A 72,089-nucleotide genomic window follows, 5' to 3' on the forward strand; every position below is an offset into this window, starting at 1 on the left:
ATTAAAACCTTTTGATTCTTTTAAATTTATTTTGATTTTGTAGCATTTACTTCACAGATTAAAAATGTAAATATAACAGAGCTTCTTACATGTACGTGAAAATACTTAAAATTCACAATTGTGTCGCATTTCGATGTAATCCACATACAAACCATTAACGTAATTTCGTCCAAGGGCCAAAAACATTACAAAAATATTCTGTTTTTGTCGAAACGTGCACAACACTTTGCTAAAATATCACTTTGCTAAATTCAAATACAAAATTTGTTTTTTTATTCAAAGCCTTGTTTATTATTCACCGCCTTGTCATATCTACATGTCCATTGAAATCATAAGAAACCATAGAAAAACCGCGTTTTCTCTAAGAATCACACGTCGAAAAAATCACATCTCTGTATAATCTGTGTAATTTGACGCAAAAGGAAATCCGATCCTATAATATAACGATCATGCAACATATTTAATATTTACACGTTTATTCTACTGATAGGTCAACAATATGCAAAGGGCATACTTTCAGAAGCACACGTCGAAAAAAAAAATCACATCTCTGTAAATCCTGTGTCATTGGATGCCGAATAAAATCCGATCTTGGAATATAACAGTCATGCAACCTATTAATAATTACTCATTTTTCTGCTTCTAGGTCAACACTGTGTAAAGGGCACATAAGGGATTAAAAAAATCCCAACAAAATCAATTATTTAAAAGTCAGTAGATAGATACAGCTCACCTCAGCTGTTGTAGATTTTTATACTTTTAAAAATAGAAATCTTGTACTACCTGTACTATTTGATACTTAAAAGTGCGTTTGCACGATAAAGAACTCTTACAACTCAATGTCCCTGCTGGGTGCCGAGGAAATTCTTAATTTTGATTATGGTGATGTCTTTCTATGAGTATAAATTCTCGAACGGAGTGAAAAACAGCTTTAATCAACCAGTCACTAATCAGTTACACGAAATGGAGACAATTTTATATTTCAATGCGCTTGCTAGATTACGTGTTTTGTTTTGTTGTTAAATAACAGCATTACAAGAACATGTACTGATGAAAATCAATTCATAACTTTGACTGGAACCAGGGGCATAACATGAATTGCATTATAAAAAAACAACTGATCCCAAATTAGTTTACACATGTTTACAGCAATAATAATAATATTCTTTTACGAAACAAGATACCCAAAGTAATGGAGTGATAAGAAAGGAATTATCACCTGTGCTATACATATAGACGTGACGCTTACGAGAAGTGATTTGAAGTCCCTGTGACCTTTAAATACATTGTAAACACTAGAGGTACTGTGAGCAATGAGCTCACTAAATGATACCCCCCGCCTCCCATATGAATATAATGGCAGTGTCCATGTTTTGCTCTGGAAAATCCAAAATATATGTCAGATCAAAATGTAAAATAGGAGGTGCACAATGGCAACATGTAATGAAGATTCTGTGAAAGTTTCATTAAATTTCCTTCAGTGGTATGAGAGGAGTTGCGGATAAGAGATGGGTACCCCAAAGCGTAACAGACGGACGGACGGACGGAAATATCGATTACTATATACCTTCCCACTTTTCAAGCGGGGGGTATAATAAGGAGTATAACGAATTATGCTTATAACGAAGTGAAATTGTTAGTCCTTTGCATTCGTTATATACGTGTTTTCTATGAAAGTATATAAAAAACTAAGACAAAATTAAGGAATACATTGGTTGCCTCCAATTTGTCTGAGCAATCGTTTGCGTTGCGCAGTCGATACAATGACCTTCGGCAAATACAATTCATCATTGAGTCAAATGCTGACTGACGTTTTGATATTGGCCTAAATAACATTTATTTATGGTCTCTTGTCCATCACATTAATCTTAGTCCATTATTTATCCACTGAATTGACGACGGATTTTTTCCGTTATTTCCCGATCATGACAAAGAACACACGGCTGATGTGAGCGGTCGGCAGAGGATGCTCACTCCTCCATGGCACCTGATCCCGCCTCTGATGTTGTGGAGGTGCGTGTTTGCTCTGCTCCTATTTTGTATTGTTTTATGGACATTTGAGATTGACTTCTGTTCGTTATCTCCAATAGCATATCTTCCACCAGCCAGAGCTTTCAATTGATCTAGAGTCTAGGAGCAGAAAAAAAAATTTCCTTACGTTGCGGTCCAATACCGTTGTGCTTCAAACATGGATACATGTACATTGAATGAAATCGTAAAAACGGATAACTATAGTCACTGCACCAAAAAGATGCCTCGCTGATCAAAACCCTTCATGTAACTGCTGAGTACATGTATAAATTTATATTCTACCGGCAAGTGAAGGCGTCTCTAAATTAATGAAAAATTATCGAAGGGTTGTTGAACAAAAAAAAAAAAAAAATCCTCGTCTACTTTGAATAACAGTCTTTTTATTGGCAATTTATATTTCTCTACAGACATGTCTGAAACAGCAATGATAAATAAGAAAATCAATGATTAAAACAGTTGAGAGCTTGAATGATGTCATCAGATAGGCTGTGATTCTTGTGGAGTCTGCATTTTATTCCAACACAGATTATCGACGACTAATTGCATTTTTGATAAGCCATATCTTTATATTATAGCAGAATCACCGATTCCAGTGTGAAGTATTCAGAAGATTTCTCTTAAGATTTGTCAGATTGCACATTTCTTGTATTTAAAAATTAATGAAATTTTCACAGAATCAAGAGGACAATATCACTAAGTGATGGTATCAGTGAGATTAAATTTGACCGTTTAATATTAGAGACAAGGTCAGGTCAAGGTCATTACCTTTTTCCTGGACATTAAGAAAAGAAAATTACTGTTTCCAATCATGCGAACCCTACTTGTAATTCAAAAGATTGAATGTTTTTCTTTTTGCATAAAAAGATACTACCATATAGGGCCTATATGATGATATTACCAAATTGACATGGATAATTTAAATAAAATGGATATTTGCTAATCCGAATTTCCTCTACTTTTCTTAAATTTTTAGGATATATTAGTTATTTTTATATGCTTCCTATATTTAACTTTTTCCAGTTTTCACATATAGTAAAGTTGTCACATGAAGATACAAAATGATACAAAAACTAAAAGTTTTGATCGTTTACTACGAGAGAAATAACACTTTTTACGGATTTTTAGCTTAGATTTGAAGCATTTTTTTTATGTGTAAAAAATCTTATTTATTTGATATATTTTGAAACTTTAGTCCCTTATTATCAATTTAACTTGCATTTGAGAATTTCGTCTAGTCTTTGATTGCGTAAAAAATATAACTAAATTCAATGTTTTATAATAATTTTGAGAGGCAGAAAAGAAGATATTTTCATACGCCACCATTCCGCCAAAAATATAGTCCCTGCTAGTTTTCAAATGCAGTTTATTATTTCTATTTAAAGTTGTATAGTTGTGATGAGGAAAGAAAAATATGGTCTTTTAAATCTCTTACATCTAAATATATAAACGTATCAACAAAAGCCTTAAGTGCTTTTATGGGCTTGATTTTTTATGTATTAAATTAAGCATTTAACAAAAATTTATCATGAATTATGCTTTATTTATTAATAGAGAAGAAGCAGAAGGATTTTTTATCTTTGGCAATAAGTAGAACGCGTTTGTCATCATCAAATGACATTAAAAATGCAATTAATAATTACCCAATACCCTGTATTACCAATAAACTAAATGCATATGTAAAAAAAAAATACATTTGCAATTTCTAAAGAGATTTGTTTATAAATACACCATTTCTTTTCATAACATTGGCTTCATTAAAAAACAAATTACATCAAAATACATCACTTGGCAGAAATTACGACTTATGATCCAGGGTTTACAACAACAACAACAACAACAAAAAAAGATACGACTAAAATCAATGTCATTTTTGCATATAAATTTCTTATTTGCTTTAATATCATAATGGTTATAATCTTTTTTAAATAATGAGTACAAAAAGATACGTCTATTCAGTAGTTTGTGACAGAATCAATATCTATGCACGATTTTACAGTTTACAAAATATTTTGGTCTTAGCTGTAAGTTCTTTTGTAAAAAGAGCCAAAGATGGGTCTTTTATAACGTTTTGTTTATTTCTAACGAAGAAAATGTGGTTTCTTCCCATATTAATTTTAAAAAAATGGATTTTAATTCAAAACAGACACTATGCCGTTTTTTAATATTGGAGACATATAAACGTATCATTCATATATACAAAGTATGCGCCTGAGGATACTGACAATTCAATATGGAGAAATGACAAGACAACACCTAAATTTTTCGAGCCGCCACAACTTTCTGACAAGACAAAACTAATAAGATGTTTTATAAAATAACATCATTATTTTACAATTCATTGTAACATCTGACAAGTCGACTCCTCATAAGATTATGTCAACTTGCTAGATATTTAGAAGACATTTAGATGTCAGATAATGATTTTTTAAAAAAAAGCTACATGTATAATAACATGATCCTATCCGTGCCTATTACAATTTGACAGGTCAACATAATCATATGACAAGTCGACATAATTAACTTACATGTCTACAGTAAAGGATAGAAAAACATGGCATAAACCTCTGACAAATTGTGGCAGAAATACTAATGAAACATCTGACAAGCGGTGGCAAAAACGCATATAAACATTTAACAAGTCGTTGCAGAATAAGATAAGCATCTGACATAGTGGGGGCAAAAATATATAAACGTCTGACAACGTGGTGGCAGAAATACGTCAACATCTTACAAAGTGGTGGCAAAAATATAACATCATACAATATGGAAGCAGAAATACGAAAACATCTGAGAAAGTGGTGGCACAACTACTTATAAAACATCTGCCAATTTTTACCATCAACACGTAATTTGAGGTAACACTTTCTTCCTCTTTCATTAAGAAGAAGCACCTCGAAACAAGAATAAGTAAAATCTTTTGTAATATTTTATCCTAAACATTGAATTAACGGTACTACGAAAAAACATTTTTTGCTTCCATGTAGCTTTGATTAGATTATCTAATGCTTTGAAAGTAAACATTCTGGAGCTGTTACTTGATAAATCAATTTTTAGCAAACAGAGGTATCATATATAGTGATCGTTAAATGATGGGTATGTTCCCGGTGAAAGTTGTTTCTTCAATAAATCTAAGCTACCGACAAATCAGAAAATACCACATATTGCATAACAAAGTTTCCGATAAAATCACTGTATCTGATATTGTTTACTAACTTAATTTAATTCATGAGCATCCTCATAAAGCCAGTTGCAGCTGCCATAAGACGTCTAGTAAAGTATAATTTGGAGAATTAGGTGAATATTTATTTTGTTATGGTCATTATAAGAATTCAGGTCTGAGGTGTGTTCATCAGATCATTGACAGTTTTGACTAAGAAAAGATTAAGGGAGGGCTTATCCTAAAAAAAAAGCTTAATGAATGTTATTTTCTGAGTATTGTTTTTTTTTCATTTCAAGAAAATATTTAGAAAAATATATTTATAAAACAAAGTAAAACACATAACTTACTCAGAAATCATGTAAAGTGTAAATATATTGCTTTGTTACAGAAGATTCCACCTATTTAAAAAATATTCAAAGTATAGTTTTAAATTCGATCCTTCTTTTAGGAACTGTTAGTAACAATGTTTTTTGTAGGTAATGATTTAGGTAAATAAGAATGTATATATTTGATGTGTAAAACAAAACTAAGTTGATGTAAACATTTTGAATATGAGTTCAGATTCGACCAAGAAAAACATGCATTTTCTAATGGTTAACAGAAAGTGACGGATAATTTCAAATTGTTACAAAATTAGCTTAGAACAATTGATTTTTGTATTAGTATTCTTTTACGCAATGGGCTAAACCAAACAATGAGTTGGAAGATATCTGGTCAATACGCCTCTAAGAATGATGGAAAATAGCAAACGCAGGCGTTTAACACGTCAATAAAATCAAATCAATTCATCTGAGTATGATGAGTATTGTGTAATTATGTTTCGCAATATTTTTTCTAAGTATGTGCCAGACTTCGGCAATTATCACCACCAGAAAATGATTTGTGGCACAAAATTGTAGATGGAAATTAATTGCGAAGTTTGTATATAAAAGCAAACAATGCTTTCTGAAAAAAAAAGAATCCCGATTAACGGTTAATCTTACACTAATATCAGATTCTAAACATGCTAAATAAGCCATTATCATGAAAACCACTCCATATTTCCTCGTGGTTTTAAAAATGATTCAGTACAGTCAAGCACGATCCCTTTAAGTGATAAACTGCCGCAGACAAGCGATTTTGATTTGGTCTTCAAGTATAATGCTAATGCACTATGCTTTACCTTAACGCATGTCTGTCGGTCCCTGACCGGCCGATGGATCGAGAAATTTACATATGCAGTGAAAACTGTCTAATCCGACACCTGTGTTATCCGTCACACGTTTAATTCCGATGTAATTTTTTTCTACCATAGTTACTATTTTAAATGTTTGTATACACTGTGCAATCCGACACCCTGTCAATTCGGATACAAAGTTCGTCTCACAGTGCAATTTCGCAATTTTTAAGAACTACAACAATGAAATAGAAGCCCCATATATAGGCATATTTTTCAATTATTTTTGTAAAAGGAAATAGCATATAGGTCCAGAAAAAAATAATGTACTGTTTACCCTTGTCAATGCAATTTCCTTCAGTCTTTTAGTTATGGTTTATATGTGAATATTAGAAAATCTACGGTACATGATCCTTTTTCTGATGTATTGGAAGTCCGTGTTTGCTCTTTTCTTTTTTTTTTTTTGTAATGTTATTTTTTTTTTTAATGAACGTTTAATTTGATAAAAATTTTTTATCTCCATGTATTTAATGTGGTTATGTAGAAGAAACTTTTTAAGCCCATACATGAAAAAGTAATTGATGTTCCCTGTTGCTGTAATTAAAATTGATATGACGTGGGACTTCCGTGTCTATTTTCTAAAGGTAAGATGAAGTATAAATTAGATTACAAGTTCATTTTTGGATTTGATTCATTATATTTCGTTATCATCGGAGAAAATGTTTATTGTCTAGAATGGTTAAATAACGTTGAAACTAATTATATCTGTAAATAACAAAAGAAATCATATTCTTAGAGATAGTCATTATGTGTTAATATAAGGTTAGACTTTATTTAGCAATAAGCAGTGTATTTCACATCATTTTTGACGCAGATTAGAATCATCGAGCAAAGTACAAGCACTTTGCAAGTATAATGAAAACATCAATAATTTTAGATAAAATAATTTTTATCAGAAATATAAATAATTTGAGTTCTCCAAATATTTTCTCATTCATTATAAATGCAGTTGCATGTATCATGCAAAACCTGTCAAGCTTTTCTCTATATAAGATTGTGCTTTATATAAAACCGTGGTAATTTTACTCTTTTTCTGCAACAAATTACCGTAAAACGTATTACCAAATTAATGCCGCGGATTCTTAGATTTTTCTTTACACTAAGCTGTCCCTGTGAGGATCAATATAGAATTTCCGCTTTCAATTATCCCCAGGTTCATGTGGGCAGCTCTTATTTTATCTCGTTTGTCACCAATGAGTAAAACCAATTAGCTGCAATTTTGGTGAAGAAATTTGAATCGAACACGCTCGTGTTTTATGGATAGAAATTTTAAATATGTTCTTGTTGCGAAAGACGTAGTTCCTCGAATTAAAGCTGCACATTAATCTTTTATTGATAGGATACATGTAACACAACTTCTGCATTTAAAACATTTGAATAAAACCCAAGGACAGCAAATGCAAAAAGAAACAAGAACTTATAGAAATTTTATATTGGATTCAGAGAAATGGAAACTTTTTTTAAAATGAATATTAAGTTAATGTTTAATTAAAAAATCAAATTGACGATTTCAGTAGTAAAATTAGTGCATGATCTTATTGCACTAAAATCCGTGCATGATCCGATAAGAGGTGATATTATTGATATTAACTATTTTTTTTTTTGTAATTTACGCTTAAATCATAATGATATAGCTTTCAGTGTTCAACAATCAAGTCTCGTAGTCACAGAGTGTTTTTCGAAAATGCAACGCAAGGGTGAACTACCGGTACCTAATAAGTTACATTTGAACGAAACCGTATCATGCAATACCATTCGTCAGCTATTTTTAGTAAAGTGTGGGTTTTGATGATAATCTTACCTGATATAAAGTTAATTAGTAGAACCACAATGCAAAGCAGAAATTTTTGACATAGTCTGTGCATGACTCCTGTAAAATTCCATATGGATTATTCCTCTAATTAATCACATATATTGCTCCCCTGTTATAGATGTCATATAATAAAATACAAATCACTCTGTTCCTGTTTCGGTTTCCACAAATATCAAGTGTTTCCGGGAAAACAAATAATGATTTATCAAACTGTTGTCGAACAAGATCCTATTGAATTTTGTCCTGAAAACATGAATTATTATTTTCACAGAAGTTCTGTGAAGGAAATAACTATAAACTGTTGATTTGGTTAATTTTGGGAACGACAATTGTTCCTTTACAATGACTCAATTGAATATCAATATGCATAAAATCTTGCTTGGAAAATAAACACATAAAGTACTTTCCAGATTAAATCCCATACTTGTGTTAAAATATGTATCAAAAGCTTTGCTTATGACAGTACCATAATTCTTTTTATATATAAAAACACCACATCATACATCCTCTAATTCAATACATTGTACATATAAGCCATGAATGCAGTCACGAATCAAACTTTCCTTGATTCTTGGCTATTGATTAAACGACAAAAGGTAAAGAAATATTTTTTTTCTTGAAATAATGGTCTGTCTGCTAACAAATCACAGCAAATGATTTTCTAACAAATCATTGCGATGAAAATGAAGAAATATATTCACCTAGCTGAATTTTAACAACTTCTGTTGAATTCTTTGAACACTCCTTCGCCTGTATTATCACGTCCACTGAATTATTAAGAGACAACACCGTGCTTACCCCACTGAATCACACATCGTTAGGGAAATCACGTAACTTGTTGATTAAAATCCGATATGATACCATTTATTGGTCATGCAGCCATATTTAATATTTATTCGTTATTTCTATATTTAAAGTACACTATGTCTAAAAGGGCACAAAGGGGATATAAACAAATCATGACAATCAATAATTTAAATACTTGTGGTTTAAACTTACTAAGGACTGATGCTAAATTCGGTTGATGAAGTAATAAAGGAAAATTATATCGATTGTAGTATGTGTCTGAAAACAAATTGGGTTTGTATTGTTTTATGGACCTCTGAACTTGAATACTGTTTATCTCCATATGTTTCATTACTCACTGAATTGTCCATGGATTTTTCAGTTATTTCTCGAACATGACAAGGAGCACGTGGCGGGTATAATCAGTCAGCAGGGGATGATCAATCCTTCATGGCACCTGATTCCACCTCTGAAGTTTTGGAGGTCCTCATTTGCTCTGCTCCTATTTTGTATTTTTAATGGACTTTTGAGCGTCATCTCCATATGTTTTCTGATCCTACCTCTGATTTTTGGAGCGTCTCGTTTACTCTGCTCCTATATTGTTTTATGGACTTTTTAGCTTGAATACTGTTCGTTATTTCCATATATGTCATATTAAGACATAACAGCGGCAGTTGTGTTGAGTCAATGGTTTTTAAATCAAGCACACTTATCTAATCCTTACAGTGAAGGCATGTTATCAGTATTTGGCGCCTGTAGTATGGTGTTTGATGTAGCACCGGAATAACAATGGCTATTTGTCTTACATTGTCTTAATAGAAAATAAGGATAACCAGCTATAGATTTCGATTTTTTAAAAAACTTCCTCAAAAAGTACGTTTTAAACTACTCCTCAAGTAAATGTTGGCTGCATAAAATATAAATTGAATGACACACGCACCATTTATATTTAAAAATGTATTAAGTTTCAATTTTAGAATATGAAACACGAACTGTGCAGAGTACGTTTTTATCCTAGAAGTAAAATTCGATGTTCTAAAAAAAAAGGGACCTGTCGTTGTTTCGGTAGTAAATGATAAGTAACTTTTATATTAAATATGAAAAACATATATTTTTACAGGTTCACTTTATGGAAGTAAATATATTATGTATCTCGTAATTTATAAACGCAAAGAACATTCTGATTAACAATCTTTTCAATGTGTAGAAAACCTTTAATTCTACATAACTACTCCCACCCCAATCCCCATACACCAACACTTAAACTTATATGTATAGAGCAGCCCGGTCCTCCGGGCTGCAATAAGGATAACCAGCTATAGATTTCGATTTTTTACTTCCTAGTACACTATCACTAAATAATGGTGAATGAATTAAAAAAAATGAAGATAAGGCCATTTCAAGTCTTTAGCTCACCTGAGCTGAAAGCCCAATTGAGCTATTCTGATCACATTTTTCAGGAGTCAGTCCGTCCGGCTATCTCCCTGTCTGTATGTCCGTCTGAAAACTTTTTTTCATTTTTAACTTCTTCTCAAGAACAACTGGGCTTATTTAAACCAAACTTGCAACAAAGTATGATTCAAGTTTGTTAAAATAAAGGGCCAAAGAGAGACAATAAATGCTAGGGAAAAATAATGACATCGTTTAAAAATCTTCTCGAGAACCACTGGGCCAGGAAAGATAAAACTTAGGTGAAAGCATCCTCAGGTAGTGCAGAATCAAGTTTGTTCAAATCATGATCCGGAACGGGGGGGGGGGGTAGGGCGGGGGAAAATAAACGGTTATAGTTTTATTTGTATAGGTAAAATCCTCTTCCACAGAACGATTAAAGCCATGTTTCGCTGTATTGATATGGTAGCATCTTTACCCTAACAAAAAAATACTATAGTAAACTTAAGTTAACTATAGTACCAAAGTTCAAAACTTTGGAACTTTGATTTACTATGGAGAAAGCTTTGGAACTTTGACTTACTATAGTGAAAACTTTGGAACTTTGATTTACTATAATGAAAATTTTGGAACTTTGATTAAGTACTATAAAACCCGTGGAATTATGGTTTTGCTTCTCATTCTGTACATTTCAGAAAATGTCAAGAATAAGATTTATTAAAGCTTCAATGAACGTTTTAAAAACCCGACCCATTCCCTAAAGGAACAAAGTACCGTAAATCTGAAAATTTTTGCTGTAGATAAATTTTTAGCAAATTTGCGAGTTCATTGCATTCGCAAAAATATTTTTCTTAAAAATAAATTACCAATTAGAAAATGTAAACAAAGCAGTGGTAACGCAAAATTTCGAAACGTAAAAATTCATGAAATCGCAAAATAAAATCGACGTAAAAATTTCCAGATTTACGGTATATGAAATGAAATTAATGAAAAAATTGTCCTTGCTACGATAAATAAGCAATATTTATTATTATCTATGGAGAAAAAAATTACTATAAGATAAAAATTCATTTAGAATAAAAATATTTGCTTTATTAACTTCAGTCAATATGTTTTTTTTCTACCGTTCAAAGTAAATATTGCATTTAAATTAATTACTTTGCATATTTAAATTGAGATGAACAACAAAAATCAGCCCAAACAAACCAAAATCATCACCCTTAAAACAGATTAATGATTAGAAAAACTTAATAAAAACATACAAAAACTTAAATACTTTGATTTCCTACGGCAAAAACTTTGGTTTTTGAATAAATATGGTATAAACTTTAGAACTTTAATTTACTATGGTGAAAACTTTTGAACTTTGATTTACTATTGTAATAATTTTGGAACTTTGATTTACTACAGTAAAAATTTGGAACTTTGATTTACTATGGTAAAAACTTTGATTTACTGTAGTAAAAACTTTGGAACTTTGATTTACTACAGTAAAAACTTTGGAACTTTGATTTACTATATTGAAAACTTTGGAACTTTGATTTACTATAGTAATCTATAGTCAACTATAGTTTACTAAAGTATTTTTTAGGGTAGGTAGTGTACATTCACATTTGTTCAAATCATGATTTCGGAGGGGTATGTGAGGGGCAAAATAGTGATGAAATATTTACAAAGAAATATACAGGAAAACATCTTCTGGTCAAGAACAGTAAAACCATTGTTATTAATAAAGAAGCATTCTCAAGTAGTTTAAAATTCAAGCCTTACTTTTCAATACTGAACTGATTTGTGTGTGTTTTCTTCAGCCAATCTGCTAAGGTGAGCGATGTGGCCCATGGGTCTCTTGTTTTCTATGTTAGCGTCCTGGGCCGGATTGGTTTTGGGGATTAAAAAATAAAAAAAAAACACACACAAATCAAAATCGGAAAATATAAATCTTTGTAGCAATTCAATCTTTGGGGATTTGTTTCTCTTTTTAAGTGGTGTAACAACATTTTTTGATTAAATAAAGATTTAGTAGTTTTACTAAGTAACAATGCTAGGAGAATTTTCAAATGGTGATGAGAAATTCTCTACTTAGGCTTTAGATGTTGTGTTTCTCAATTTTGGTTTGATTTTTACCGGTAAGAAAGTTTTCAAATTTAGGATGGCCACTAAGAAAAAGAAAAAAGCTTGAAATGATTTAAGAAAAGTGATCAATTTCATTTCACCACAAAAATACATGAAAGATATATCGACGATATATTGTCAATTAACAATGGTAAATCCATCCCAGGATTAAGCTTGAAATAAAAGATGCCACAAACTCTGACACGTCTGTTTAATATTTGGATACTCTACTTGAAAAGAGGTAAATGGTAATCTAACAACCAAACTTTATCATAAAAGTGATAACTTTAACTTTTCAATAGTCAACTTAAGAAGGTTATGCAGCAAGAAACCTTCATCATCTTCATACAGGATTTATATCTCTCAATTGATTTGATACGCAAGAGTATGCTCTACATATGAACAATTTCCCAAACGAGGTAAATCATATGCATTGACAAACAAGATAACGAAACAAGTCTATCAGCAGTCTCGTTTAAAGTCATTTTCATACTCACTGTTTGGCCATTTTTACACAATGTCATCGAATTGTCTACGTATTTTCCCGTTATTTCACGATCTAGGAACACACAGCAGGTGCGACCGTACGGGAGAGATGCTCACTCCTCCATGGTTACTGATCCCTATTTACGAGGGCTGTTCAATAAATAATGTCCTCGGTGTTAAAAAAGAAACAAAAAACAATTGTCAATGTTTTTATTTTATTGATTTCCTTCAAAATACTCTCCTTTAACAGAAACACATTTTTGCAACCTTTTTATCCAGTTTCTAAATGCCTTTTTATACACAATTTTGGGTATGCCCTTCATATACTGAAATATAGCAGATCCAATGGCGTTCCTAGAGTTGTACTTTTTTCCTGAGAGGTGTTTTTTTAACTTTGGAAAAAGAAAAAAGTCACAGGGAGATAGGTCAAGTGAATAAGGCGGGTGTGGTAAAACATTAACCTTTTCCTTCTCTAAAAACTCTTTTACAATACGTGACGTGTGTGCTGGAGCGTTGTCATGGAGGAGATTGATGTGACGGATACCAGACTTTGGTCTCTTCCTCTCATACACTTTTTTAACCTTTTGTAACACTTTTTCTTTATAGACTCGTCCAGTTATCGAAAGTCAACGACGATCGAATTGTCTAAAATCGGCGAAACTCTCAACTTCCGGCCGAGGAAAGGTGATTTGCAGAGAAATGTTGGAAAACGTGTGAATGCGGCGAACATACTGCAAGATTCAGCCCGATTAGATTTTGTTTCAATAAATGAGAGCTCCCGATGTTTGAGGAAGACCCGACTTTGGCGAGAAATTCTCGCTATTAGCCAGAAAATGCCCCTAAGCGGATTCTAACATGGAGGCTAGTTTCTTGCCTTGTTTTGTTTATAGTATAGTAGATATATATTTTTTTAACAATTAAGATGGGGAGTGCCTATGGTCACAGGGTCACAGGGTCTGAGAATTTCATACTCAATTTGACGAATACATGTTCTGTGTATATTATAGAATTATTTTGACTTTTTCCTTGGAAAGCTGCCCATGGCCAGTATGTAGGAGTGTGTATTTAGAGGCAAACACATTAGTGCGGGTATTACTGTCTCATGACAGCATCTAGTTTTATTTATTTATCATTTATTAAATTATTTTAGAAAAATATACATCTACTACAGATCCCCCCTTATTAGTAAATAACGTCCTTGTCATTTCCCTAATGGGACATTACCTGGAAACATGCAGCAACACTATTCTTAGAAAACATTGCATTCACTTCTCACTGGATCTGATATATATATACAAATAAAATCAAATTAATTATTCTTTAAAATATCAAGCATTGTTTGCACAATTTTATCTTCATATTTTTTCATTTCCTGGAACTTATTCAAGTCATGTAGAAATTCACATTTCTTCATCCATTCCAGTGAATGTTGTTGGGTCAAAACATATTCCTGGTTTCTCATCCAAGCAGGTTTTCTCCTCTCCCTTCCACTTCTTCTTGGTAACTGTCTACCTTCTTCCGACCTCATGCTATCATCTCCATCCACATGATCTTGCTGCTAATGCTGTTCATGTGGAATCTCTACTTCAGCATTCTCCTGCTGCTGTCCCTCTCTAGGAATTTCTTCAGCATCCTGCTGCTGATGCTGTTCCTCTGGAATCTCTGCATCAGGTTCCTGTGTTCTCTTCTTACCCTCAATAGTACCTGCTATGATGTTCTTCTTCTTCTATCTGTTTCTGTATAATATCTTTCTGTACCAATAAATATACTACGTGTACTTCCATTTCTTCATCTGAACTGCTTTGCTCATCTCTCTGGTATATAACTTCATGAATATCCTCTTCCTATTTACTCTGTTATCTTGCTCTGGTTTTAGGCCTAGGTTTAGGAATTTCTTTTACCTTCTCCAGTTCTTCATGAGTTTTGTAATTGTTCAGCTGACTAAAGGGGAGAAGTAGATTTTTGTGTAGTGTTCTTATTTCACCCTTGGTTGTTTCTTTCTGTATCTGAAATACTGGAATGTTTGGATCTGGTTGTTCTAATACTATATAAGGTTCGTCTTCCTATTTATCGGAAATTTTATGTTTCCCGTCAAAAGATACGATTTTAACTAACACCCTGTCACCTGTCTGGATCTCTGCTGCTCATACTCTCTGATCATACCCTCCTTTCTGTTTCTCTTGAGCTCTCTTTGTATTCTTGTTGACTAATTCATATGCTGCCTTCACATTCTCTTTTAGGTCGTTGATATACTTTGAAGTTGACTTCCATTCTGTTTTCTTGATACCAAATTCCTTATCGATAGGCAATCTAGGATTTCTGCCGAACATAAGATAATAGGGGGATATTCTTATTGACTCGTTTCTGGTGCAATTATAAGCATGTACAAGGGGATTGATGTATAATTTCCAATTCTGCTTTTGTGATGGTTTCAATGTGCCTAACATATCAAGTAGTTTTCTGTTGTATCTTTCACATTGCCCGTTCCCAATTGTGTAATAAGATGTAGTCCTTGATTTCTTCATTGCTGTAATTTCACACAACTCCTTGATAATCTGACTTTCAAAGTTTGCATCCTGATCCAAATGTATTCTACTGGGAATTCCATAATAGTTAATAAAGTTGTTAAATAATGCCTCTGAAGTTGTTTTTGCAGTCATATTCCTCGTTGGTATAGCTTGGGCAAATCTTGTGTAGTGATCTGTGATTACTAATATATGCTGGAATCTCCTTTACTCATTTCCAAGGTAAGGAAATCCATAAACACTAATTCTAAAGGAAATGATGATGTAATGTTAACATGTGGTGCTCTTTGATTGTTAGCTTTTCTGTGTACGCATCTGTTTCAGTTCTTAATCCAGTTGTCTATATCTTGATTCATTCCTACCCAGTAGAATCTGTCCTTTTTAACCGAATTTATCATGAAGTTCTGATAAAACCTTGTCCTTGAATTTTATTGGCAGAACTAACTGATGATTTAATTTCTCTGCAATTGTTGTTTCCCTGAAAAGAACATTTTTAATTAAATAAAGTTTATTAAAATTTCTAACCAATGCTTGTGATTCAAATCCAAATGGTAAATCTTCCAGTCTTGGTTTCTTTTTGCGTCTAAAAAAATAAATCCATGTTTTAGCTTCAATCATGTTGTTTTACGTCGACTTTTATCAATTTTATCAAAGTTCTGAAATTACTTTTGGAACAACCCTCGTAGTTTCCCAGTAAATCAAAAATTTCGTATGAATACATGCTAACCTGAATGGGTTATAGGCCATTCATTAAACCGCGTGTGTTTGATATTGAATGCGTGCTCGATATTATCATGTCTTACGTACAATGAGCGGTCAATTCGGATATTATATATGGCACAGTTGTGGGAGGACTTTATTGTTGGTTCATTCATTTGATTGGCTGGTGTTCTCTTCTTAGTCAGTAAGATCATATTAAGAGAACTCTTTGTCATTATGACTGAGCTCCGCTCCGCTTCAATGAAATCTTCGTTAGTTAACTGCTGCTTAATTAGTTACTGAAATTTTTGAAACTTTCTTGTGGGCAACCCTTTTCAACTATAAAATGCTTCAATGTATTTTCAGAGTATTATGTACTTGATGGACATTTTAAGGATAGAGAATGCGATTAATTTAAGTGCATAACAGATATACATAGGCTGAATACTCAATACTTGTAGACATAATCTTCATGTTTTAGTTGCAGAATGGAAGAGCGGAATACCGTATCAGGTTGTATCCAATTTCCGCTTTGTTCGCGACGAGTTCTGAATCGCGGAAAATAAATCAGCGTAAATTTAATACAAAGTTTTCTTCTTGTACAATGTAGTAGAATTATTTCTCCATGCTAGCGCCTGTATCGTAGAGGGTAGAATTAGCGGGATCAGAGGACAAGCGGAAGATACCGGTAATACATGTAGGTACTAATTGACAAGCTAATTACATTGGTCTCGTTCCTTGCGAGAACCTCTTCTAATTATATCTCAGCTGCTAGTCAGTTTAGTACAGTAAATGACCGATAATTGTTTTGATTTTAAAAAATAACATCTGGGGATTTGAGAGTTAGTACGCAACAGAGGTGTGTAATCAGCTTAGCGGGTTTTCTAAAATTGACAAGGTGGAGGTCAATTGATCTATTTCTCCCCCGAATGAAGTAACTTAAGCTTAATAACTTATATTTAACATCCAATCACTGGGACTTTGAAATAGTGAAAATTTGATTCTCGTAATTTTAATATACTGATTTAGGCTCTGATTCGGAAAAAAAACATGACGCGAAAAAACCTGATATACGGTATGTCCTTGAAGAGTTACAAAATGTATCCCCCTTTGCTTTTCATCAATAAAATTCATTTTAAAAAAAATCTATCTGGTGAAAAATTATTTTTAACGTTTTTCTGTTCTTAATAATTATATACATCTTTCCGTCATAGCATTTTTCGATATTCATAGTACCTAATTTTTATTTTTAAAAATTATTTTCAGATTTTTTGATACAGAAAGTAAATTTAAGGTTAGAAAATTACATCCTATTATGTGTAGATACATGTACCTTAAACTCCTAGAATCAACAAAGAATTACTAATAACCGAAAAATTCCACAGAGGCTTTCCTCACTACTAAGGTCTGTGGACAGTTCGTAACCGCGCCGTATTAATACGCTTTATCATATTTATGCCACATATTTACAATTATAAGAAGCTTGAAGCATTCTTTAGACGACATTTCTCATGATTATCGGATTATGATGCATCGCGCTTCCATAAATTGAAAATAAATTTGATACAGTTCGTAATTTTAACAAGGAATTAGGCCACTTTTGTTCATGATTCCGTCAGTATATTTTGCAAGTGGGTCGATACAGTGCAAAACAATGATATATAAATTTATTTTCTCTCATTCTAACTCAAAATTCTCAAGAGTTTTCCAAGGACGGTATAAAATGCTTAGAGCTTCAGTAAAGTAGAAGACCTCACCAAAAGGCAAAAAAGAACCATGGGTAAGTATCTTGAAATACATAATATAATTGTTGATTTTCCAATTTATTGACACAAAATAATTTCTTTAAAACTAAACTTTATATCATTTTAAAATAAAGTTAAGTCAATATCAAAAGAAAAAAAGGCCAAGCCTTGAAGCAAATGAAGAGTTCTAAACAATATGATTTAGCATGTGAATTATGATATCAGAAATAAAATGTTTGAAACTTAATGAAAATGTAAAAAGTTGAAGGAGATGTCAAGGTAAAAAAATAGCTGCAGAAATGTAGCTCTATGCTTGAGAAAATTCGGACAGATCAAGCAAAGAGCTACAGATCTAAGCGTTGTAAAAACCTTCGATTTACGCCGAAGATGTATTTGTCGTACACTTCGGGTATTTTTTCTTGTAATTTATACTTTCCCCAGCTTTAAAAATAGTATTTAATAATTAATCATATATTTAACTCTAATTTCTAATTCACTTACCTCTCGTATGTGTTTCAAAGCTAACAAATGACCATTTTTGTTTACGGACGTTGAAATGGGACTCCTTTAGTCCGACATTACAAAACTATATACAGGACTGTTTCGGGCCCTTAAAAGGTGAATAAAGTTGAATAAAGTATCAAAAATAAAAGTTTGATATATGACTTTTGTTATGATGATTATTTGCAAAAAATTTTGTAAAAACACATTCTGATTGCACACACAAGTACTTGAAGTTGACATCAAAGAGATGCCTGATTTTCTGATTGACAATATCTATGTGATTTTTGGAGACCAGGTATTCCAACAATCTACTGGAAATCCCATGGGTACCAATTGCGTTCCGTTATTAGTAGACTTTTTTTAATATTCATGTGAAGCAGAATTTGCGCAAAATCTTATGCAGGAAAAGAAAAACACTCGCTGTGACCTTCAACTCGACATTTAGATATATCGATGACGTACATATATTGTGAATTAACAATGGCAATTTCCATTCCTACGTCGATACGATATATCCTGATGAGCTTAAGATAAAAGATACCACAGAGTCTGACACATCTGTTGCATGCTTAGATATTTTACTTGAAAAAGACGTTTATGGTAATCTAACAACCAAGCTCGATATTAAATGTGTTGACTTAAACTTTTCGATTGTAAACTTTTCTTACTTATGCAGCAATATACCTTCATCACCTGCATACAAAGTATATAAATTATATATATCTCAGTTGATGCGATACGCAAGATCATACTCTACATATGAATAATTTTTAAATCGAGGTAAATTATTGACAAGCAAGTTGATGAAACAATAATATTAACAGTCTCGTTTCAATTAATCATTTCTTAAGTTCTATGGTCGATTCAATGACCTTGTCAGCAAATACAATTTATCATTGAGACAAATGCTGACTGACGTTTTTCATACAAATTGTTAGTCCATTATTTATACACTGAATTAATGACGGATTATCCCGTTATTTCCCGATCATGACAAGGAGCACGCCGCGGGTTTGAATGGTCAGCAAGGGATGCTCATTCCTCCATGGCACCTGATCCGACCTCTTCTGTTTCGGAGGTCCGGGTTTCTCTGCTCCTATTTTGTATTGTTTTATCGACTTTGATATTGAATACTGTTCGTTATGACCATATCCTTCCTAGAAGATCTCTCAAGTGCAACGATATGCACTTCACTACAAAATTCAAGTATGAGTTTTTAAGCATTTGTAGCTTTTGTTCCAACTTTTTTTAAAAAATGAGTGGAGCTTGTGCACTTCATTCTGTACTTTAACATTATTAGTTTATCGAAGAATAAATCGAAATTTTACTTACTTTCGAGTCATCAGGGTGTTGCTTCCCTCACTTTCTCATAGCCAGAAGATTTCTGAACATCAATTAAGTCTTACCATCTTTGTAGCTGTTCTAATTTTATACATGTCCCGTAGCAAACACCTGAAGTTAGTGAAAAAGTCGCTTTGTTAAAATACAGATAAAAAAAAATATAATAGAACTTGAACTGTTTAAAAATTAAATCGTAACCTGTATCCATTTTCCCGGAACTTTTAAAGACGTATTTCATATGGGTGTCGTTAACCTAGCTGAGACCTGTGATGTTTTAGAGGCCCATGCTTGTTCTTCTCCTAATCTGTATTGATTGAATGGACATTTGATCTTGAATATACAGTTCAGTATCTCAATATATTTCATGTTAAATATCAATTATGTTACATCCGAAGGTTTGCGGCTGATTTGTTACTTTGTAACTACATACAGTAAATTTTTCTTCCACTAAAACTTTTCTTTCCGTATTTTAGAACAACAAAGTCAAGATAATGTATACCAATTTGGAAGCATCATATGGAGTGTAGGTTGCATTGTGTTCAAAATTATGATTTGCAGAGATGGACAAAAAAAGGAATCAAAGCTTGCGCTATAAATTGAGCTTTGAGAAATCTGCTAAAGAACAGTTCGGCTATATCGGCCCCTTGCCGTTCAAAAAGTTTTCCTTTCCTTTTTTTTTCCAAGGGTGACGAAATCAAGTACATCTGAACTGAAAGCTTACGTGAGCTTTTGTGCATGATCACCCTTTGTCTGCCGTCCGTATTCCTGTTGACTTTACACGTTTTCATTTTCTCATGAAGTACTGGGCCATAACTTCTACAAAGCATCCTTGAGTTTAAATTGTTAAAATGAAGGGCCGCTCGCATGTGCAGATAATCCAAAAAAAGACAAAAATAGGGTTGTGTCATTAAAAAATCTTCCAAAGAACCGCTAGGCCAGATAAAGCTGAAACTTATGTAGAAGCATCCCAGGGTAGTGTAAATTCTCAATCGATCAAATCATAACCTCTAGGAGTAGGGTAGGACCACAATAGGGAATTCAATTTTTACATGGAAATACATATATGAAAAATCTTCTCAAGTACCACTGGGACAGGAAGGCGGAAACTTATGCAAAAGCATACCGGGTTCGTGTATATTCTAAATTGTTAAAACATTACCTCCAAGGATAGGGCGGGGTCACAAAAGGGAATCAAAGTTTTACATGGAAATACATAAAAGAATCTTTACAAATCTTCTCAAGAACCTCTGAACAAGGCAAGTTGAACTTTATGTGAAAACATCCAAGGATAGTTTAGACTTTAAATTGTTCACATCTTCACCTCCCTCCCCAAGGGAGGGCGGGGCCACACTAGGAAAAAAAGTTATTGTATTTCGATTACATTTATTTCCTACCAGATGTTTGTTTTGGATTTACGCATAAATATCTTTTCTTGCTTTTTTAAAACTCTAAACTGATCGCTACACCTGCATGGCTGGAGTATCTGCTTTTTGAACAGTTTTCGGTTGTGTTCTGTTAACTGTCATTCTGAACTTTCTCTTTCAGAACAATTGTCGAGAAATGTCTTCAGACTATTTCCCTTCATGGAGGTTCGCTACCAGAATAATATCTTCTGTGTAAATCTTCTATAGCTTGTCCATAACCTCTGAATGTTTCATTGGCACGCTTTCAGCCCAATTTTACTTCAGCAATGTAACTATCCTTTTAAGCTGTGTGTCCAAATCTTTTATTTCATGCATCTGTCTAAAGTCGAAAATTCACAAAAGTTTTGTCTGGAAATCCGTACGAGTATGTCCCTGCCTGATCGCGTAAAGTGCCTGTGGTCAACAACACACCTCCTTTCCTTTGCATAGTCCACTTTCTTAAATTAACAACATTTTAACAATATCCGTAGAATTCCATCCAGGTAGCTGCTCTAGCTCCTGAAAATGTTCGATAATTGGAATACTTACACTGCTTCCTACTTGGTCAGTAATATTCCTGGTGTGGCGACAAAATCACTTCTATCTCTCAGCTACATCTTCGACGCTCTGCTTTGTCGATATCTGTTTCCGATCCTTTCGATAGATTTCCAAATTGTATACAACACACTGATAACTATGGCAATTATGCCCAGAAAACGAATATAACGATCAACTCTCTCGTAGCCCAAAACACTCATTGTTCTTTTAAAAAATTATAGGCCACAAGCAATAGAGATGTACAAAGTGAAATCAATTCGAACAAAAACCTGACTTTCTATACTGTCTATTTAAACCAATCAAAATATGAATTTCAAAATCGTTTGACTAAAAATGCTCAGTTATTAAAGGCCTATACATGTCAGATAGTTTGTTATAAATTTGTATCAATGACCCCTTTCGAAGAACGGAGAGTAAATAGCTTTGCTGCTGTCTGCAGGTCGGTCCAACATCAGTTTTCGTTCATTTTCTTTGCATTGTTTGCACATTTTGAAATGAAATTTTCAATTTTTGACAAATGGATTAAAATAAGCTGTTCTGATAAGCTACCGCTAACGAACAGCGTATCAGAACAGCTAATTTTATCAGATTGAAGTTGTGTTTGTGGTATAATCAAGCTAATTTGAACAGAGTTGTGCCCCTTGGACATCTGATGAATTGTACAATCTATCACTTATACTTGAAGTCTCTACGTGTTAATATAGATACAGCCTTGAAATTTCAAAAGTAGGCCAACTTGATCTAGTTTTGAGTTGATATCATCCAAGGACCCAAGATGGAATAACAGACAATTAGTTAAATGATTCTACCAATATGGACCAGAAACTTTTAGACAGCCATATTTCAAATGTAGGTCAGTGTGACCTGCTTTTTGGTCAACATTCTCCAAAGACCTGAGATGCATCACTACATTGTATGACCTATTTTTTCATTAAATCACGTTTTAAAGTCCCAAGATGCATCAACTTACAATGTTTGATGATTTTAAAGCTCTCAGTATCTGAAATAATTGTCTTAATTGTTTTAAAAGATATAAGCAACAAAATTCAAAAAGTAGGTCACTTTAGGTCACTGTGACATATTTATAAGTTGGTGTTGTTCAAAGGATCCAAAATGCTTCAACTGACAAAGTTTAATGATCTGAATGACCTTAAAATATGCCTCCAAATCATTCTGAAAACAAATGCCTGCAAAATTGGAAAAGTGGGTCACTGTGAGCACGCCTTTTGCCCCAGGGTAAATTTCCTTGCATATTTTAATCTACAATTAACATGACCTCATCCTTGTATGTATGTTTGGTGATAATCTACCCTGTGGTTCTCGAGAAGACTTTTTAGAAACTTAAATCAACCATTACTTTTGGTTTTATCTTTCTGATTATCACCTTTTGTTAAGGGTCACCATCCTAGTTTTAGTATACATGTAAATGGTAGGCCTTGGTCCCAGGATATCATGTAACAAATTTGACAAAGATTAGCCAAAGGGTTCTTGAGATATGGCCCATATTCTAAAAAGTTTAAGCACATCACACAAATGGCAATAGCATAAGCTCTTTGAGCCTTTGGCTCAGAAGAGCTTAAATTTCCAATAATTTTCAGTTACCGTTTATTTTCTTTCCAGAGGTTGCACATACTGAAATGAAATTTGCTTTACAAATTTATAATAAGAAAATCTAGGTAAGTTGTGATTTTTGGGTATGACAGAACCATGTTTGACAGGATTTATGTCCCTTGGACTATAAATAACTTCCAATTATTTTGGGGAGGGGCATGTGTTTAACAAATATCTCTTATTTGAAAAGAAATTGAAATCAAATTACGATTTTTTTTTTGATTTTGGCAAATCCCGAATGAAATTCAACTGATCCGAACTAGAATACGTAAGATAACAGTTTCAACAGAATTTATTTTGTTTATCATTTGGACCCAGCTCGATAAAAATGAGTTTGGTCCGATCACAAATAACATAAAATGAGAATTTAATGCATTTCATAAGTATTTATCACCAAGAAATCTATTTGATTGTAAAGTTTAATTATTTTTTAACCCGTGATTCCCATAATCAAACTAGACAATAAGTAAATTTGTCAAAGTTTCAATTTATCCTTAAATACGATAGAAAAACACATTCTCCCTGGTTGTGACTATATTAAAGAAGTTTGTAACCATTAGTCTAAGAAATTTTAAGGAGGTGGGGATCAACAAATTAGCCACCATGAAACTAGTTTTTTAAAATATGATATCTTAAGCTGTCAACTATCATTTGGCAAAGAAAATTTCCCCCAAGAATGCTTTCAAATTTTATCATTTTTGTACATCTTTATATGAAACTCTTCTTCTAAAAGAGATCAAAATAGTCTGAAAATGGCCACAACCACCAAACCCCATTCAAAAATAATGTGTTTTTTTTCATATATAATTATTTTTATTTAAAAAATAAAAAGAATGTCTATCCAACATTTTCTTTACATCTTTCATTATATATTCATAGTATACATTTATTAAGAGCAAATGTTACACCGTAAAGCACTTTAATTGCAAATAATATTTCTCCAAAACTCCAAAAAATCATATAATTAAATGATTTAAGAGACAATATCGACTTTTTAAAGCTGAAGTCATAGTTTTAAAAGGGTGTCTTAAAGATCTATAATGCAAAATTCTGGTGAAGTGTTCCTCCTTCAATCCTCCCCGGGAAAACAAATACAAAGATCAGGGCGAAGGAGTAAAAGAACTTAATAGGATACATAATTACATGTTAGCCTTAATAATGAAATACTGTAATTATCTTAAATTGATTTTTTTTTAAAAATATATATAAAAAATAATAAGTATACAGGTACAGTTAAGTCTAAGTCTTAATTACATCTCTTTTTTTATCCTATTTTTAAGGTAAACAGTTAAACGCTGATGTATTCGGGGTGTTGACAACTTTACTATATTTCTTAATATACTGGACAAGTGCGGTAAAACATTCTGACGAATGGAAAGCTTTATTGAAACAATACGCTCATACTTGCGGCAAGGAATTCATATGCGATGAAAATCTTCTTTCCAACACGTCCCTAGTGGGGCATAAAAAGGTATCATGTCCTCAATGCAGCTGTGAAAGGTCATGCTCGACAGCTCGGCAACAAACATGTTGTTTGGATAGAGAACTCGACACATGTATCCGAACAACGCACGGTCATGACTATAAGAATGAAATGTATCTCATGAGAGATTATTGTCCCAAAAATACAGACAAGAAACTTGTACGTAGATGCCAAGCTCTGAATGAACATCAAAACATGCTTCTCAGAAACCCAGTCACTTCAACATCAACCGGTATAACGTACAGTAATATAGAATGTGCTAAATGTAACAAAGACGAGGATGCCATACCGTGGCGCATCATTACAAGCTGTGTTATTTTAGAACCGGATGCTTACATTTCGAAAGAAAAATTATGGAAGTATATTCTAAAAATGCATCTTTCGTTTAAGTACAGTTCTCCACTGAACATTTCACCTCCTAGAAAGTGTTCTACTAGTACAATCAACCAGTGTAATGCTACGAGCGCGGCTCAAAAATTTGATAACGCTATTGCAAAAGCTTGCAGCGCTATATATCAACCGATCGGATCCTTCAAGAATCCATTTTGTCAATTGTGTAACGCTGGAGATGAGAAAACTGAACAACCAATATCGATGTGCAATGCAACGGGAATGATGAAAGAAATTGACGCTCACATGCCAAATGCTTGTGAAAATGGTACAGTGAATTGGTTGGCTTATCCATACAAAAATAAGTTCTGTGAGGAGTGTAATATAGTGAGAACAAAAGAAGGCAATATTCAGTTAATTGATGCTGAATATGTAACTTTTTCCTCAAACGATCCAGTTCAGAAATACCACAATATGAAGCCTCTCAACCAGGTTTATGTATCAAATATATACATCAAAACTCTTGATTTTTCAACAGATCCAGCAATGAACGACTACCTAAAAAAAATAAAATTTGGATCAGCTTTTGCTACGAATATACCATTAGATTCCATTGAATTTGGCTGGACAAAGCAAAGGCGGTGGTGTCGAAGAGCAGAGAAATATTTCTTTCCTGTGAATAAAACACTGAATCCCTTTACATATGAACCTCCGTGTTCGTGTAATTCCAACTGCCGTAAATCAAACAGTTGTTGTAAGGTCGAGGGTCACATCCTGAAGCCAGTCAGGTATTGGAGTTGTGTACAGACGTCTTTGCCGCGAACTAAGGACTTTTACTTAAGTTCTTATTTTATGATTAGTAAATGCCCAAACAATTATACCAATGAAATCATAAAAAGTTTTTGTGAATCGGACGATATTAAATTTGATTTTGGTTTCATTCCAGTCACTGATAAACGAACGTTGACAACTTACAAGAACTACTATTGCTATCTCTGTTCGAATTCTCCCAATATATCCACAAACAGTGTAACAGAAGAGTTACATCTCATTCCCTGGAAAATAAATATGGAATGCCCAAAAATCTTCAACTTCAAGCAAGAAATAAAGTTCAAGTCTTTGATGAGGAAGTCCATATCACGAAAATGTCTTGTAAATGTTGTTCCAGGTCTACGATTCCACCCTCCACCTAAATGTGAACTTCCGGGAACAGAAAATCTGTACTGTGCGATTTGTGAGAGAACTAGAGAAGTTGTGGAAAACTGTCCAGAATTGAAGGACCCTGATTATCGCTCGATATTCTCCATATTTCAAAACATTGACAAAAAGGATGAAAATAATCCAGGGACCCAGTGTTTCACAAATGAAATATATGATAAATACAGGGTAAATGTCTTCGTTTTTCTAAAATTAAAGTCAAGAATGAAAATAGACTATCAGATGCAAACTTGCTAAGATATCGATCATAATTTAATTCCTTAAAATTAAAACTTCCTTAACTTTTCAAATTTGGTAGAATCGAATATTCAATTGTTAAGTATGTTTTCTTGATTTACCTTTTCAGAAAAAATGCCGCAGTCTCATTTGTCCGCCAGGAAAGCAGCTGATGAATGGAAAGTGCAGTCAATTGTTTTTATCATTTACCTCTAAAATTTACAACATTGCATTTACTGCAAGATTAAACAGCAGTGTTGGTGATCGGAGAATGGACGTTGACCTACTTATTAAGTCAATTACGACGTCTTTCACAGATAGACTATTTAACGACACAGATTTGGTCATCACGCTCTTAAACTATCATTTTCGATTCAACAGAGAATGTCAAAGAATAATGACAATTTCCAAATCACATCCATTAGTTTTCACGGTGTTTATGAAACTACACATATTAGACCTGGATACCCGCAGATCACAAGAACATGTTGATCGAGATTTAATTGAGCTCCGCCTTTTCGAAGCTACGATGAGAAAAGGATCTAGTAGAGACATTTCATTTGAATATTTCCAAGATGTACAAGGATGGCTTCTGCCCAGCCTACAGAAATATTTGTCATTGCGCTCACATTGTAATAAGAGGTTCCAGTCCCTATCCAGTGAAAGCGATTATACGGGTCTCGATGTTACAAAGCTTCTATTCTGTCCGCAGATATCACTTATTATACCAGAATTTACCTTTTCAAGAGACGGACTCCATATTAATGTACCGATTATAAACAAAATCTTCTATTATAATCAGTTTTATATAGCCAACGACACTGCCGTACATATTTGCGCGAGTGATTATATTCCTAATGAATTTTCTTCCCTTATACAGACCCAAACTTTGAATTTGCTTCAATTACTCACAATAACTTCAACAAGCATTTCTCTTGTTTCCCTTGTTATAACCTTCACTGTGTATTGTGTATTCAGAAACCTGCGTACAATACCAGGACAAAATTTAATGTGTTTTACATGCTCACTCTTTCTTGCACAACTGTTAACCCTGATCAAAGACTTGTTCAGTATTGATAAGGTGGCTTGCACGGCTGTTGGAATGTTGACCTATTACTTTTGGCTATCTACCTTTACATGTGCTACTTCCTGTTGTTGTCACATGTCCCGTGTGTTTGCTTGTAATGTCCAGTTCAAAAATAAAAAGGCCTGCAGCCCAACCATCTTAGCTTACATCCTATTTACATACTTGACCCCTTTAGTGTTCATTTGTTTGTCTGTTGTCTATAATGTGAGCCTTTCATCCGACTACCTTACAGGGTTTGGGGGAAACGACTGCTTTATCGACGGAGTGAACAACAAATTGTTCATTTTCATCATTCCCATCTCTGTATTCTGTTTGACAAATTTCCTTTTGTTTACGGTAACATTTTACAGAATTTACTCAACCCCTGAGGTGGAGAACGGCCCTGACAGGAACTATCTTTCTATATATCTGAAACTGTTTCTGCTGACAGGGATGACGTGGACTTTTCAAATCATTGACGGACTCTTTGACATCTCCCCCTTCTCCTATTTAGTGGCGGTGTTAAACGGAACACAGGGGCTCTATATCATGATTGCTTTTGTATTTAATGGCAGGGTCAGACGGATGTCTCAAAAGTTGAATTTACTGGATAAGCTTGGATTTTGGAAGTCAGATGTGAGGTCTACACAATACACAGAGTAGATATAATTGACAACTGATTACACAGTACACAGAGAAGACAAAACTGACAACTGACTACACAATACACAGAGTAAATATAACTGACAACTGACTACACAATACACAGAGTAGACAAAACTGACAACTGACTACACAATACACAGAGTAGACAAAACTGACAACTGACTACACAATACACAGAATAGATAAAACTGACAACTGACTACACAATACACAGAGTAGATATAACTGACAACTGACAGCACAATACACTGAGTAAAAAAAACTGACAACTGACTGCACAATACACAAAGTAGACAAAACTTACATCTGACTACACAATACACAGAGTAGACAAACTGACAACTGACTACACAATACACAGAGAAGATAAAACGGACAAATGACTACATAATACACAGAGAAGATAAAACGGGCAAACGATTACACAATACAGAGAGTAGATAAAACTGACAAATGACAACACAATACACAGAGTAGATAAAACGGACAACTGACTACACAATACACAGAGTAGATAAAACGGACAACTGACTACACAATACACAGAGTAGACAAAACGGACAACTGACAACACAATACACAGAGTAGACAAAATGGACAACTGACAACACACACTACTAGACGAAAAAAGTGCTGAGAATCCCAAATTTTACTGATAATGTTTGATAATTACTGATACGGTGCTGTTCTTGCTGATAAATACTGATATTTACTGTTATAATTACTGTTGTTGCTGATAATTTTAGTTGTTGCTGATAAATACTGATAATTACTGTCGTCATTTACTGTGGAGTCTGATAAATACTGATAATTACTGTTGAGGTACTGTCGCTGCTGAGATTTACTGATAATTACTGTTGAGGTGCTGTCGATGCTGAGATTTACTGATAATTACTGTGGTCATTGTTTTAAACCTGGGAATGGATTAAAATAGCCTGAGAAATGATTATTTTTTTTTTTTTTAAAGTATTTTAACAAATTCATTACAGTAAATTACAAAATAAATAATTCTAAATAAAAAAATCACGTTTTATTAATTTGTTTTCAGTTTTTAAATTTTTAGATCATACTGTTAACATAATGTTTTTGATTTTTCTTTAAATTTCTTCTTACACGTAGATGACATTACCTGAGGAAAATTATTCTGTTGTATTTGCAGTGGTTTTTCTTCCCAAGTACTTTTTTTAAAAAGTTTAATTTTTATTCATAAAGGTTAAAAAAAAATCATCTTATATTTTTTCTCACATGTATTTGTACTGTCATCAAAAGCTTTTTGTGAGTATCTTTAATACTTCAATACAGTCAATGGTTGTAAATATCAATTTATTTTACCGTGTGGAGAACTGAAAATGTATGAGCACATTTAGTTGACCCCCCCCCCCCTTTTCCATTTACTTTTAAATTAAGCTCTCATTTTAACAAGACAGTATTAAATATTTGTCATAAAATCTAGCCTTGAAGCGTACACTTTGTTATTTTATAGAAGAATGTGACAGGGTTAAATAATTAAACTGAAGCATCTTTAATTAATTTTTTTTATATATTATGTAGACAGCGCGCTCTAGTTCTCCGATGTCCTCCCTGCGAATTTTATGTCATTGTGTCGCTTTCTAGCTTTCTCTCTCCCTCTTTTTTTTAAAAATTATTTGTTAAGGCTTAAGTTTTGTGCACTTCATGACATAAATCTTATGCAGTGTGATTTTCAGTCGATGAAATACACGTCTTTCTTTAGGCTAATTCTTTTTTCATTGTACATACAGTTTTAAGTCTATGGGCATATGGCTTCTAATATTATGCGCCACTCCTAAACATGTTATATGCGGTCAGTCAGTTAAAAAACAAAATAAAATAAATCAAAACTTGAATTGACTTTTTCCATTAATGCAATTTTGCTTGTTGTGTCAACCACGTGTAAAAGTTCTACTTTCGTTTTAGAATCGGGTCAATTATTAGTACATTCTGCCATATGGATATCGTTACGGCTTGCGTTTTTGTAAAATTAGAATTTTGTGCAGAGATTATAATATTTTTTTAATTCCATTTTTGTCCGAGACCTTTGTATAAACGAACAGTACAGACTGGGTGCTTATTTATATGATTTTACTTGATTGTAGCATAAAATAGAAGGGGGAGGGTGAAATACTGTTTACATTTAAGTGATAGCCGATAGTGCAAGGTCTGTTCTTTAGTTGTGTGATTTATAAGTCAGGCAAGTTATGATATTATACTTATCGAATTTTCTAAATGCATGAATAAAAATATTTTAGAGAATCAATTGCAATGAACAATACAAAATTCAGAACTGAAGTAATTAACATTTATTCATGAGTGCGATAAACAACGTCATGTTTCTGATATTCAAAATCCATACATTTAAGGGTTTTTTTTCTCGGATTAAGCGAAGTGGAGTTTCCCTGCATCTGAATTGTGAACAATTAATGCTAATATTATTTCAAAAAAGTGCTTTCACTAAACAATCTTTCTCTTTATATTTATATGATTGTATATTTTGCACACTCTTTTTTAATTAAAAAGTGAAGTCAATTTCTCGTCTACGTATTTACCGGTCCCAAACCATCGTTAACAGAGATTCAGAATTGAAGATACATGTGACCACTTCCCCCGGGATATTCTTTTATCTGATAAACAAAATATACTCCCGGCCTAAATTTCCTTACTTCGCATTTAAAGCAACCTACAATTTTTTTTGTTTAGCTCCTTATTCACGCATGCCTTTAAGACCTACTGTTATGTATAAAATCACCTACATTTTATGTTTTTGTGGTCTCTGTATACTATTGTAAAATGGTAAAAAGATTCAAATAAATGATTGATTGATTGAAGAAATATGCGTAAAACTAAAAAATGAAATTAAATAATGAGGAAAGATAGATCTTTGTGAATTGAAATAATAATTAAAATAAGTCTGTACAACGTACAAGATGTACATGTATATATCTTCGTTTTTTATTTTAGTACCACAGTTTTCTATTCTAAATATTTTTTCTATCAATTTTATTCGTCATAAAATTCAATATTACGGATTTTTTTTTCGTGCGTCCGTAAACTTTAAGATTGTTCCAAAGTAGCGAGTACATGTACAGTGTAGGTAGTTTGTTTATTGATAACACCGGTAGCCGCAGACGAAGAACAATAGGTAATTAGTGCCCATTGTTACGCTGACCATTACAATTTGCATGGAATATACAAGTTGTACCCCGATCTACCCCGGGGCTGAAGACATGTACACAATACAGCCAAATCACAGGTCGATCACCGATTTCTGATCAATTGAAATCAATTTAAAGGTGTTTTCCTTTCAACTTTTTTACCATGCAAAATTAAAATCGATCAATTTGATCATATACTAATAGTAACATATAAAATTAAGTCTCATTTCAGTTCTTATTTCCCATTCCATAAAATCAAATAAAAAAAATTAATGAGTTTTCAAAAATGATTTAATACAAAATGTTTTCTTGTATTGAAATTTTAAGAGACAAACTACACACATGTACCTTTGCTCTAGGGATTCTTAACCTCTAATTTTTTTATCAGCTCGTCCCATTTGCCGGTTGCACATGCACACAGTGTGTACTTGTACATATGTACATGTGGAGGAGTTTAATTCTTGGACGATCTACAAACGTCTATAACATTAAAATAAATGAATAAATAAATAAATTATTAATTAAAATCAGTGCTCACAGATTGAACATATTCAACCCTGTTTTCGTCTCTTAGTTACTTTTTAAAAGGGATAAAATTTCTAATTTTCGAGCAAATTTTCAAATATTTCGACAAAATGAGACCAGAAAACAATATTTAACAAGATAAAAATTGTTTTCGAGAAAAAAAGGCTTTCAAAAAGAAAATGTTGTCCAAACCTGACCAGTTGACCTATTGAAAACGGCACGAATCCAACTTTTCTAACCTGCAGCAAACTTTTTTATCCTGATTTTTTTTCCATCAATTAAGAACTTTTTTCTTATTATTGATAAAAAAAAAAGATCACCGATCTCCCTACATAAATTTCTTGGAGTCGGGAAAGGCGGTGATGGATCTTTTTTAAGATAGCATAATTTTCTTTTTATTTACAGTTTATTATCAATAAGATCTTATGCAAAAGTAAAAGTCCATTTTTTTGCTGCAGTTAATTTTTTTTTTATTAATTCTATTTCTATATATTCATTCTATTAATAATTCATTTGATTATTGTCAAAATTTTCACAAACTTAATGTAGAGATTTAGATCAGCATACATACATGTAATTTTGTCACAAGCAGAACACATAAAGAAATATGAAAATTTTGTCATGATATTTCAAGTAAAAGAAAGTAATATTTAAAGGTTTTTATAGTTTTCTGTTTTATTTTAAACCAATTACTAGGTTAAAAACAATGACCACAGTAATTATCAGTAATTCTCAGCAGCGACAATACCTCAACAGTATTTATCAGTATTTATCAGACTCAACAGTAAAAGGCAACAGTAATTATCAGTATTTATCAGAAACAACTAAAATTATCAGCAACAACAGTAATTATAACAGTAAATATCAGTATTTATCAGCAAGAACAGCACAGTATCAGTAATTATCAAACATTATCAGTAAAATTTGGGATTCTCAGCACTTTTTTCGTCCAGTAGTGACAATACACAGAGTAGACAAAACGGACAACTGACTACACAATACACAGAGTAGATAAAATGGACAACTCGAGGGAATATTATTAAAGTATTGATGAAACATTTATGTTTTCATGATAAATAAAGCAAACAGAATTTTCCTCTAAAAAAATTCAATTTAAGTGCCTGTCTTAGTTTAGATTTGACATTTGTTAAGGTAGACAGCTTCATTTTCGGATATTCGATAAGAAAAAAGTGTAAAAGTACACGTTTTCGAAGTGTCAAATATTCCAGGTTTGAGGAAAAACTATTGGTTTTGGGAGATTCAATTTCTTGGTTGAAAAATGTTTCGTGGTAAAAATTTTACATTTTGTGGTGGTCTTGTTCTAAAACAGCGAAAATAAAAACCCAAACAAAAATTACTGATTTCACAGTATGTAGTATGTATCTTAAAGACAAATATTCCCCGCGATAGTCCCTGTCCTGTACACAGATTTATGTTGTTTGTAGACTAGTGGAGGCCTCCGTACACAGATTTATGTTGTTTGTAGACTAGTGGAGGCCTCTGTACACAGATTTATGTTGTTTGTAGACTAGTGGAGGCCTCTGTACACAGATTTATGTTGTTTGTAGACAAGTGGAGGCCTGGACACTGTGTTACCTTCACATTTCTCATTGCATCAATCTTTTCAAAATTATATTTGGTAAAAAGCTTTTCAATGTTTTATATTTTTATCTTTGATGTCGTTTATGTTTTGGTCGATAACTGGAGCTATCTTACGATACTGCCTTATTTAAACCCTAAACTCAAATAATAACTACTGTTAATTGTAACGGGGACCGTTACAGATGTTCACCAAACGCTCCCCAACTCCCTTTTTGAGCCTTATTCCTGTAAGGTATTTTTTTAAAAATATGATCAGTTTCGAAGGATTTCATCAAAGAATTATAAATGCTTCAATGATATCAACTATTGTTATTTAACGCATTGTACATGCAAGCATGTGAATGCACATGCAAGATGGTCATTGCATGCTGTCTGTCTATATATCGTGAGAATCAATAAGAGCAACGAGAGGTCTTCCGTCCGATTCTGAAATAAAAAACGAACCCGACGACACACAAAAAGGTGATTATGCACATATCAAAGTCATCATCTATCATCTCTAACAAGTTCATATTCATGGCGGGGCATAAAACTCGCATAACTAAGCACTAAAGAAAACATGATTGCTTCATATTCTGAAGAATTTATTATACCACCTTCCGAGAAGGGATGGTATGTTGTTTTGCAGTTGTCATACTGAAATGGTATTGGTATACAGATTTATCATGAGAATGTCTAGGTCAAATACTGTTTTGGGTACAAACGAGCCATTTTGGATAGAGTTATACCCCTTGGATTTTGAACAATTCTAATTATATGCAGTTTCCATCCATTTCTTTGCAGAAGTTGCACATATTGAAATGACATTTGGTTATACAGATTTATCATTAGAATATCCAGGTCAAGATATGTTTTGAGTATGATCGGACATTTTGGACCCTTGAACATTAGAATTCAAATGCAATGAGAAATGAATTATAATATTCGATTCAGAAATGTAACACTTATTGATTAGGAACTCATTATATAAATTTTGATGTTGTTTGTATTTCCATAATATTCAGTTGAGTATTTGTAACAAATGTATTGTAATAAATATACAGGGAAGGGTTTTTTTTCCCTTTTTTTCTTCGATACAGGTAATTGTCAAAAAAAAAAAATAGAATAGTTTGCCATTATTGATGAAACATTCATGGACATACATGTGCATGTCGGTCAAGGAAATGTTACACATTTCGATAAATATAGAGAACAAATTAAGAGTCGAGAGAGGACATGTTTAGAACATTTTAAACAAGTAATACTATTGTTTGCAGCTGACTGTAAAGTTTCACGTTACGTCACGATCTAGTTGACAGCTGCACTCAAGGTAAATTGTACACGCCTCCTAACCGCAAGCTTTACGACTGGAACTTTCTTCTTATCCCTGATTGGTTGCTCGTGCAACAGACTATTTCCGTATCAATGTTGATAATTTGAGTTGACCAATCACGTGAATTGTTTACGCTGGATGCATCTGACAAAAATGATCGTGACGAAACGTGAAACTTTACAGTAAGCTGCAAACAATAGTATATATTTATTAATATCAAAATCATTTTAGATATGAATAGTAAAGTTATTTGTGACAATAAAGTAAAATTTATTAATTAAAGGACACCTCAACAAATACCTTGCCATCACACTCGTTAACATTATTTTTTAAGGATAAGAAAATATTTTTTTTCACATTTAAGTAATCAGCTGTAATAATTATCCTAACGACCAATTCAATTATCACTTACTTACAGTGATGGTTGCTTTTGTGGCAAGGTTGCAGTTACATTGTAAGCTTACCAAAAATGTAGAAGTAGCGACCAAATATGTATGAATAACGTTTAAAGAGTATTTCACAGAAATTCTGTTAGACAACATTCTGATAGAGTTTATTAATGTCTACAACGTCTTAAAAGTTGAGCAAAATTCGTTGAGAAATGAATGAGATATAGGCCTCAAAGTTGGCGTCTAGGAAAAGGAAAAAAAAAAGAATAATAAGAAATCTTGATCTTCAGAATCAGTAGAAGGTCTTCCGTTGGAAACGGAAGACCTTAATTAAATTTTTTAGATCACTTTATCCCCAACTTGAAAAAGAGATGTATTTGTGAAACACTGATGCCCCCGTATGGCAACACAGCAAAGATCAAACTTTTCTGAAATGCAAATTTAATATATTGGTACCAAAAGTGGGGTATTCTCACTGGAAATACAATTGTGAAATATGAAAGTATGCCAAGGTTGAAGTTTTTTTTCATAAGTAAGGGAATCTTCAAGGTCAAGGGCATTGGTATCCAATGAAAGGTCTTGCCACAAAAAGTACATATGTAAAGTATGGGAGCCCTAACCGTTCAGAAGGTTAAAAGTTTAAAGTAGGTCAAACTCCAAGGTCAAAATCAAAGGTCTTGCTATCAAATGAAAAGTTTTGTCACAAGGATTAAATATGTTAAGTATGAAAGCACTAGCCTTAACCTTTTTAAAGTAATGGTTAAGGTTTGATTATTAAAAGTAGGTCAAACTCCAAGGTCAAAGGGTAAAAGTTGTTGGCACCTAATAGAAGGTGTTGTCACAAGGATTACATAAGTATGTGACATATGAAAGACCTAGCACCAACTGTTCAAAAGATATGGCCAAGGTTGAAGTTTTTTCATAAGTACAAAAACCTCCAAGGTCAAAAGGTCAAGGTAAATGACATCCAATGGAAGGCCTTACCACATAGAATACATATGTAAAGTATGAAAACCCTAGCCCCAACCATTCAGAAGTTATGGCCAAGGTTCAAAAATATTAAAAGTAGGTCAAACTCCAAAGTCTAGGTCAAAGTGTCTAAGGTTTTGCTATCAAATGAAAGGTCTTGTCACAAGGATTAAATATATTAAGTATGAAAACACTAGCCCCAACCTTTGAAAAGTTATGATCAAGGTTTCCTTTTTAAACGTAGGTCATACTCAAAGGTCAAGGTAAAAGGGTCAAAGTTCTTGGTATCCTATGTAGTGTCTTTTCACAAGGATTACATATATGAAGTATGAAAGCCCTATTCCTTACCATTCAGAAGTTATGGCTAAGGGTAAAGTTTTTTCACAAGTACGGAAATCTCCAAAGTCAATGCATGTGCATTGGTATCGTTTGGGATGGGTGTAATGTAGGTGTTCATTTTAAATTATCAGATTTTTGCATGAAATTTACCTTTATCTGACATCGAATATCGCTTGCTATGTTTCTTTTGACTGTTTAACTTTTTCAAAATGTTCTATAGGTCCGCAAAGTAAGGTGTTTTTTTTCCGCGGAGATGAATCCCTCAGCGGTACAATGAAAGCTGTTATTCGGATGGGATAGTTAAAATGAAGTCTGTGTCTCATTACACCCTTATACCAAAAAGATTGTCCACTGCTCAATGGCCCTAATTGCCGAGAATACTTGCAAATCTGAATTTACGCAATCAAAAGGCAAAGCGTGACGTATCCAAATAGTTTAACGTTTCTCGAGAGGTAAGTTAAGCTAAGAAACAAACCATATATATCTGAAGTTATCTCTCTAACAAACAACAAATCCTGTTCATGGTAGCTCATTCGGTAGAGCTCACGCTTGGTATTCGGGAGGTCATAAGTTCAAATCTCAGCTCCGACTGTCCTATGTCTGTTTAAAAAGAGTAGCTACTGTTCTTTCGCAATGCACTCTTCACTTGAAAGTAAATTGCGGGTCCTTCGGATGAGACCTTGAAAATCGAGGCCCCGTGTCACAGCAGTTGTAGCCACGATAGAGATCACTTATTGCTCAATGGCCCTGAGTACCGAGTATAGGACAACATTTACAGCTCTTCATCGGCAAGTGTTGGCGCCTCCATATGAGTGAAAAATTCTCGAAAGGGTCGTGAAACAACATACATACATAAAGTACGTCAAACATCGATCTGGAAAGTCATAATTTCGTAAGTTCTTTGGTCGATACAATGGCCTTGTCAGCGAATACAATTTATCGTTGAGTCAAATGCAGAAAGACGTTTTTCATGCCAATTGTTATTCCATTATTTATAACTGAATAGACGATGGATTTTTTTGTTATTTCCCGATCATGAAAAGGAGCATACGGCGGGTGTGACGGGTCGGCAGGGGATGCTCACTCCTCCATGGTACCTGACCCTAATCTCTGATGTTTTAGAGTTCCGTGTTTGCTCTGCTCCTGTTTTGTATTGTTTTATGGACTTTGATATTGAATACTGTTCGTTATCCCCATGTCCTTCATACAACCAATCAATTTTACAAAAGTAATCTAAATTCTGTTTTAAAAAAATAGGGTCAGGTCTTCGTTGTCCTCTTTTTCGTATATCATTTATAGTTTTTCACATTTTCAGCACATAAATACTGTAAACAGGGTTATTTTCGCTCTATCTTATTTTCCAATGAATATATATGCGATATGAAAGAAATGGTGAGCATTTTTTTGAGCATGAAAAGTAAAATTCTCCATAGCCCTGGGCCAGGACTATATGAATTCAAATAGTCTGAGGTTCCCTTGCTTCGTGACATGTGTATGGGAGAGTCAAGACAGACCATATTGAAAAATTAGAAACCATGTGGCATCGATTCCAGTTGATGTCACGATTTTCTGTACCTCTTAGAAATTTATCTTAAAAAATTCCCGCTTACCTCAGAATTTCCCTGACACGATTTTACACAATGTTCACTTGACATATTACCGGCATTTAAAGACTGACCTTAAACCCGATGCTTTTTGGCCAAACAATTTTCGGTTAAGAAATATTATGGCATGAATACGTGATTTTGACACTAGACTACCTTTTCTTTGATATGTCCAGTCATCATATCTTATTTCGTTTATGAGTGCGACCGTGTCATTAACAAGAAAACTGGGTTCAATTTTTGTTCTCCGCACCGCGTCATGGTAGACGGTAGGACAATTAGGGACTTTTACAACTCAATTGCCCTGAGTCCAAAGTATAGGTCTGAAATTTAAACCCTTCATCGGCATAATTAAGGTCTTCCGTCTTCACGGAAGACCTTATAGTGATACTACTGTTTCTTCTTATTATTATTATTATTATTATTTTTCCGTACACTAAATTTTGTGCACGCGATTTCTCGAAGACTACTGGATGGATTTTTATGAAATTTACGGAAACAATGTGTTATTATCTGAAGTTATTTTATCCAAGAGATTTTTTGAAGATTCGCTTCCGGTGCCAAGTTACGGGACATGTCCTGATTTTAAAATGACATTTTGTCCACGGATTGTCTCAAGAACGGTAAAAGATATCAAAATAAAACTTTCAGGGATGATAGATCGTCGTAATTACTATCCAGGACGCAACTTTTCGTTTGTCGTCAGGACTTCCTGTTGTTACCAGATGCGAATTTAAAAAGTTGATCTTTCTAACTCTTATTTTTCAATATTTTTGAAGTATTTTTAGCATTGGTAATAGAGACCTTTCCAATGATGGTTACTATATAATCTGTTTGAATATTGACAAATCCCAAGTCTAGATATTAACATTCAAAAATCTGAAGCGGGTCCAAAATGGCGGCTGTCTCCGTAGACTCCGCCATTTCGCGAGTAGGGGTTTATGGAGGCAGCTGAGCGTTTGATTAAACGATTCTGACATAAGGAAACACGAAATGTAAAAAACTACTTCGACTCTCACGTAGTAGTACGTTGCAATTGAGTGTCAATCTTAAAACTTAATTTCCGTTTCACTGCTTTAGTGTAACGGGGCTAGATACGATATGTAATGTGTATAATGTGTTACATATACTTTCTTAACGTCGAAATAAAATAAAGGCGATAAGAATGTTTTATTTTTTTAAATTTAATCGAAGCTATCATATCTATTTAATAGATCAGTCCAAAGAAAAGGCGCGAATATTTACTCGTGGCGTTTGGCGCGAAATTATGAATGCTTTTTATAATTCATAGACAGGTGAACTGTTGCAAAAGTATACACAAGTATATTTAGAGCAGTACTCCCAGTAGCTTAATGGTTAGCGTGTAGGGGATAAAAAAGTAAAAAAAAAAGCGCATTCACGTTGGCGACATGGGTTCAATCCTCTTTGTGACCAAAATTTTGAATCTCTTTTCAGCTCGATTTTACGTGGGTTTCTTTTCCTGAATTGGACGGAAGACCTCTCGTTGCTCGCAACGAGATCGTATCTAGTTATTATTAATATTTTTCTGACCATCTAATTTTGTGCACGCGATTTCTCGAAGACTACTGGATGGATTTTCATGAAATTTGCAGGAACAATGTGTTGTTATCTGAAGTTATTTTATCCGAGAGATTTTTTAGAAATTCCTTTCTGGTGCCAAGTTATGGACAATTTTCTGATTTTAAAATGACATTTTGTCCGCGGTTAATATCAAGAACGGTAAAAGACATCACTGTGAAACTTTCAGGGATTATAGATCGTGATAAGTACTTTCCAAGACACGATCTTTTGTACGTCGTCTCTACTTCCTGTCGTTACGGCAGGCGAATTTAAAAAGTTGAATTTTCTAACTCTTTTTTTTCAATATTTTTGAATTATATTGGAATGGTTTATAGAAACCTTTTTAATTAGCCTGAATATATAATTTGTTTTTAAATTGATAAATCCAAACTCGAGATATTAACAATCAAAAATTTGAAGCGGGACCAAAATGGCGGCGGTCTCTGTCAACTCGGACATTTCGCAATAGGGGTTTACAGAGGCAGCCGAGCGTTTGCTTGAACGAAAGTAACATAAGGAGCAATGAAATGTGAAGGAATACTTGGATTGTCCGAAGGTACGTTGCAATTCTGTGTCAAACTACATTTATAATCTAAGGCCTCCTTACACGTCTTCTTTAACTGGTTTTAGTTGTTTCTCAAAGTAGAAATAGAAAAGAATTAATGTGCAATTGAAGTACAATACCTACTATCTTATGTTTTGCATCACGGAACCACATAGCTTAAATTGTGGTTATAAGTAATAGTTTTTCAGGAAACAATATATATAGTAAGTATGAAAAGTGACCATTGTTTTCCCATGTACACTTGCGTCATATTAAATTAATAGAAAAGACAACTGTTACAATAAGAATTTTTTTTTATAAGACAACTATTTTTAAAAGACCGTTAAATTGACTTTTTATATAAACATTTTTTTTTCTCAATGCAAGTTATTGAGCATAATGGAATCTTATTCCTTGACCCTCGTAGGGAGATCGGGGCATTTTTTCGGTGAAACACACAACCTTTATCATGAAAGTGTAGGTAATCGGAATAGTCCACTTTCGTGATTAACAGGAAAATTAAAAAAAAAAATAACCATTCATAGCTGTTTCATTGCTTTAGTGTTATTTGCCTATATACGATATGTTACATGTATGTTAAATAAACTTTCTATTCCTCGAAATTTTTGTTATTTGGTTTGGTTGAAGCTATCTCACCTATTTAATAGAACATTCCAAGGGAAAGGCGCTAAGTTTTACTCGTGGCGTTTGGCGCGAAATTATGAACAATGACCCTCCTTTCATAATTACAAGACAGATTAACTGTTGCAGAATTATATGTACATACAAGTGAAGTAAGAGTAGTTGTTCAAATAACGTAATCGATAAGCGTATTGGATTTTCACGCTGGTGACCTGTTTCAACTACCAATGTGTCCAAAAAATGTTTAATAGATTTTCAGCTCGATTTTAGGGTTATTTTTCGGATCGGACGGAAGACCTCTCGTTGCTCGCAACGAGATCATTTCTAGTGTTGTGTCTCTTTTTTGAGTCAAAATTCTGGAATATATAGGTCAGCATATAATCGATTAGTTACAATGGTTATTTCCATACAGATTTCGATATGATATATCCTGGTCAGCTTGAGATAAAAGATACCATGGAGTCTGACACATCTGTTTCATATTTGTATATTGTACTTGAAAAAGACGTTAATGGTAATCTAACAACCAAGATCTATGATAAACGTGATGACTTTAACATTTCTATCGTCAACTTCTCTTACTTATGCAGCAATATACCTTCATCACCTGCATACAGAGTTTGTGTATCTCAGTTGATTCGACACACAGGAGCATGCTCTACGTATGAACAATGCAATATCTGAAACGAGGTAAATTATTGACAAACAAGTTGATGAAACACGAGTATCAGCAGACACGTGTAAAGTCATCATTTCGTAAGGTCTATGGTCGATACAATGACCTTGTCAGCAAATACAGCTATCAATGAGTGCTGACTGACGTTTTTCATACCAATTGTTAATCCAGTATTTATACATTGAATTGACGATGGATTTTTACGTTATTTCCCTATCATGACAAGGAGTACACAACTGTTGTGACCGGCCAGCAGGGGATTCTCACTCCTCCATGGCACCTGATTCCTTCTCTGATGTTTACGGGGGGCGTGTTTGCTCTGCTCCTATTCTGTATTGTTTTATGGACTGTTCGTTATCTTCATATGTTTCATACAGTATATAAGTAAGAGCCGTGTCAAAGCGCAAAAAGAAGAAGGGAAGTTATACTTGGTTTTAAAAATCTTAAGAAGGTGGGCATAAAAAAAGACAGGCGTTATACCTATATTAGTCTATAACTAAGATAAGAGAACCAAATGTTCTCTGCCTTTCAGAGGAATCACGAAGTGCATTCTTATCATTCATATATTTATTAATGTCAATCGAACAAGCGTCTTTGCCATTCAGGTCGCTGAATGATAAACATGGCATTATCCAAAACCCTATCTGCAGTGTTTCCGTGTTTCTTCCTATTTCTGCCACTTATACATGAATGTGTAGGACAAACTAAAGAGTATAAAGAACTCACCGAAACCGTTCGCAGCCTCCAAGATGACATGAAGAATTTGAAGTATGTTGTCCTAGAACTTAAAAAGCAAAATGATGCTTATGCCGAAAAAATACAAAGTCTTGAATCCACTGTGAGTCAGTGTTCGCGTGAATGTCTAGACCTAGACAATATCGGACATACCAAAAACAATTTGAATTTTAAAGATATTTTTCAAACAATCGAAAATGAAGAAAAAAGTCAAAGAAAAATCTTAAGTCAAAAGAGATTTACAAAGAATGAAAAAATAATAAACACTGTGAAAAGAAACGGGGGACTTTCGAGACAAACAAGACTTTTAATACAGGGTGAGTATCTTTTCCTTAGAAGACGAAACATAGCTAGACCGGAAAATAGAAAATGTAAATAAATTAATTTTGTCAGTAACGATGAGTTCAACATTTCAAATAAAATATATAGCTATGAACAGGTATTAAACTCTAATGTTTATTAAAAACATTATTAGAAATAGGGGGCAGAACAAACTTGGGCCCCTTTTTAAGAGAAAGGATCAGCAGCTAGAGGGGAGAAAGAAAGCATCCCCTGTATGTCAAACGAACACATCCGACTTGTGCTCCTACATATGATTGAGTTAGGGCAAAATCTGTAAATTTGTAGACTAATTAGACAAACTCCTACCAGTCACCATAACTGTAACTTAATTATAAAATAGCTAATCCTACATTCGTTCTCAATTTTGCACTTCAAGAGTGTATAAAGGGCTTCAGAGTGGATGGAGTCTCGAGAGTAGTTCTGAAACACTTATGATCTTTGCTTCGCTTTATAAGTCCCCAATGCATTTCTATCAAGCTTGATTACTCTTTCTCAGAGTCATAGGGCGACGTTGCATAATTAGCGTCTGGAATTTACACTGAATTTCATTCATTGTTTAAAGATACCTTGGGTAGAAATTTGGGCGAATGTCAACGAGTGTAGCAAGTATCCAATGATAGCGGTTCGTAGGGCAAAGACGTTAAGCTTAAGTTATTTCATAGTCATGATAGTTGTCAATAAAACTTTTTAAATTGCTATATTATAGATGTTATCAATTTCTTAACTTATGAGAATATGAGAAACGCTAATTATGTAGCTTCGAGAATAGTCCAAGGATGACAGAGAATTGTACTATAATAACATCCAGAATCCTGCTATTAAACTCGTCTTATACTTTTTCTAGGAAATGTCCCCATGAAACCAGCTTTTTATGCCATGCTTCAATCGGACCTAATTGTTCCTCCCGGTCAATTAGTGAAGTTCCAACGTGTTATTACCAATGTGGGAGACTTCTACAGTCCTCATACCGGGATTTTTACTGCTTACCATTCCGGTACATTTGGTTTCTCCATTTCATATACAGTGCCACGTCATAGCTGTGGATACCTTCGAATAATGAAAAATAGTGATGAACTTATAACCGTTGGAGAAGATGAAACAACACAGTATGAAGTCATTTCTGCAACTATAGTTGTGCAGCTTAATGAGCATGACACTGTGTATGTTAAAACAAGTGCAATTAAACCGAGCACGTCCCTAATTTCAAATGCAGCTGCTCAATCAATTTTCGTAGGTTGGGAAATCTAAAATTAATCAAAAACGTATTATTGATTTAAAAAAAACAACAAACAAGTTAAAAAAATATTGTGTGTTATTGTATGTTGTTATTGAAAGATTAATCCTTTCACATTCGGGGATTGTGGCTAAATTTAATGGCTTAAATAAATTTGATACCATGCCATTATATGCTGATAATTTGACATAATAAGCTGATACTTGAACATGGTGTGCTGATACTTTGACATTACAGTGTATTTGCTGTACTTTGACATATATATGCTGATATCTTAACATATAATAAGCCGATGCTTTGTCATTATACTCTGATATCTTAACATAACATGCTCATACTTTGTGATTACATGCAGAATCATTAATTGTCATCATTTGCTAAGAGCAATATGATAAGCCTACAGATAGAATCGTCTGAAGCCTTCAAAAAATAAAAAAAAAGTATTTCTGATGACACTTACAAAATTAAGACCCTCTGTTTAATATAACTAGTGTTCTTTTATCTCATTTTTTTTGTTTGGCTGTCTTCAGTGAAGGTTTTATCAAATGTCCAGATGTCAAAAAAATTATTTTTACAATATATCCATTTCTAATGTTGTTCTTTGTGATAAATCTTTGAAAGTAAACAGAGTTGATTTTTTGATAGTTCAACCGGAATGTAAATTAGGCAGGTCGATAGGTCAGGAGCTAAGGAGGCCTAAAATGCATGCAAATCTCGTGCGCATCTGTCTCTGTGTCTGACTCTAAGGAGGGGCCAAATATGCATGTAAATCTCGGGCGGCTGCCTTTGTGTTTGACGTCAGTGGGCGAGGACTATTGAAATTGGCAGTGGAGTCCTCGTGTAATTTAAATCTATATCTACATTTTTAAAGTCTAAATCTACAATTTTATTTCACAATGAAATGGAAATACTAGGAATCACTGTCTAGTTAGTATAGTATGTCAGGGACATCAACGATAGAAGGAAACATGGGAGAATTTATGCTTCGCCCGTTATGCAAATTATTCCATGTTTCCCACTATCGTTGATGCCCTGACATAATATACTAACTAGACAGTGATTCTTTAAATAGGTCCAAAACAATGTGGTTAATAAAGTTGAAAATTTTACAGTTTATAGCTATATCCTTGTTCAGATGATAGAAAGTATCGCTTAAAAACATTTATTCTTTTAAAAAAGTATGCTACTCGAGAAAAAAATTATCAAAAAAAATACACCTGCTTAACTCTGTACTTTTAGTGAAAACCATCATTGCAGAAAAATTGTGTTTATCAATGAAATAAGCAAATTGAACGGAATGGTCTCTAAAAGGCTGTTATTAAAAGCATGGCATGTATAAAAACAAGACCCCTTAAAAATTCGCCATTTGTAATGCAACTTTTGAAATCAAATCTTAACACTTCGAAAAAATAAGCATTGAAAACAACTTAATTTCCAGAGACTTTTGAAGTCCAACTTGCCCTTCGTAGATATATGTTAACATACATTAATTCTGCAAGGCTCGTTATAGAATTATGTAGAAATGAAGTATTTTCATGGAATTCGATTTGAAATAACATGAAAAGTAGTCCCGATACCTGTATTAAATTTGAGATTATTTTTAAGAAGAAGCCAAGAACATACAATTTACCGTTTTCTGAAAGACTGTAGGCAATCTGAATACATTTTCTTTGTCTGATATTGAAAAAAAACTCTCAAATTCATGACTTGTTTTCTTAATTTTTCATTAAAAATGACAGTTTCAAATTTGATTTTTCCTCTTGTTTCCCTACAAATTATGTCTCGAAACACCTTATTTGGCCAAGCTATACTTATAAAGCACCATTAAAGAAATCTATTTCTTAACTTGATATATCTGTAGGCACATCTTATTTACTAGATCTTGAACTTAATCAACGATATATTTATAAACCGTAAAAGTTTTAACATTATAAACCACATAGTTTTGGAGCTATTGAAAAAATACCTTTTTGGACATATTGATCATTGATGAAGCCTTTAAGTTAATTAAATGAAAATACACTTATCTTTTATAATAAATTTAAATGCACGGATAAGACGATGATGTATACCGGTGGACAGACCCCTTAATATTCCACTCCCAGGCTGTTAGGAAAAATACATGTACAGCTCCCAAGAATTTTTAAATTCACGTGGTTTTTCGCAGAAATCAAGATCACATTGTTATAACTAAAAACAAATGTGTAACGTGGTAACTAAAATCGTTTAAAAGTGATTTATAACGTTATTTTGCGACTCCATTAACATAATTCACACAGGATTTTTATATGCTTTTGTATGATACATTATGACATTTACCAAATGGTTTTTTCATGGTTTTTCTTCAAATGCAGCCGCCTTTCTATCCGTCGTTTTAAAGCATACCTTAGCATTGCCTGAATACAGAAACAGTGCAGTTCATGGAACTTCTGTATTTTCTATGCGCAGGATGATAGAAGTATTTCTCGTCTGTTCAACTGCATTTCATGTTAAAAAGATGGCATTTTTTCAGGTAAATTTTCTGAAATCTAGCATCATGAAAGATACCTGCCAACGCAAAATTTCAAAGTTTCAGACCATAAAATGTAAAAGAATGTTCTTTTCAATAGTATCAATTTATCACGTTGAAAGATAAACAGTTTTTTATTGTCTTATCCTTTGACATGATTTCTTTCAGCAATTTCGTCATTTTTCGACGCTGCATTTCGACAACACTACTGGAAAATGTGCAATGTACTTAGAAAAAATACTCATCTAGCTGTAAGAAGTCTACATTTCAACTAAGTAGTATCAAAGAAAGCAATCAGATTAAAACTGTCGCAGGACACCTTATCATCTCATAAGCTTTTTTGGTCAATAACCAGTAGAACTTAGAATTCTGGAACAGTACAAAGGATATCAGCAATGAAGAAAAAACGTTTATTCTATGCATTTATTTTCAAATTTAAATGTAAAAATTTAACAATTTGAAGACAATAACAAAATACAATCTATTACACACATTTTCATATCATCCTTATTTCAGAGCATGATTTACATTCATCACAATATGACGGATTCATTAAAATAATTATCCGATTTATGTTATAACAAAACAAGGATTTTCATTGGTCTTCAATATCACAGTGAGTTGAAGCAGAACATACACGTTTATTTATAATTCAGTACAAAAATCTATTATATACATGCAAGTACAACAACAACAATTTTCTAATTAGGTCTCTCGCTTAGACAAATACAAGACAATCTCACATGAACAATAAGCAAAATATCAAGGATGCTTGAATAATCACTCACATAAATGTATTTTTAAAAACAACATAATACATCAAAAACTAAGTAGCAACTCATGGATTTTCAACTTCAACAGTTATCAACTGAGTAGCAAGAGTTTCAGTTTAGTACTCTGTGATCTATAGCCCTTATGGTTAATGAGAAGGCTAATTTGTTTTTAAATTTGTATCTAGATTAGATCAGAAGCATCAATGCTTGATAACTGTAATGGTTTACAATATAATTTAAGACATATTTGTTTTCAAGTTTTAACATAAATATGCAAATAAAAATTCTTATTTAATAAAGTGAACATGGCTGAAAGAAATACTAGTAGTAAGAGTCCCCCTCCCTCTCCAAATATGAATGATATACATACTCTCTGTCTTACATAGCAAAACACACTAATATGAATACACCCAGAACCTACACCATGTCAGGAAGCATTCAGCTAAGTTTTTTCCTTTACTGTTCCTATTGTTCTTGAGAAGAGGCATGACCATTCATTTTAACATACTTAAATTCCATTTACATAAATAATCCATGTCAAGTTGTGTTGCAATTAATCTAGTACATGTAATTCTTTAGGAAAAAAATGAAACAGTAAAAATTTTAATACGACATTAATGACAACTTTGATTAGGAGCTCAGACTTCAAACTTCCACTTAGGTGAATTCCAAAATCATATAAATTTATGCATGCTATGGACATTATCTTTAACTTGAATACAATAAATTACAAATTAATATGTACATAAAATACAACTTAAAATGGATTTTCAGCACCAAACAAACTGTTTATAATTCAACAAGGCAATTTACATGAACAATTGACTAGGAACTTTTTTGCTTACTTGGCCAAGCTTTGTAAAGCAGAATGATAGAAGAAATCATTCCAAATATTCCATTCTGGAAGCGTGACAATTTTCCTGACCACAGGACTAGCCCTGGAGGTAGCCAGCTGATGGCATTTGTGAAGTCAGCCATGTCTTGGATCAAGGTTAGATAACTCTCCTGAATCTCCCTAACCACAGTTGTCTTTCTTTCTGATCTCACCTGATCTTCACTACATGAAATGAATACAAGATTATAAAATAATGTAATTTATACATAATTATGGTTTAATGTTACTCCAAATGTATCACAATAATTTTAATTACTGTATACAGGGTTATTTTCTCTCCTTGTTATTTTCAATCTTCTGCACTTGCCAACAATTTTGCCCCTTTTAAATTTGCCAAGTCAAAGTTTTGTTTGAGAAATAAGGCTACATGTTCTTTGAATTTTCCCTGTTTTATTTCACCCAACTTTAATCAGGGCCAAAAGGTAAAAATAAAACAGGGGCAAATTCTTTTCTGTATATACATTAAGTAATATAAGATTAGCAATAAACATGTTATGTAACATTTACATGCTCCTTGCTTCTGTCATAAATTAAATGATTTTAATTCTTTTAGAAAAAATGTTTCATTCAGAGTATTTTTTTTTCTTTGACAAATCAAAGGCTTATACAAACTTTATCCAATTATTAACAGTTCAGCTGTGGTGATAAAAAAGGGAAAATTTCGAAATTTACCTTCGCAAGATACCTTCAATAAACTCACCTTTCTTCCGAGGACTGTAACAATGTTTGTTTCCTAAGTTCTCTGAGTTCCTTCTTTAAAGACACTATTTTTGCAACCATTCTGTAGCATAAGGAAAAGTGTTATCTTTTTTTTTAATTTTGTAACAATTTTTTCACTGTAACTGTTTTTTTGGGCCCCTATTGAGGACTATAAATTTGCAGAGATGTTTTTGGTGTAATTGTAAGGGGGTTCCAATTAGGCCTTCAAAGGGAAACACAAGAGGTAATTCACATGATGAGAAATTGACTAAGGTTATTGTATATTATAGTCATTAAAATTGTTAAACAATTATGAGGATTTTTGTTATGTCAACATGATAATTTAAATCCTCAAATTCACACCTAGTACTGGCACTTTTTAAAACTAATGCCGATTCCTTTGGTACAAGTATTCCTTATTCATAGTATTGACCTCAATAACAACAATAATTTTTATATTTTAAAAATTTGTTCCTAGTATATATTTCTATACTGATAATTAAAAGTCTTATATTTCAAATGTTTTAATGTCAGCTGGCAAAAACACCTATGTTTGACTGCTGTCAGAGTGAGATTTGGTTTAAGATTAAGAAGTATTTTATTCATAATATACAAAAAAGTATACAATGAACATGGATTTAACAGCAGGCCAACAGTCTATGTTAGTTCTTTCCAGTTCTGTCAGAGTGAGATGTTGGACTTGTTGATGAGATACTGGACTGCTTACGACACACAATGTCCGGAGCTTAATTTCATTTGCATCCGTTGGTGTTCAACACTGACAGACCTGAGGTTACATCATAGAAGACAGTACAACATGCATGTTATGTCCCAAAAAATTAAAATAAGAGGACGGGGTATAACAAAACATTTATTGACTGTGTCTTGGGCACAATGTGCATTGTTGACCCTAAAAATCAAATTGTCTGCCTTTGGCCTTACGGCCTCAAGCAAACATTTTGGTTCTTGAGTTGGACAAAATGCATGTTGCCCTCCAACAAAGTCAATAAATGTATAATATTGTAAAATATCAGAGAATTTGATGATGAGATCAAAACTTTTGCTTCTCTCTAAAATTGAATTCTTTATATCAACTGTGTTTGCTCTGACATACATGCAATATGTCTTAATTATTGTACACTTAAAAAGAAAATTACTTGATCATGTCTGCAAACAGAGCTACTGCCCAGGCCACGATACTGCCGACAACCCATTTCCATGGTGTGAAGGAAGTGAGTACTTTTTTATCAGCCAGCCAATAGATGTGCTCCACAGGAAAGAAGATTTGGTACGTTATGTTTGTGACCAGACTCATCAGTCGAACCAAGGGGTTCTTTTCCTGAAAAAAAAATCACAAAATGAGTTATTACATGCTCTACGTATGAATAATTTCTAAAAAAGGTAAATTTTTGACAAGTTGATGAAACAAGAATATCTGCAGTCCCGTTTAAAGTCATCATTTTGTAATTTCTATGGTCGATACAATGACCTTGTCAGCAAAATAGTCAAATGCTGATTGATTGTTTGTCCATTATTTATACACTGATTTGATGACAGATTTTTCCGTGATTTCCCGATCATGACAAGGAGTACATGGCGAATGTGACTGATCAGCAGGGGATGCTCATTCCTTCATGGCACCTGATCCCACCTATGATGTTTTGGAGGTCCATGTTTCAACTTTGCTCTGCTCCTATTTTATATTGTTTTATGGACTTCTGATCTTGAAAACTGTTTGTTATCTCCATATCTTTCATTTTGAATTAAAATGCATTCTGTCATATGATACTGTAAAAATTTGAATTTTAAATCAAAATTGCATTCTTGAGAATCGTACCAGTTTTGATAACAGGTATACGAGTAATGATCATTTTTTAAATGTTTTTAATTTTAACAAATAAACTTCAGTTTGAACATGTTTAAGGTAGATTTCAGAGAGAGGGTTGTGATTAAACTCTTTAAAGTGTGACACACATTTACAGAAAAAGAAGACTAGTCTCAATAGTAAACAGATCATATGAGTTGATTTTTCTACCCTTTTGAAAGAAAATAAATAATAGAAAAAGTTTTACTTCGGTTTCAGCATGTGAAAACCATATGGAATCGAAATCAATAGTAAAAAGATCATATGAGTTAATTTTTCTACCCTTTTGAAAAAAAATAATAGAAAAAGTTTCAGTTTAGTTTCAGCATGCGGAAACCATATGGAATTGAAATCAATTGTTTCTGGAAACTGAAATCTACTGAAACTAAAAAGTATCGTTAAATTGACATTTCATTAAATTTTACATTGGTTTCTGTTTTGCCGAAACTATTTGGAAACAAACCTAATAGTTTCAGTATACCGGAAACCCTATAGAAACTTGCTGAAACTATTATATAGTTTCCGCATTGCAGAAACCATACGGGAAACTTCAATGCCAAGTTTCAGCAAAGTTTCCGTATAGTTTCAGTTTTGTGGAAACTGGACTTTTCACCCAGTGACTTTGATTTAAATAGATGTTTTTTCATCATGTACATGGTGAATAATAAAACCATACTCACAAAACAACTTTCATCTTTGCTAGCCAGGTGTCTGATTCATTTAGCCTCATCTTGATTCCCTTGACATTTGGAGATGAGGGTAAATGAATCTGACACATGGCTAGCAAAGATGAACAAGCCCATCATTCCATTTTACAGGGTTCGACACTAACGTTAGTCCGTTAGTCTCAGACTAACGAATTTTATGTCGGACTAATAAAATCTGCGCCTAGTCAGTCCGATCGGACTAATTAAAATTACTGCTTGTATGAAAAATTATCCATGTTCGATTTGCGACATTTTGCTGGAAAACCCCAAATGTATTTTTAGCTCTTTATGCATGGCGGGAGGTCAAAAGTCCTGATCAAAAAGACGCTTATTTGCATAGTTGAATGATAAAGATTATGGTAACTGTTTCAGTGATCATGATTTAGTAGTTTGACACGCAGGCCGCAATTGAGAAACAGAAAATTTCAGAATTTTTTAAACTGGATACTGACAATGTTAAGAAGCGAAAGTTAGACGTTAGTATTGAGAAAAAAGATCGGGAGTATGAACGGACTCGCTATTCCCGTTATTTCCAGGAATCTTTGACAAAGAATCACTATAATAAAAACACTATACAAATTATAAATATTTCATCATTTATTTCTCTATTTTTGGCGGACTAATAACATTACCCGCAGACTAATAAAAGTTATAGGTCATTAGTCCGGCTGGACTAATGCATAAAAAAGTTAGTGTCGAACCCTGAATTTTATTGTAAAATATTGTTAGACCAGAAAATACATGTATCCTTGCAAATATTTTCATCTAATTTATAATTATAATGATTATACATATTTACAAATATCTTGACAATTTCATAACGCCTGATACCTTTACTTTCAGACTGGGTTATTGAAAATGTGTAGGCTATTTAATTCTGCCCCTAATTACCTAGTGATGAAACTTTATCTTTTTTTAAATTTCAAAGTTATAATACTCCCCCCCCCCCACCCTCCCCCATTTCCCCACTTGCAAATAATTATATTTTCCCCCTCAACAAATCCAATATTCGTAAAAACTGAATAATACACAAATGCATCAGTTTGTATTAATCATATATAAAGCAAACCGAAAGTAGCAATCAGAAATCACACATGGTTCAATAAGTAGATCGTCCCACCTGCGCACCTGTCCCGTACTTCAAGTTAGAAAACAACATAGAAAGGTCGTCAAATAATCGCATGGTGGTTCTAGCACCACCTAATTCCGCGGAAATGGTCAGTAATTTCTTGTGGAAATTCCCCTGCCCACTGCCTCCCACGCACATGGCGGCATAGGTACACAAACGAATAATTTTGTCCCTCCCTCGATAACTCTCCAGCATGCGGACGAGCTCCATGTTTACAAATAAAGGCCTACTCGATTTACTGCGCCTGGGCAATATCTGTAACGCAGTGCGTTTGATTTAGTGACCCCGTAATGTTCTTTTTTTGGCTCTCGATTTTTTTTTAAAGGTTCAGTTGTTAGGTATATATGTATATGTGATATATGTATATAAAATAAATTACCAGACCATGCAAGGAAATAAAACACTTTTAAAAACGGGAAGGGATCTGGATCGAGTGTGATTAGAATAATGAATCAAACGGGGTCTCGAAAATGGTTCATATGACATCATTATATTTAGGATAAAACGTTCTGATTAGATCAAGTGAAGCCGCTGGTATTCGCTGAGTTTACATCATGATATTAAACTTGAATCTATACTGCCTCAAGTTGGATTCTTTAATTTTCAAAAGAAGATGTTTAGAAAAAAAAAACCTAGCCGCAGAACTGTAGCTCTCCGAAATTTTTATTTGACAGACCGGAAAGCTAAAGTGCCACCCATTGAAAAACTGTATATTTTATTGTGCACAAAAAAGTGTGCTCGGTTCGATCTGGATTAATTTTTTCCAAATTCTCACCTCAGTTGCAAAAAAGCTGGATTTCAAAAAAGTCCTTACTTCTCTATCAAGTACTCTCGTAGTTTACATCCATACGAAACACGTTGGACAGAATTATCTTGCAAACCAAAATGGCAGTATACATAGGCGATATTTTCAGGGCCGAGAGTGCTATTATAAACAATTATAATGAATGTTTTGTTATGGTAACAGTGACAGAATATGTTAGAAACACACAGTTGGTAACATTTTGAGATAGCAGTTTTAAAAACACGGAGAAATAAATCTAGAAACAGCGCAACTTTTTTGCGCAATAAATATACAGTTTTTTTTAAATGGGTGGCACTGTAGCTCTCCAGTCTGTCAATATATATTTTTTCGGAGAGCTAAAGTTCTGCAGCTAACCATACCCATAGACATGCCATACATTTCCATTCTAACATGATCTTAATGTCTAATGTCTCTATGTGGCCTCTCAAGTCTTGGTTTGATTTTAGATATGATTCATACTTTCTGACCCAGCTATATGTTTCTTGTGAAGATAATGTTTTATTTAAGATACTCGCCCAAAATTTGCCTTTTCTAGATTTTTTTCCTTTTTAGAGAGAATCTTGTCCTTCATTCGAAAATAAAACCCCGAATAAGTAGTTACATGTATTTATTATTTCTACATGTTCTAGTATGAGTGACAAGCAGTAAGAAAAAGAATTAATTAAGTCTTACATATCGCTGGGCCAAAAATAAAAAAAAAGATTGTTTTGAGAAAAGTCTTATCAAAATACCCATATTTTCTAGAGGAAAAATCCAGAGTTTAATTAAGAAGTGTATGGCTAAACAAATACGAGTAATTGCATCCCGACCTAAAAATGTATGAATTGACAAAACATCAACAGAGTATACATATCGAACTATTGCAACACATTTATACGTACCTCAAGTTCTCAACCTAAAATCTTTTTATCTTTACCATGTTTACCTGACAATACTTATTAATGATGTTGAACTTTGGCCAAACTTAAACTTATTTATATGAACCAACTGATACCGGCACAGATTAAATACTGTGTGTCAAGATGAAATATACACTCTTTATATAATTTAGCTTGCCTGGCAACCTTCTGATTTGAGATAAATAAAAAAAAAAGACATTCAACTGACAATAAGCCTGTTAAATTGCACAATGTGCCATCTAAAAACTGTACACAAAATCCAATATATAATATTAAAACTACATGTAATACCAATAGCTTCTGATTTACTGAGTACATGTATGTTATTAATATGGTTATATTTTTTTTTTAAAAAAAGGCCGGGGGAAAAATACAGCAGGTATAATTTTTGTCAGACGACATTTAGAATGTCAATTTTAAAGAATACAGTTCCGCAGCGATGTTTCGGGAAAGGAGGATAGACCTGCCGGTATACGCTGAAAATTATGTTAAAAATTTTATTCCATGAAACCTAAAGACTGAATGCTTCAATCAAACCAACAGGCAAACAACAAGGTTTTTATCAACCCTCCTTGCTGCGGAACTGTATTCTTTAAAATTGACATTCTAAATGTCGTCTGACAAAAATTATACCTGCTGTATTTTCCCCCCGGCCTTTTTTTAAAAAAAAAATATAACCATATTAATAACAAATATTTTATCAAAGCATTATCAGTTTAAAATATCACACCCTGACAAGATAACACGACTTTAACATGGACCGAAAGGGGGTGTGTTTGTTTCTTTCATTTTTTCTTTTTCCAGAAAACAATGGCCTACTCTTTCACGGAGATAATACAAACGTGCAGTCCACGACGACAATCGGACCGCTTGGACGCGATGCCACGCTCTCACTTTTAGTACAAGAAGTTTTGGATTTAAAAGCCAAAGTGAAAGTTCAGGAGCAGGAAATCCAAACTCTGAAAAATAACCAAAAGCTTGACAGCAATGTTACTTCTAGCACTGTGAATCAGTTGATGTCAAAATTCCTCGATTTGACGTCTTCCTTTAATGCCATTAAGCAAGAATTTGATCATCTGAACAATCTAACAGGATTACAAGTTATCACGCAAAGACTGTCAAACATGGAACACTCTATTCGTTACCTCACACTTTCGTTGAACAACAATGAAATCAAGGATGAAAAAATAAACAATACCATTTTCCTGGAACTCAGTTCTTTAAACAGAAAACAAAACAACATTAAAATTGAACATGATATCTTAAACACAACCCTTTTCCAAGAACAAACATCTTTACAAACGGCAGTACACAAGGTTGCCGTAGCTATTGACAGCGTCAATCAGACGTTGTTATCAGCTCTTCAAAAGACCACGAACTCTCTGGATTCAAAAAGACAACACCTTCTGTCCGAGCTACAAAAACTGAACACAACTCTCTATAATTTTATTAAACCTGACGGTAAATATATATATATCTCTCTCTTTCTCTCTCTCTATGAAATTTTGCTTTGCCTGACAAGTTTGTCTCATGTAACGTTAGATCTTAATTCGTCCATTTGTTACAAATATTCTTCTGAACCTGGACAGAATATTCTATCGTTAAAATGATGATTGTCGGTTACGGATGTGCAAGTGGTTACGAATTGTCCCAAGACACTGCTACATGTAACTTATTCTAACTACTAGTATTCTAAACCGTCCTGAATTTGATGTGTTATTGTATTATTCAACATGTTTAAAATAAAAGCTCGTTTAAATACAAAATTAAGTAACTTTGATGTTGAACTTGATTTTGATGTTCTTCCATATCTCGACTAGATTAAACAATGCTATCATACATATATTAAATAAATTTTAATACAATGTGTTTTACTTTATATGAGTATGGTTTTGGTTTTTTAATATTCTTTTTAGAGTGAAGTAGTTTTTAAATCATTGTGATGGATACATGTACTTACCATTTATGACATTACATGTAAGGGTTTCAAAGTCACTACACCCTTTTATATGTTGACAATTAAATGTCTGGGTGTACAAGTTTGATTTGATAATTGATAACATGTTTTATATTGTAAATATTTAGGAATAAGATTAGGTGGTGGTGGTTCGAATTCCGGTAGGGTAGAAGTTCGATTTCTTGGAACATGGGGAACAGTTTGTGATGATGCATTCGACAATAATGATGCCAAAGTCGTATGTCGTATGCTTGGAAAGAGTTGGTAATTATTTAGTTATACATTTCAAGAAGTCTGAAATGTGTTTGTCAAGAATTAAATCATTCAATTTTAATTTATATAATTTACAAAAAAAGATACATAACTGTAATCGAAAGCTGTGATTGTCACATAGAAAATTTTACATTTTTTTTTACAATGTACGAAAGCCCGTTGAGACCAGTTCAGAGAAAGAAATAGTTTTTATTGCGTTTAATCGCAATGCTTTTTGCGTTTAATTGCATAATTTTGCGTTTAATCGCAATATTATTGCGTTTAAGTGCAATATTATTGCGTTTAATTGCAAAAAATTATTGCAGTTAATCACAAGATTATTGCGTTAAATAATTGCTATAATATTGCGTTAAATCGCAATATTTTTTTGCATTTAAACGCAATAATTTTTTGCACTTACATGTAAACGCAATACTCTTTGTATCTTAACGCAAAACATTGTGATTGAAAGCAAAGTATTTTGCTTATAAACGCAAAAAGTATTGCAATTTAACGCAATGTTTTGCATTTAAACGCGATAATCATTCCGATTAAACGCAATAAAAATATTTCTTTCTCTGAACTGGCCTCAACGGGCTTCCGTATATTTTGGACTTGTGCTTAAATTTATTTATCTTACAAATAATGTTTACCCCGTGAGTGAATAGTAAATGTATCACAAAATTCGTATGCAAATAAGTCAAAACTGCACTCAAATATATATGACAAGATGTGTAGGTGAAACACTATGCGCCCGGTGGCAACAAGGTTTGAAAGAGCTAATTTTTTTTTAGCATACACCGTATAAGACGCAAAATTAGCGATTTCTCCTTGAGAATTGGTATTTTATTTTTAGCGAGAATCCGTTTAAGCGATTTTAAAATGCTCACTAAAAAAAGCTATTATAAATTAAACGCAATTAATTTTTAGCGATATTCAATTTCAGGATCTCAGCACTCTCGCTTAAAATGCCAAAATTAAATCCGCGCTTAAATAACTTATACGGTAGGTAGCAGTCAAGGTCAAAAGATCATTGATCTTTGTGTAATTTGAAAGAACTTAATAAGTGGAGTTTGCATACCAAATCTCTATCTCTCTATCTCTCATGGTTCAAAAGTTATAGTGAAATTCGAGAAAAAAAACTATTTTTAGCATATACATGTAGGTCACAGTCAATGAGACCTTGCTCTCATTTGAAAGAGCTTCATTAGTGGAGCATACCAAATATGAAGTCTCGTCTTTATCTTTCATGGTTCAACAGCTATGGCTAAAGTTTGAAAAAGCAACATTTAGCATATAGGTCACAGTCAAGGTTAAAAGGTCATTGACCTTTGGGTCTAATTATTGGAGTATGCATACCAAATATGAAGTGTCTATCTCTCATGGTTTAAAATATATGGCGAAGGTTAAAGTTGACAACAGACAGATAAACAGACAAACAGACAGGACAAAAACAATAAACGCCCCGGATCTATCGATCCCGATGCTAAAAAATGTTACATAAACCATGCTCGAAAATATGTGATATATACTTTAACAATGCCTAAACCTGAAAAATACACGGTTTTCTTTACAAAATAGAATTGCAAATGTGTATATATATAATCTCATTTCAAAAAAAAAAAAAGTTATTTCTTTTAATTAAGCACATTCTCTGATTTTGCGGTATATCTATTTTCATGACATTGTTTTTTCATATCATCGTATTCGTAAAATATAATCAGATCTTTGTTTATGAGGTCATAAAGAAACCAATATGATATATGTATCATTCACAAACACAGGACTAATGCAGTAGCATATGGTTATCACCATTTTGGACAAGGATCAGGACCGATTATATATGACGATTTAGGATGTACTGGAGATGAATCAGATCTCTTTTATTGTCCACATAATGTACTCAGACATCACAACTGTGGCCATAGTGAAGATGCCGGAGTGTCCTGTGGTTAGCAATGGCAGGAAAAATAACAATTTATCATTTCAACCAACGAAGTCTATGTTAACAATATGAGAATATTTTATCTTATTAATTATGTACATTTATTTTATGATTAATTGTAAGACATTTGTTTGAAATAAATGTAGAAGAAAAACTTGAATGAAAAGGACATATTAATAAAAATAGAGCATTTCTATTTGGTAACTCTTTGATGAATGATATACCTAAAGTCTTAGAACATGGAACATTATAATTCAAAATGTTTGTTTTCAACTTGATCCACATGAATGATTTTTTCCCAAAATTTTGTTTATTTCTTGTAATTCAATGTAATATCCTGATTGAATACCGTTTTGTTATTTGTAAACTACATGTATAAGAAAGAACAAGGTGTGATATCAACCGAATTTGGCCCCATATTTTATGTTAAAATCTAAACACAGTTTAAAGTGTGTTTTGTTTTAAAACCAGCATTAATTTTAATATAACGAGTACAGGGTGGTCTCGAGAGGGTGCCAAAGTAGGACATGCTATTTAATTTTCTCCATTCTAATGGAATTTCGTCAAATTTGAGATACTTTTTACTTCAGAAAACATAAAGCACAACCTTGTCTATCTAAGATTCATATACACAAGAAGAATCTGATACTAGTGTACGAAACACATATTAAGTTTATATAAATTTGGTTGATAAGCAAGCTAGTGCTCCGTGTTTTCTGTTCAAAATGTGCAAAAAAAGAAGAATTTGCATAAATATGTGAAAATTCTTAACTTGACATATTTCGAGACTTTTCCTTGATAATTGTGTATCCAAAAACTCAGACTCAAAATATGACCCAAGGATACGTAGAAATATAAAAAAGACTTTTAAAAGGAACGTAAACCTTAGGGTAAAACAAACATTACACTGGAGTTTCAATATCCTTGTTGCATCAACATAATTTTATTAGCTTGCGTTGGGCTAAAATTGATATTACTAATTATGCTCATGCGCATGGAATCAGTTGGGAGAGCCAAATACCATATGCCGATGTTGTTCGAATTTACTGAATAATTAAGGGAAGTTGCGATGCAAAAGCAGCAGCCGCCGATCGCATTTGTTTTACTCTAGATCTTTATTTAGTTGTTTGCCTTTCTTGGTCAATAGGCATTGAAACTTTTGATTTTAGGTAGTGTCTTGTATTTTAAGATAACTTTGACATACGTACTAAGTAGACAAATAGTGAAAAGTATAATGTATGAAAAATATGGAGATAACAAACAGTATTCGATGTTGCTCTAAATTGTTACAGGATTTGTATCTATTGTTCTTTGCAACTGACAAAAAATGTGATTGTTGATCACGAAATTGTCGCCTCTATATCGAGAGTGTTTAGGTTGAGCATGTTGAGTTGGGTTTCACCATTTTCTTCATGTGGTACACAATGCATTATTGTATTAATCAACTGTTAATGGTTTTCACAGAAACACTAATATAGATTTCTAGATAATTAATGCATGTACAATGAAGGAAAACATTATATTATTATTATATCATTATTAAAATGTATATACACACAAATGTATATACCAAAAAAAAAATAAATTAATACAGAAAGTAACAGATGTGACTGACTGTTGTTCTTTTCACCATTTATAAAAGAAAAACTCTATAGGGGGGACAATTACTTCTTCCTATTTTCACTACGAAGAGTTATAGTAACTGTTCTTGAGTCTTGCGTTGAGTGAAAAAAAGTTTTTAACTATTGAATCAAAGTTTCATGGTATACATAAATATGATGTAAGTATGCAAATAATTTTTTGAATTCTGATGAGCAAATCCTAACAAAGCTGCAGATTATTCATTTTATTGTTGTAGATACAATAGCGATATAAATATATAATATATATGTGAAATCCACTGAGACATAAAATAGTTGTGCCATAATAAGTGTCAAATGTATCATGAAACAAGCGCCTGTTTAACCCAGAAGGTATGTATATAATATCAAATGATTTAGTCGAAGCACAAATTAGTAATGGTACCAAACAAAACGTCAAATTTACATGTATAATGAAACAAACACTTTTTTAACCTAGAAGATATGAATAAAATCAGACTTTTGTTATTTAAAAAGAGTAAGCATTTAAAAATCTTTCAATATTCTTTTTAAGAATTTGTCATAGACTTGTAGAAAGTCAAACATTGTCCATTTCACAAACATAGGGATGCACTGCACTAAGGCAATAATCGTCATCCCAGACTCCATGGCCATTAATCGTAACACAGTTCTGTGAAGTGGCGCCATCTGGCCGTATATGGAGACCTATATAATAAATATAGGTAAAGGGCTGGTCAAATTATTCCAATTTAAAAACATTTTCTTCTGCAATGTCGGATCCGCCAATCCATGCTTTGTCTGCAGAAAGAAATAAAAGTGGGATCAGGTGCCTGGGAGAAGTAAGATGCCCCTGTTTAATACAAGTTTTGGCTAACCTTTATAATTAGTCATGGATATTTTAGTCTTCATTCTTTAAAGACAAAGACGTTAGGTTGTTAGAACCGCTTTGACTCTTAAAAACACCTTGAGAATGTTATGTTTGCTTTTATGCATACGCCGAAAATTCGTCTATTGAAGTAAAACGTTTATATAGGGGAAGACCTAAAATTTATGAATTTATAATAATAAAACAATTCTTTTAATGAAATCTGGAGACACCCAGATAAGGATTTTTTTATTATTTAAATTTGTTTTTTATTTATATATTTTTTTGATTTTTTAGAATCATTTTATAAAAGTCTCATTAAATATATTTCGTAATATTTTGAAGTAATTAATGTAAAAAAAATTGTGTTAAACAAGAGTTTCGTTTTTTGCTTTATTTGTTTTCTAGCTCTTTCTTTCATTAGGTCATCATTGGTTCCAGAAATTATCTTTTAGAAAATAGTCTGTAAAACATTCATAAATTAAAAAAAATCATTATTTCATAAAACTCTTGGAATATAATATGGTAACAGAATTAATCTCTGTCTTCATTTTTGAGATTATATGTACGTTATTTTTGGTTTGAATCAAACTTGTGATGATTTCCCCCCTTTTCGGGTTCTCATAACGCTGAGCATTTTGCAAAATGACATTGATTATCGCAATGATAAACTGACTGACCTTCTTCAATTAAGCAATAATATTTACATTCAAATACAATATCATTAAAGGAAATGCTTACTGAAGTTCTCATACAAATTGTTAGAGATTTATGTACCCTATTAAAAAATACTATAACTAACTGTCTATAATAGTTTACTGTAATAAACTATAGTTAACTTTAGCAAATCAAACTGTCAAAGTTATCACTACAGTAAATCAAAGTTTTGAAAGTGTTCACTATAGTGTCAAAGTGTTCACCATAGTAAATTAAAATCATCATAGAAAAATCAAAGTTTTTCCATGGTAAATTTCCACGGTGATTAACATGGTAAATCAAAGTGTTCACTATAGTAAATCAAAGTGTCAAAGTTTTCATAGTGTCAAATGTTCACTATAGTAAACTACAGTTAACTATAGTATTATTCATTTTGATAGGGTAAACACAGGACTGTTGAAAGATTTTTTTCATTATTTCCCGATCATGACAAGAAACACACGCTGGATGAAATCTGTTATCAGGGGATGCTCAATTCTCCATGGTACCTGATCCAACGTCCGATGTTTAAGAGGTCCGTGTTTGCTCTGCTCTTGATTTGTACTGTTTAATTGACCCTTGAGCTAGAATATTGCTCGTTATCTCAATATTTTCATATAAAAAATATGGTAATATAAAAGCTTACTTTGACTATTGTTAAGAAAAAATGTTTCAGCTATCCAGGCATTTTCTTCTTCTGTTCCAATCTCAATTAAATATCCTCCAAACACTTGACAAATTAATTTGAATACAAAACAGAACAATGAAAAACTCGCATATACTCATTAAAAGACGTTTTTTTTTTATATGTTATCTCGGGTATGAAAAAGACGAATGGTTATAGCTGTTAAAACCTTTGAGCCTAAAAGGAAAATATAAGATCCGAAAATTTCAGGCTTTCTATCCTCCATCTCATCATGTCTGCTTCGTGGTTAAGATGCATCTTTTATCAAAGAACTTAAATTAAAACTGAATATTTCCAGTGATACAGTGAAAACAATTTTTCTGATAATTTGTTATCCGGCTCCCTTTGAATACCGATTTTATTTTCAAATTTACAACTATTTACATGTTCCGGGTATGTTCTTTAACTGGATTAGTGGACGCCATGTCCGTCTGTCTGTTATGTTTTGGTACCCATCTCTTATCCGCAACTCCTCTTATACCACTGAGTGAAATTTGAAGAAACTTTCAAGGAATCTTTATTACACATTGCCATTTTGTACCTCCTTTTTTACTTTTTGATCTGACACATATTTTTGGTTTCCCACAACAAAACATGGACACTCCATTTATATTCATATGGGAGGCGGGGGTATCATTTAGTGAGCTCACTGCTCACAGTACCTCTAGTTTTAAAATAGTTTTAAAATGAGGTACATCGTCAATGATAGGCGACCAATTATTTGTTTATACTAGTATTGGAAACAAGGTCAAACTTTCTATCATTGTTTTTAAAATTATTTTAAAATGTGCGTGGTTAATTCGAAATATTGTATGGAAAATAAAACCCATTTCTTATTTTTTTTATTTCAAAATATTTTATTAATTTGTTGTTACGTACTTTTTTCAGATCTGCAGAATACAGATTCCTCTGAAATAACAGAGTCACTCAGGAGACTCAATGAATTGAATTTTGCTTAGTGCATTCTGCTGCACACCTCAATGCCTAGCTCTGGCTCATTTCATTATAACCTCCAAGCAAACCTACAACACTTTTTTCTCCATAGTTATTTTTCCTGAATTAATGCTTTTAAAAAAATTGTTTATTTGGGGAGGAAAAATAAATACTTCCTATTTCCATTATGGAAAATTATAGTAACAGTTCTTAGTTCTTTTGTGAAAAGTCAAAAATATGCGAATTTCATGGAATTATGTAAAAACGAATTTCATAGAATTATGTAAAAAAAATAATGTACAAAATGTAAATATAAGAGATGAATTTAATTTTTGAAGATTCATGTGGTATATGAACTACAACGCTTCACGCCGGCATATTTATCGTGAAGCGCCGACGTGAAGCGTCGTAGTTCATAACATCATGAATCTTCAAAAATTAAATTCATTTTTTAAATAAATTTAATTTTCAGGCTCTCTTATGTATGTATATTTATTCAGTTCTTCTTTTCTTAACCTGGAAAGACAAATATCCGAGATTCTTGGATTGGATTCTTTCTAGTAAATGAATAACTCTGAAAGCTTAAGTAAAATAAACCGTACTCAAAATAAAGCGCTAGATTCCCATATAACTGACTGATCATTTTTAATAACAATTGCACAAATAAGTATACAGCACATCTTCTGGATCTGTTGGTAAATGATATGTGTGCATTTGACATTGAATAGATCGAAAGCTAGGCCCGAAAACAAGCATAAAATCAAAGATTATATTTGTTGAAAGAAAAAAAGCGTTTTTTTTTCAATTTCTCAATAATCTTCTTTAATCCTTCTGAGGGAGAATAAAGTTATGTCAATGACGTCGTCAAGGATGCCGAACTATGACGGCAATTGAGGCGTAAAATAACTGTGTCAGAAATAAGCGTCAAATCAAGAACGAAACAAGCACCTGTTTAACCCAGAAGGTGTTGGATTTTTTTTTTATTCAAAGAGAAAAAGCATTTAACAATCTGTCAAAAAAACTGTACGTGTATATAAGTTGGCGTATTCAAAATTTAGCGTAATCACTGGGTATGGAATTGTTTGCGTAATCATAAATAAGCGCTACACATGTCCGTTCACTGTATTGTTTATGTAATTATATCTCAGGGATATTCATGAATTAGCGCATTGTTGTCTGCGCCAAAGCCGCTAAAATATGAAGCCCGCTTTTTAAAGTACACATACAGTATAGTCTTGTAAAAATGTGTTATAGATTTCGTGGGAAATCACTCATTGTCCATTTCACAAACATAGGGATGCATTTTATTCAAGCAGTTATCATCGTCCCAGTCGCCATGGCCATAGAGCGTCACACAGTTCTGTGAAGTGGCGCCATCTGGTTGATTGTGAGGCCATGAATTATAGGTAAAAGGCTGGTTACTTCGACTCCAAACGAAAACATTTTCTTCTGCACTGTCGGATCCGCCGATCCATGCTTTGTCTGCAGAAAGAAAGAGATAAAGAAGGCGAGAAGTTACGATTGATTTCAAAGACTTTATACCATAACACTCATTAATAATTTGAGCTTAAGGGAGGTCTATACACAGCACACTAAAGAGCTCTGTTTGTGGGGTAGTTTTATACCATTAGATTGATCTGATCATGACAAGGAGCACACGATAGATGAGACCGGTAGGCAGGGGATGCTTACTCCTCCATGAAACTTATAGTCCAATCCACACTTTTCAAAAGTTATGTCCCTTGGCCGCCATCTTAGGGGATAAACTCATACAATCCACACAGTAGCCTTTATAGTTTTCAAGTTTGTAACTTCGTCATTTGACTTAAAAAAAACCCTGCCTTTTGTGTACTGATTGCCCCAAGATGGGGCTACCCACAAATTTAAAGAAAAAAAATTAAACACAATAGATTTATCACAGCACGCCCAAATATTTGGTAGCATAAAGAGGAGAATTCGAGAAATGACGTTTCTTTCCCTTTTGACCTTTTGGTTGACCCCGCAAAGGGAAACAACTTTTGCAAAGTGTGGATTGGACTATACCCTTCTCTGATATGTTAGATGTACCTGTTTTCTCTGATTTTGATTTGTACAGTTGAATTGACTTATGAGCTAGAATGCTGCTCATCATCGCAATGTTTTCATGCAATAAATATGTAAATATATATTCTTACTTTGACTATTGTTCAGGAGAAATGTTTCAGCTATCCAGGCGTTTTCTTCTTCTGTTTCAATCTCAATCAAATATCCTCCAAAATTTTGACAAATTTTCTTAAATAAAAAATAGAACAATTTAAAAATTCACATACGCATTATAAGAAGTTTCTTTGTGTTAATCCGTTATTTTTTTCGGATGTGAAAATATTGATCCTAGATTGAAAATATTAGATACTAACATTTCATGCATTTTATCCTCAGCACCATTTATGTCTGCATCGTTTTTGAATGCATCTATCAGTTTAAGGTATCCAACCCTTATTATCCTTAGATTCAGTAGAATTGAATGCATAACAGATATGTATAGGCTGAATACTCAATATATTTTGACATAATTTTGATATTTTGGTATCAGTATGTAAGAGTAGAGCATGTCCTAATTTATGACCTTATCCTGTTCATGAAGAGTTATCTCCCTTTTATTTTATTCAATACAAATCAATTTTTAAAGAATATATCTAGTGAAAAATGATTTAAAATTGTTTTTCTATTCTTATTGATCCAATACATCTCTCCACCATAGCTTTAATTGATATTCGTAGTATTTATTTATTTTATTTTTATTTTTAAGAACATACTTCTTTCCATACGCTTCAATGCAATCTTCAATGTTTAATTACTCGCCAGGTGATAAAACTGCTGACATTTTATTTTGGTACACCCTTTTCTACTCTAAAATGCTTTAATATAATGTTAGAGTATTTTATTTAAAACAAAAAGAATAGTTAAAGTAAGAAAATATAGTCCAAATATGTGTTTGATAACTTAACCACTTTAATTAAAACTCAATACTTTTGGGTGATACACTACAGACAGTTTTTTTTTGGTAGCTTTGTTAGCAGGCTCCCTGTGGTTACCGACCTTTATTTTTCATTTCAAATTTGACTACTTTCTACATGTTCTATGTTCGTTAACTGGATTACTGGACGCCATCTTAAACTTAACACCCCCCACTCCCCACCCACCCACAACTCCCCCACCCCCATCCCCCACGGACACATATTTGTATACAATATAATTAGACAATACAAGAAAAAATGCTATGGAAGAATTATAGATATACCTCGGCTTCGATCCAATCTGCTACTCCAAGATTACTGTATTGGTAGCAGTGTCCTTCAAACAAAGTCCAGTTAGGGTCACAATTTCTGAAATCTTAAAATCAATTACTTACTTAATAAGTTATTTATAAATTACAAATAAATTGAATTTCATTACAGTGAAACCTATCTAATTCGACATGCACTGGTAGATGACTTTTATTTCGGAATAAGCAGGGTGTAAGATTTGAGAGTGTACAAAAACATGGAAAATAGTAAAATGGGAACGAAATACAATGTCGTCGGATCTCACGGTGTTACGGATTAAACAGGTATCGGGCTAGACAGTTTTCAATATTTTCAAACTTGAATTTCTTTTTCAGCAATGAAATATCTTGACTAGTACAATGTATATGTACGTATGATATACATGTTTTGCTGTTGTAGCTGTCAAGGGACTCGTAAAATTTGTATATATATCTGTAAGTAACTACTTCGAACTATTTAATGGAATACAAAATTCATTCATTAATGCATTTTAATTCAAAATATTCTATATATATAACTTACTTTTTTCAGGTCCGCAAAATACAGGTTTCTCTGAAATAAAAGAGTCACTCAGTCGACACGATGAATTAAATTCTTCATATTTATAACACATGCAATTTTGTTTGGTGCATTGCGCTGCACAGCTTAAAGTCGAGCTCTGCTTCATTTCAATGTAGATTCCAGGGAAACCTACATCATTGTTTTGTCCATGGTTATTTTTCCTGAATTCGTAATTTTTTATCTCAGGGGCCGACAGAGCAAAATGTATTACAAGTCCCAAACAAATAACTACACAGGACATTTTACACATTTTATTATACTACCGCAAGACGTACTTCAAAGAAGAAAGAAAAGAAGTTAATATTGGAGACATACCTTTAGAAAAGTACATTTAGAAAAGTTGACATCAGATTTATTGTGATTTTTAATAGTTCTTCAGGCATCGGTTCAAAAATAATCGGATAATATCTTACAAGAAATGAGGAAGAATAAGAACATTATTGGAATTTATTCATTGCATTGTATTCAGATAAAGAATGATTTCAATTCACGATCTAAAAAATGTTAAGAAAGATTATTTTTTGCACCTCATTTCATAAAAATAAAGCATTGATCTATATATCTTTATATCTGTTTTCGCTATGTTAGCAAAAATAAAATAGTATACTATAGATTAAATTAAATCTCATTTGAAAAATATATTAATTTTCGCTTTTTTTCTATTGTAAACCCATGATGAAGGTCAATGAAATCATGCTTTAAATTGTGTATACAGTGTTTCTTTGTAATATATCGTTTTTTTCTTCTCTCATCCAATATAAAACAGAACCATAAAATTTTAAACACCAAATAATGTGTTTTGATAGTATGCCAAAAAAGTCTAGAGAGGCACTGTTTTTAATGTTTAAATATAGCATAAAATACGATGCAATATTATAAGATAGACCGGAATTTAACAAGAGTTATTTTCTTTCTTATTTAAGTTGAGACGCTTAATCTTTAGGCATTCCGTTACCAATCTGTACACTATAGAATGTTGACATAACACCTGTTAAAACCAATTTGCAAAGATTGTAGTCTTTTAGTCATGTTTGAATTTTGCAAGGAAAAAAAGAGGCTTAAGAGCAAAGGCAGCGTCATACTCATGCAGATTTAGATTGAAATGATGTGTAAAGTTAATGACTCTTTTCCTATCATAATATTTAAATCTCCGATAAATTTCCCGTATGATTCTTAACAAAATAGAAAACAGTTCATTTTCTCATGAACTTGAGTGAATTTGTACGAATATCTCTATTGTTACATCATAATACCGCACTTGACGTCAAAAATTTAGTGCAAGCTGTTTTGCATTAAAAATGACAGTTAAATGGCGTAAATTTATGGCAAAATGACAAAAATAATGTAAATATAAGAAATGAATTTAATTTTTGAAGATTCATGAGTTACATGAACTACAACACTTTATAACGGCATATTTATCATAATATGCCGGCATGTAGCGTCATAGATCATAACTTCTTGAATCTTCAAAAATTATATACATTTCTTAAATAGCCCATGTTTGCAAGGATTTGACGTCATTGTCAGTTTTGACCATGAGGTAACGGCACAGAGTACACTGCCATTTTCTTTGGGAACCCTATAATACCTGAAAGAATCAGCGGGCGATGTGAAGATTTTCTGCTATAATTACAACTTCTGTTCCGTGTACTGACGAACGGAAAGGGCATTTATGATTATATCTGTAAAATACTCCTTTAGGAGACTGGGGGGGGGGGGGGGTAAAATAAATTAACAACAAATTAACCATCAGATATATATAAATTAAAGTTTTAGATATGATATCTTTAGCTGTCAACTATCATTTGACAAAGAAAAACTTCATACATATTAGTTTTAAAATTTGATTAATTTTTGTATATCCTCATATGGAGATCTTCTTCTAAAGGAGATCGAAATAGTCTTAAAATGGCCACGACCACCCAACCCCTTTAAAGAAGAAGTCGGAAGTATCTGTTTATACCTGATACCGCTTAGAAACAAATAGCGGGAGTGACCGGCCGGCAGGGGGTACTTGCTCCTCCATGGCACCTGATCCAACATTTGTATACGGTTTGTTATCTTCCATTTTGTTAAGTACAGGAAATCATATTGATACACTGATATGCTCATCATTGCTACCTATAGTGGAGAAGCTGGTCATATAAACTCTGAAGGCTACCTGATTCGTTTATGATTTGGGAACAAACTCTTACATTATGTACATTCATAAGAAAAAAAGAAGATAGTATATATTCAGTGGATGTATATAGATACCTTTATTAAAACATGAAATGTTACAAACAATAAACAATGCAGCAAATATTATAGAGGTCCTTCAAACATGAAATATTGAAACAAAATTCAGTCATGCACGATATGTGACAAATGTATTTATAATTTAACAGATGTTTCAAACATGCTGGTGTTTACCAAACATGATATACATGTAAGACAAACACGAGAAATAGCATGGTAAGTAAAAATCATGAAAACAACATGTGTTTGTGAAACACTGATGTCCCCGTATGGCAACATAGCGATGTTGTAGCTTTCTCAAATGCAGATCAAATATGTTGGTACCAAAGTAATGCCTTTTCACAAGAAATGCGAAATATAAAACGCTAGCTACACCTGTTTCAGGGTCATGACCAAGGTTAACATTTTATAATATAGGATAAACTCTGGGTCATTGTCAAAGGGTCAAGGTTGTTGGGTTCTAAAGAAAGGCCTTGTCTCAAAGATTACGTATGGGAAGTATGAAAGCGCTGGCCCTTATCGTTTGAAAAGTTATGGCCAAGGTTAAAGTTTAAAAAAAGTATGTCAAACTCTAAGATCAAGGTCAAAGGGTCAAGATTCTTCATATCCAGTGAAAAGACTTGTCACAAGGATTACACATGTGAAACATGAAAGCTCTAGCCCCTACTGTTCAAAAGTTATGGTCAAGGTTAAATATTATAAAAAGTAGGTCAAACTCCAAGATCAAGGTCAAAGAGTCAAGGTTCTTGATATCAAATGAAAGGTCTTGTCACAAGAATTAAATTTGTGAAGTATGAATACCCTAGTCTAAACCCTTCAAAAATTATGGTCAATGTTGTAATTTTAATGTAGGTCAAACTCCAAGGTCAAGGTCAAAGGGTCAAAGTTTTTGGTATCCAATGAAACGTCTTTTCATCAGAATTACATATGTGAAGTATGAAATCCCTAGTACTTAATTTTCAAAAGTTATAGCCAAGATTAAAGTTTTTTCATAGATACGGAAATCTCCAACGCCAAGGTCAAGAGGTCAAGTTAGTTGGTATCCAGTGAAAGGTCTTTCCATAAAAAATACATATATCAAACATAAATTTCCTGGTGTGTATTGTTCAAAAGATATGGCCAAAGTAAAAGTTCAAAATGTTTGTGTTAAAGTGGGTTAAACTCCAAGGTCAAAAGGTCAAATTTGGTGGTACACATGTGAAATATGAATGTCATAGCTCCACTAAATCAAAAGTTATAGGCAAGGTTAAAGTTTTGCGGACAAACAGACAAACAGACAGACAGGCGGACAGCTAGACAGACACAGAGACAGACAGACAGACAGACAGACAGACAGACAGACAGACAGACGGACTCGACAAAAACTATATACCCCCGAAACTTTGTTTACGGGGGCATAAAAATGGTACAAACATGATACAGAATTTTTAACTTTACAAGATTAAAGCAGAAAATAGTCAATTATGATATGAGCCAAAAGATAGTTAAATCAAACATGATTTGATACAAACTTGCATATGATAGATTTAAAAAAAAAACATGTTGTAAGCAAAACACGATGAAAAACATACAGTAATACAGTAAGTAACAAACATGATAAAGAACATGCTATAAACATGATACATAACTTTAACCATTAAATATTGAAGCAAAAAAAGTCAAATATGATATGTGACAAATAATTTTTTAATCAAACATTATTTTGTACAACCAAGAAAGAAAATATTCATACATGAAATGATTCTTTGTGATCTTTCTTGCAATAGCTATAGTTTCTTAAAGACATCTTCCTCTCCATTTCATTTTTCTTCCTCGAAATACATTCGCTTAATAAGATTTGTATTATTTAAAAACTGGCAGCTTGTTATAGAATGACTAATGCACCAAGAAATTTCAGGATCACCAACTCTTTAATCAATTCGCGACTCTAGAGCAGATGCTCTTATCACTGTGTCAAACTTATTGTTTGAAGTATTGTATTGACCGGGGTTTTCGAGCATTACTTTCTTTTATTATAATAACCCGCATGGCGCAGTTGTTAGAGTGTCCGCTCTAGAGTCGCAAAGTAAAGAGCTGATCCTTGAGTCGCGGTTTTGAGGCCCACTGTAAGACGTGGAAACCGGACCTTCAAATGAGACCATAGAAACCGAGTTCCCTTGACACAGTAGGTGCTGGCACGAAAAAGATTCCTCCCTGCTGAGAGGCCAAGAGTGCTGAGTATAGGACAAAATTTGTATCTCTCCACCGGCAGGCTGTGGCATCTCCATCTGAGTGAAAAATTAATTCTCGAAAGGAACTTTAAACAATATTCAATCAATCCGCTTATTGTATAATTAACTGTGTATTATTGGTAGAATCACCACACTGTGGTTTTCTGAATCCATATCACCAGTCTCTAAAAAAATGATGTAGTACGCTGAAACATAGCGTTATTTTTCTTGCCATCAAAAATATCCTTGACAAATACTTTCCTTGAAAAATGTTCTTCATCTCCAAAGTTTATAAATTATGCTTAGCTAATTGTAATGTGGTATATTATAATTCTATCATTATAACAGTAGCTTGATCAAGAGAGCAGGATCATGTCCACATGACAGGCGCGGATCATCAGATCAAACTTGACGGTTAGCGATAATTCATGATAATCCATGCCTATAAACTCGACGTGATGCGACTCTTCAGATCAAGTTACTATAATAATTTATATTTACCCTAAGCTTCATAGCACAAACACCTTTCTCTTTCA

At 33.0% G+C, this 72,089-nt stretch overlaps 3 protein-coding genes across 3 annotated transcripts; 2 read left to right on the forward strand and 1 right to left on the reverse strand.

Moving 5' to 3' along the window:
• Positions 1 to 42,333: 42,333 nt before the first annotated feature.
• On the forward strand, positions 42,334 to 44,036 carry LOC134281325 (uncharacterized). The gene is made up of 2 exons (XM_062763809.1): positions 42,334 to 42,763; positions 43,633 to 44,036. The coding sequence occupies exons 1-2, from the start codon at positions 42,334 to 42,336 to the stop codon at positions 44,034 to 44,036; spliced, it is 834 nt and encodes a 277-aa protein (XP_062619793.1).
• Positions 44,037 to 47,444: 3,408 nt separating this feature from the next.
• Positions 47,445 to 52,883, reverse strand: LOC134281315 (peroxisomal membrane protein 11C-like). The gene is made up of 4 exons (XM_062763800.1): positions 52,590 to 52,883; positions 50,056 to 50,237; positions 48,900 to 48,980; positions 47,445 to 48,361 (listed from the first exon to the last, which is right to left on the reverse strand). Exons 1-4 carry the CDS (start codon positions 52,806 to 52,808, stop codon positions 48,130 to 48,132), a joined length of 714 nt encoding a protein of 237 aa, XP_062619784.1. The 5' UTR covers positions 52,809 to 52,883; the 3' UTR covers positions 47,445 to 48,129.
• A 2,174-nt stretch (positions 52,884 to 55,057) lies between these two features.
• On the forward strand, positions 55,058 to 58,476 carry LOC134281326 (deleted in malignant brain tumors 1 protein-like). The gene is made up of 3 exons (XM_062763810.1): positions 55,058 to 55,763; positions 56,388 to 56,523; positions 58,296 to 58,476. Exons 1-3 carry the CDS (start codon positions 55,058 to 55,060, stop codon positions 58,465 to 58,467), a joined length of 1,014 nt encoding a protein of 337 aa, XP_062619794.1. The 3' UTR covers positions 58,468 to 58,476.
• The last annotated feature ends 13,613 nt before the right edge of the window (positions 58,477 to 72,089 follow it).

Source organism: Saccostrea cucullata, unplaced genomic scaffold (assembly GCF_032062105.1).
Source record: "Saccostrea cucullata isolate Sc308-1 unplaced genomic scaffold, CSIRO_AGI_Scuc_v1 ctg393, whole genome shotgun sequence".
In the NCBI taxonomy this organism is placed as follows: Eukaryota; Metazoa; Mollusca; class Bivalvia; order Ostreida; family Ostreidae; genus Saccostrea; species Saccostrea cuccullata.

What these genes read in the sequence shown, in the direction of transcription:
- LOC134281325 (XM_062763809.1), top strand. Translation starts at nt 42,334, where the DNA reads ATGGCATTATCCAAAACCCTATCTGCAGTGTTTCCGTGTTTCTTCCTA. An exon ending in AACAAGACTTTTAATACAGG is followed by an intron (nt 42,764 to 43,632) that starts GTGAGTATCTTT and finishes TACTTTTTCTAG; the next exon opens with GAAATGTCCCCATGAAACCA.
- LOC134281315 (XM_062763800.1), bottom strand. Translation starts at nt 52,808, where the DNA reads ATGGAGCTCGTCCGCATGCTGGAGAGTTATCGAGGGAGGGACAAAATT. An exon ending in AGTACGGGACAGGTGCGCAG is followed by an intron (nt 50,238 to 52,589) that starts GTGGGACGATCT and finishes TTTTTTTTTCAG; the next exon opens with GAAAAGAACCCCTTGGTTCG. An exon ending in CTGTTTGCAGACATGATCAA is followed by an intron (nt 48,981 to 50,055) that starts GTAATTTTCTTT and finishes CTTATGCTACAG; the next exon opens with AATGGTTGCAAAAATAGTGT.
- LOC134281326 (XM_062763810.1), top strand. Translation starts at nt 55,058, where the DNA reads ATGGACCGAAAGGGGGTGTGTTTGTTTCTTTCATTTTTTCTTTTTCCA. An exon ending in TAATTTTATTAAACCTGACG is followed by an intron (nt 55,764 to 56,387) that starts GTAAATATATAT and finishes GTAAATATTTAG; the next exon opens with GAATAAGATTAGGTGGTGGT. An exon ending in CGTATGCTTGGAAAGAGTTG is followed by an intron (nt 56,524 to 58,295) that starts GTAATTATTTAG and finishes TCACAAACACAG; the next exon opens with GACTAATGCAGTAGCATATG.